General features: G+C 44.7%; 1 long non-coding RNA gene across 1 annotated transcript; it reads right to left on the reverse strand.

The window, feature by feature from the left end:
• Window positions 1–8,362: 8,362 nt before the first annotated feature.
• Window positions 8,363–34,972, reverse strand: LOC121008977. Its single transcript, XR_005780659.1, has 4 exons — window positions 34,962–34,972; window positions 34,032–34,034; window positions 29,028–29,033; window positions 8,363–8,487 (listed from the first exon to the last, which is right to left on the reverse strand). It is a non-coding gene; the product is annotated as an uncharacterized LOC121008977 (long non-coding RNA).
• Between the last annotated feature and the right edge of the window lie 37,117 nt (window positions 34,973–72,089).

Raw genomic sequence — 72,089 nt, forward strand, 5'->3', positions numbered from 1 at the left:
TAAAATGCAGGAAACGGAGGATGGCCTCAAATCATGCCCTGGACATAGCAGCAGAGAACATGGGCATGTGATGAATCGGGTGCGTTGACCAATATGACCGCAATTCATGCTTTTTTGTCAGGCCCATGTTGAGGAGAAGGCCCAAAAAAATTTTAATTTCGGAAACTTGGACTGGTTTCCACCGGAAAGGCTGGGCATAAAAGCTTCCCAGGTTGGCGGATATAAATTGTGTGGCATACTGGTTGGTCTCTGCCACGACTAAGTCCAAGAGCTCCGCAGTCAAGAACAGCTCAAAAAATCCCAGGGCCGAACCGATTTGAGCCGTCTCAACCCGAACTCCAGACTGGGCGGTGAAAGGGGGAACTACAGGTGCGGCTGAAGTTGGTGACTGCCAATCAGGGTTTGCCAGCACCTCAGGGATTCTAGGGGCTCTACGGGCCTGTCTGTGCGGTGGCTGCGATGGGGTAACTACTGCACGTGCCACCGTACCAGCTTCAACTGCCCTTCTGGTGCTCGCCACGTCACCATGTTGTACGGCAGTGCTGGTACTAGGTCCAGGGAGGGCTGCTGGTGTATGCCTCACCACGTGATCCGGCAGCGACAGCCCCACTCTGCTGCTCTTGAAGCGGATCCTGCATAACCTGTGGTCTAGCGACACGGGGCCGGGTACGCCTGGTGCTGTCAGGGACCTCCACCTCCTCGTCCGAACTTTGGGTCAGAGAGCCACTGCTTTCCACAGGTTCATATTCTGACCCGCTAGATTCATCAGATGAGGGTTCCCACTCCTCATCCGACTGGGTCAGAATCCTGTAGGCCTCTTCAGAAGAATACCCCCTGTTTGACATTTTGGACTACTAAATTTAGGGGTATTCCCTGAGACTACCCAAGAAAAAAAGCAAGCCTGTCTTACAAAGGGGAGGCTAGCGAAGTACCGGAGGCCGCTGCGGTTGATAAAAAATATCAAAACTGATTTTTTTATCGCCGCAGTGCGTGTAAAATGAATGTGCAGTGATCAAAAAATATATATTTTTTGTCACTGCGGTGGGGCGGGCGTGGGTGAACGCACGTGTGGGCGACCGATCAGGCCTGATCGGGCAAACACTGCGTTTTGGGTGGAGGGCGAACTAAAGTGACACTAATACTATTATAGATCTGACCGTGATCAGTTTTGATCACTTACAGATACTATAAAAGTACAAATGCTGATTAGCGATACGCTATTCAGCGAATAAAAGTGACTGCGGTGCGGTGGGGTGGGCGCTAACTGACGCTAACTACCTAACCAAGGGGCCTAAACTATCCCTAAAACCTAACAGCCAATGCTAGTGAAAAAAAAAAAGTGACAGTTTACACTGATCACTTTTTTTCCTTTTACTGGTGATTGACAGGGGCGATCAAAGGGGTGATCAAAGGGTTAATTGGGGTGCAGGGGGGTGATCAGGGGCTACAGTGAAGTGTTTGGTGTACTCACAGTGATGTCTGCTTCTCTGCTGGATCCAACCGACGAAAAGGACCAGCAGAGGAGCAGAGAAGCCATATAACAGATCATATTTACTAATATGATCTGTTATATGGCTTGTGATTGGATTTTTTAAAAATCGCCAGCCTGCCAGCCAATGATCATTGCTGGCAGGCTGGTGACGAACTTGTTCTTTAACTTTTGCCGGCCCGCGATGCGCATGCGCGGGCCGGCTTGGAGCGAAATCTCGCGTCTCGCGAGATGACGCGTATATGCGTGACTGTGCGCAGCGCTGCCACCTCCGGAACGCGAATCTGCGTACAGCGGTCCGGAGGTGGTTAAATAGAGGCTGGGTCACATGGTGCACTGGCCAATCACAGCCATGCCAATAGTAGGCAAGGCTGTGATGGCCTCTTGGGGCAAGTAGTATGACGCTTGTTGATTGGCTGCTTTGCAGCCTTTCAAAAAGCGCCAAGAAAGCGCCGAACACCGAACCCGAACCCGGACTTTTACGAAAATGTTCGGGTTCGGGTCCGTGTCACGGACACCCCAAAATTCGGTACGAACCCGAACTATACAGTTCGGGTTCGCTCATCCCTATTCCTCGGTGGAGGCCTCAGTGTTGTCCCTGGAAAAGGCCTCTGGCTGGAACTCCATCTGAGAACAGAACTGTCGTTCTTGTCGTCTCTCTCTAACTCGTCGGTCAAGTCGGACAACTAGGGTCATCATCTCCTCTAAGGTCTCTGGAATTTGATAACTGACTAATAGATCTTTTAAATTATTAGACAGACCAGACCTAAACTGACTCTTCAGGGCTTGTTCATTCCATCCTGAGGGGACACACCACCGTCTGAATTGGGTGCAATACTCCTCTGCAGGGAGATGGCCCTGAACCAGTGCCCTAAGAGCCGTCTCGGCTACCAGGGCCCTGTCTGGTTCGTCATAGAGGGTACCCAGGGCCTGAAAAAACCCCTCCACAGAAGTCAGACAACTGGCCCCAGGAGGTAACGAGAATGCCCAGGCCTGGGGATCACCCTGTAGAAGAGAAATGATAATCCCCACGCGTTGGCTCTCGGGACCGGAGGACACGGGGCGCAAACGGAAGTAGAGTTTGCAACTCTCCTTAAAGGAGAGAAACCTCTTCCGGTCTCCAGAAAAGGGTTCTGGGAGCTTGATCTGGGGTTCAAAATGTGGACTGGAGGGCAGAGGAGTGGAAGAACCTTGCCCCAACTCAAAAGAACGGAGTTTCTCTCCTAGCTCCTGCACCACCTGTGTCAAGCTAGACACATGGTCAGTCAGGGTAGTAAGCAGATTCATGATACAGTGGTTATTGGGCCTGTTAATCTGTAACGGTCACGTCCACACACACACAGAGGGAAGGATAGTGACCACTGCGCTCCACCCTCACCCCTGGCCCTGCCTACTTGCCTCACGAGTCCTGATGACAGGGGACAACTGGACGACAGTCCCTAACTTAGGATATGTGCAGGGAAGACAGACAAGACAAAATACGGAACATGAACGGACCGGGTCAGAACCAAGAGAGCTACGCAGTACAAAGGATTAAGCAAAGAATGGTCAGGAGAAGCCGGGGTCAAATACCAGGAGAGCAGAGAAGTACAAGAGGAGTCCTAAGAGAGTAGTCAGGTGGGAGCCGAGGTCACAATACCAGGACGGATGCGCAGTACAGGAGGAGCAGGCAAAAGGATGGTCAGGGAACAGGATCAGGTAAGTATTCAGCAGTCCAACAAATAGCCAGGAACCTAGAAATTAACAGGCAACCTGTAGCTGTATTTATAGTGGGGAGTGAGGGTCATGTGACGTGGCCAGCGTCACATGACCGACAGACCAACCAGTCGAGCACCGAGTGATCAGCTCGGCGCTCAAGGCAGACTAGGAGCAGGGAGCCACCCAGCTAGTAAAGCCGCCCTGGGAATGAAGTCAAACACAGATCCTCATTCCCAAAGCTAAGCAACAGGTCTGCGGGCAATGGGGGACTGAGTGCACCTTCGAAACCCTGTGACACTGCCATTTTTCATTCTGTCTTTTGTCAGTGTAGGGAGAGGTTGCTGTGTGGAGCAGGGACAGACTGTTAGAGTGTTAAAAGTGACACAAATCGCTAGCTAATAGGTCCACAAAAGTCCTTTTAAGGACTGGTATAGGTGTGTTATTGATTGGTGTGCAGTATATAGGGGTGTAATACACTTATAATATACTTTCTAATATAGAAAGCATATTATACTTGATTTGTATAGTGCAGCATTGTGACTGGTGATCGGTTCTGCAGCGTTACTACAACTACAGAGTGACAAACGCAATTAGAAAAAAGTCTTATAACTGGTGTGATAGACCAGTGGCCCCCAAAACCACATATTGAAGCGGGGTGTTATCGAAGAATATACTTTTCAAATAGTGTATTTGGGTGCTACAGAAATGTATCCACCTACACTGCGTTACCTCTGCTACACACAGTGAGAAAATGTAAAGGATTTTTTTTTATAGAACTGGTGTGATTATAGACCAGTGGCCCCAAAACCACATATTGAAGCGTGGTGTTATCTACAGTAAGACTACACTTTTCAATTAGTGTATTTGGGTACTGCAGAAATTTATCCGCTTTCACTGCGTTACCTCTGCTACACACAGTGAAAAAATTTCCTGGATTTATTTTTTTTAAATGGTGTGATAGACCAGTGTCCCCCAAAAACAACATATTGAAGCGGGGTGTTATATACCTTTTTCCACATGCACTGAGCTTCTCTAGAGACTTTTGTCACCGGGTAATTAAAAAAATGACAGGCAGAGGAAGAGGCAGGCCCTTTAGCAGGGGTGGTAGGGGTAGGGCAGGAGCACGTCAAAGGACGCACCAGACTTGGTTGAGTGGCTCACTCAGCCTTTCGCTTCTGTACCCTCCTCATCCTCTCTATCTGCACCCTCTTCACTCTCTGCTGTGTGCACCCCCAAAGACACCACCACCAACACCACTACCACCATATACCCTCCACTGGAGTCACAGGAATTATTTTCCGATCCATCACAAGACATTTCCGATGCGCAGCCATTCTTGGCATCGGATCAGGAAGAGGAGGTAGCAACAGTTTCCACTCAAAAGTCTGACAACAGTACCCAGATCAGCCCAAGGAGGTTGGTCCCCGCTGTTGCTGCCTAATCCGAGATCTCTAATGTTAGTGGTGGGGAAGGTGACGTCAATGATGACATGTCTATGGACGTTTCGAGGGTGCCCACAAGAGAAGAAGAGGGGGGGGGGAGTTCAGAGGGAGAGATGGACCAGCAGATAGGGAGGAGAAGCAGGCCGAACTTACATTGCACAGTAGGGACAAACCAGACTGCTAATGTATCAGGAGCGAGCCATCAACCTTGTACGGTCACATCTGGCGCTCCCAGGACACCGGCACATGGCTCCGCAGTGTGGGCTTTTTTTTATGTGTCAGCTGCTGACAATAGTGTTGCCATCTGCAGCCTTTACAGTCAACGCATAAATCGCAGTAAGCCCAACACTCACCTAAGGACGACCGCCTTAAGAAGGCACCTGGCCTCACATCACCGAGCCCAGTGGGAGCAACGCCATCAGAACTCACAAAGCCACACTCCAGGCTCTCACCGTCCAGCCTCTTCTCCTTCTCCTCTCTCCTCACAATTGTCCTCCACTCCACCTTCCATCATGCCGTCCTCACGTTTGTCAGGAAAAAGGCAGGCTTCCGCGGCCCAAATGTTCGAGCGCAATAAAATTATGACGCCGGATAACCCTCTTGCCCAACGGTTGACAGCTGGCTTGTCGGAACTAGTAGCCCGCCAACTACTGCCATATAAACTTGTGGACTCGGAGGCCTTTCGAAAATTTGTGGCCATTGGAACACCACAATGGAAGGTCCCAGGAAGGAAATATTTCTCGCAGAGCTATATGGCCATGTTCAGCGGCAAGTAAATGTATCTCTGGCACACAGTGTCGGTGCCAAGATACATCTGACCACAGACACGTCGTCTAGCAAACACGGGCAGGGAAGGTATATAACTTTTACTGCCCACTGGGTCAACCTTCTGTCGGCCGTCAAGCATGTAACCCGTGGCACCCGTGTAGATTTGGTTTTACCGCCAAGGATTGCATGCAGGCCTGCCTCTTTTTCTCCTCCTCCTACTCCATCCTCCCTCTCCTCCTCGGCTGACTCCTCCTTTTCCGCTGCTACCGGCCAAGATCCCCAGAACCTATTTGACATGCCAGGTGAGACGTTGCCATGCTGTGCTGCGTCTGTTGTGTCTGGAAGCCAAGAGCCACACCGGTCCTGCACTCCTTTCAGCTTTGGGTTCACAGGCAGATCAGTGGCTAACACCGCTCAATTTGACAGTTGGTAAAGTGGTGTGCGACAACGGTGCCAATCTGCTGATTGCGCTGAAACAGGGGAAAATTACACACGGGCCATGCATGGCACACGTCCTGTACTTGGTCGTGCAGAGATTAGTTGTCAAATACCCTGCGGCAGGCCAGGAAAATCTCGGGCCATTTCAGAAGATCTTACATGGCCATGGCTCGCCTTGCTGACATTCAGCGGCGACACAACCTGCCCGTCAGACGTCTTATTTGTGACTGCCCGACGTGATGGAACTCCACCTTGCATATGCTCGATAGGCTGCTCCAGCAGAAACGTGCAGTTAACGACTACCTGTACCAACTCTGCGGCAGGACAGGTTCTGGGGAGCTTGTTTTTTCTTCACCGCTCCAGTGGCTGCTCATGTGCGACGCATGCAGACTTCTGCGGCAATTTGATAAGATCACCAAACTGGTCAGTCGCAGCCAGGGCGCCATCAGTGACATCGTACCTTTTGCCTTCTGCTAATTTTTGGGGCCTGTAATGGCCGACAAGTACTTCTGTATCCTGTGAATGCCTAATGTACCACCAGCCACAGAATACTAATTTATTTGCTGTCAGGTGAATGCCTGTCGGCTAATTTTTGGGGCCTGTAATGGCCTACATTTATTTCAGTATCCTGAAAAATGGCCGATTTTGCAAAGGCTTTTGATACTGTCCCTCATAGATGTTTAATAGGTAAAGTAAGGTCTATTGGCTTGGAAAGTAAAGTTTGTAATTGGAAAAAACTGGCTGAAGGACCGTGTCCAGAGGGTTGCGGTCAATGATTCCTATTCAGAAATGGTCACGGGTTATAAGTGGAGTACCCCAAGGTTCAGTGCTGGACACTCTACAGGGTGGGCCATTTATATGGATACACCTTAATAAAATGGGAATGGTTGGTGATATTAACTTCCTGTTTGTGGCACATTAGTATATGTGAGGGGGGAAACTTTTCAAGATGGGTGGTGACCATGGCGGCCATTTTGAAGTCGGCCATTTTGAATCCAACTTTTCTTTTTTCAATAGGAAGAGGGTCATGTGACACATCAAACTTATTGGTAATTTCACAAGAAAAACAATGGTGTGCTTGGTTTTAATGTAACTTTATTCTTTCATGAGTTATTCTGACCACTTATAAAATGTGTTCAATGTGCTGCCCATTGTGTTGGATTGTCAATGCAACCCTCTTCTCCCACTCTTCACACACTGATAACACCACAGGAGAAATGCTAGCACAGGCTTCCAGTATCCGTAGTTTCAGGTGCTGCACATCTCGTATCTTCACAGCATAGACGATTGCCTTCAGATGATACGAGATGTGCAGCACCTGAAACTACGGATACTGGAAGCCTGTGCTAGCATTTCTCCTGCGGTGTTGCTATCAGTGTGTGAAGAGTGGGAGAAGAGGGGTGCATTGACAATCCAACACAATGGGCAGCACATTGAACACATTTTATAAGTGGTCAGAAACTTGTAAATAACTCATGAAAGAATAAAGTTACGTTACAACCAAGCACACCATTGTTTTTCTTGTGAAATTCCCAATAAGTTTGATGTGTCACATGACCCTCTTCCTATTGAAAAAACAAAAGTTGGATTCAAAATGGCCGACTTCAAAATGGCCGCCATGGTCACCACCCATCTTGAAAAGTTTCCCCCCTCACATATACTAATGTGCCACAAACAGGAAGTTAATATCACCAACCATTCCCATTTTATTAAGGTGTATCCATATAAATGGCCCACCCTGTATTATTTAATTTATTTAATAATAATATTGAGGACGGGATTAATAGCACCATTTCTATTTTTGCAGATGACACTAAGCTATGTAGTACTGTACAATATATGGAAGATGTCCATAAACTACAAGCTGACTTGAACACTCTGAGTGATTGGGCATAAACATGGCAAATGAGGTTCAACGTGGATAAATGTAAAGTTATGCATTTTGGTAGTAATAATCTCCATGCTTCATATGTCCTAGGTGTCCTTGTAGATGGTAGATTAAATAACAGCAATAGAAAAGGAAAGTTCAGCAGCTCTCACCTACCCACTCCTTCACCTGTGAGCACGGAAAACCCAAGTCAGGTCCGGGTAGCATAGATGCGAAAAATTGAAGAAATCCAGCTCCACTTGGATAAAAGGAAAACTTTATTTTGCTTGCGGTAAAATCTCATCCAATAGTTACATGTCTTGTCTACGCGTTTCGGGCTACCAGAGACAATTCCAGCCCTTCCTCATGACACAGTAAGACATTAAAAGTGGCACCTTTTAAAGGGGAAACTGCACCTGTCTTCGCTAATTGTGTTCACATGACTGCAAATCCCCTCAAAGGAAATCCACACCTTTAAACAACTCTCCTCATGAGAATAACAAAAGAAAAAAAAACATATGATACACAGTAAAAGAAACTATGCAAGAAAACACATAAGGTATATACTGGCTTGGAAATTAATACAAATATAATAAAAGGAGAGGTTGTATTCCTAAAAAGGGGAAAGCTATAGAGACTCTAAAAATATAAATTATTGTTGCAGGATTAGGTCCAAACGTTTATTCAAACCATCTGGTTGACGTGTATTTAATGCAAAAATCCAGAAGGATTCTCTATTTAATAATTTTCTTCTGTGGTCTCCTCCACGTTTGGGCAAGAAAACTCTTTCTATGCCTTGTATCACCAGTAGTGTTGATCACGAATATTTGAATTTCAAATTTTTATCGTGAATATAGGTACTTCGAAAATTCGCGAATATTTCGAATATAGTGATATATATATTCGTAATTTCGAATATTCGATTTTTTTTTTAAATCAGTACACATGATCCCTCCCTGCTTCTAGCTTGTGGGCCAATGAGAAGGCTGCAGTATATTTGACTTTAGGAGTAGTGTTGTTTGCAAATTTTCGTAATGCGAATTTTTCAACTTACAACTATTAGACAAAGAAGATTATAGCACTATATTAGCTAAATTGCTCTATATTCGTTTTTTTTTTTTTTAGAATATTCACTATGTTGCTATAACTTAGTTTTTTCGAATATTCGGAATATTCTAAAACATGAATCTTCTTTGTCTCAAAATTACAACTATTAGACAAAGAAGATTATAGCACTATATTAGCTAAATTGCTCTATATTAGTTTTTTCGAATATTTGCTATATTGCTATATATTCTTGTTTTAGAATATTACGAATATTTGAAAAAACAGTTATAGCAATATAGTGAATATTCGAAAAAAAACTAATACAGAGCAATTTAGCTAATATAGTGCTATAATATTCTTTCTTTAGTTGTAAGTTATTGAAAAATTCTCAATAAAATTTGCATTACGAAAATTCGCATTAAGAAAATTTGCATATTACCTCGAGTAAATTTTTTTTAGAATATAACTGTCACGACCGCTATCCCAGCAGCAGTCGTGTCGCACCAGACGGAGGGGAAGGGGGACCCTTATCTACGGATGGGAAATAGAATGGCCACCCCTGACTAACCCTAAGCTGGCACCTGTCTGCCCTGATACCCTAGACGGGATGTGAACCCGTGCGGCGAGCAGGATGCCTAAACCCTCAGTCGCCCTAACAAGACTGGACTGGGGAAAGGCCGATGGGAGCGCTAGTCACCATCACTCACGTCTAGGAAAACAACAGGGGAAGACAGCAACAAACAAACAACAGCAGAGATAGACTTATCCAGTCACGAGCAGAGAAGGCGATCCCAAACACGACAGTCCACGCCGGACAAGAGCTCCACAGCAACACCATCAAACGATCTCCTTCCAAGGTCAGAGTAGCACTGGAAGTAAGGACTATATCTGGCAATGACTGCAAGTGAAAGTGAAACTAATATAGTAGTTGGGAGTGGCAGACAGGACTCACCTGAGGAGGATGCCTACAAACTCCCAGTCAGGACAAAAAGGTTCACAAGGCAAAACCCAGATGACATACCCTGAACCACGGAGCAAACTCACAAGCTATCGCGAGTAGCAAGTCGCTGCGACCTTCTCCTCCCAGACCTGTCTGGATCAGTCAGTACCCCCCTTACTACGAGGGGCCCCTGGACCCTCAAGACCAGGCCTCTCCGGATGGGAGCTATGAAAAGCCCGAATGAGTCTGTCCGCTTTTATCTCTGATGCTGGAACCCACATTCTCTCTTCGGAACCATAACCTTTCCAGTGCACCAGGTACTGAAGAGAGCGGCGAACATATCGTGAATCAACAATCTTTTCTACCTGAAACTCAAGACTGCCATCAACAACCACCGGTGGAGGCGGTAGTGGCAATGGTTCAGGAGGTTCTACATATCTCTTAAGCAGAGATCTGTGGAAGAAATTATGGATCCTTAGAGTCTGAGGTAGCTCCAGACGAAAAGCCACCGGGTTAATGATCTTAATTACCCTATAAGGACCAATAAATCTCGGACCAAATTTCCACGAGGGAACCTTCAACTTGATATTTCTGGTAGACAACCACACCAAGTCATTCACCCCAAGGTCCGGACCTTCAGAGCGCCTCCTATCAGCCACACGTTTGTATCTACCACCCATTCTCTTCAAACTTTCTTGCACACTCTGCCACAATGAAGAAAGTGAAGACGCAAATCGTTCCTCCTCGGGAATCCCAGACGGCCCCCCCTCACTAAACGTACAAAACTGAGGATGGAAACCATACGCACCAAAAAATGGTGACTTATCGGTGGATTCTCGACGACGATTATTAATGGCAAACTCGGCTAACGGTAAATAAGATGACCATTCCTCCTGATTTTCGGAAACAAAGCATCTCAAATATGTCTCTAGGTTTTGATTGGTACGTTCAGTCTGACCGTTGGACTGTGGATGTAAAGATGAAGAAAACGATAGATGAACCCCTAAACAAGAACAAAAAGCTTTACCACGATCCGAAACAATATCGGAAGGGACCCCGTGAAGCTTCACGATGTGGTCAATAAAAACCTGAGCCAGTGTGTTAGCATTAGGCAATGCGGCAAGAGCAATAAAGTGCACCATTTTGCTGAATCTGTCAACAACTACAAGAATAACAGTCTTCCCCGCTGATACTGGTAGATCCGTAATGAAATCCATTGACAGGTGCGTCCAAGGCCTGTTGGGGATGGCCAGAGGTAAAAGACGCCCTGCCGGACGAGTATGATCTACCTTAGAACGAGCACAGGTAGCACATGCAGACACAAAATTCAACACCTCCTGGCGCCATTTAGGCCACCAGAACCGACGAGACACTAACTCAGAGGTTGCCCTACTACCTGGGTGTCCTGCCAGTGTGGAGTTATGGTGTTCTTTTAGTATCTCGAGTCGTAAATTTTCTGGCACAAACAGTTTACCTGAGGGGCAGGAGGCCGGGGCGTCCCCCTGAGCTTCCAACACCCTCCCCTCCAAACCTGAGTGTAATGCAGAGACCACCACCCCCTTTTGCAAAATGGGCTCCGTCACCTCAACATCACCCCCTCCAGGAAAACTTCGAGACAATGCATCCGCCTTAGTATTTTTTGCCCCCGGGCGATAGGTTATTACAAAATTAAACCTAGTAAAAAATAACGACCACCGAGCCTGTCTAGGGGTGAGACGTTTAGCAGACTCCAGATATAATAAGTTTTTGTGATCAGTAATCACCGTGACGGGATGAACCGCCCCCTCCAAAAAATGACGCCACTCCTCAAAAGCCAACTTAATAGCCAAAAGTTCCCTGTTGCCAATATCATAGTTCCTTTCTGCAGTAGACAATTTCTTTGAAAAGAAAGCACACGGACGCCATTCACCAGGGGACGGGCCCTGAGATAGTACCGCTCCCACCCCCACCTCTGATGCGTCAACATCTACAATAAAAGGAAGCGAGACATCTGGCTGTACGAGAATAGGGGCAGAGGTGATTCTATCCTTCAGAGATGCAAAGGCAGTTTTGGCTGCATGTGACCATTTGGAAAAATCGGATCCCTTTCGGGTCATGTCCGTCAGTGGTTTGACCACCAAGGAATAGTTCTTTATAAACTTTCTATAAAAATTGGCAAACCCCAGGAAGCGTTGCAATGCCTTCAGGTTCTCAGGCAGATCCCAGTCTATAATCGCCCGGACTTTCTCTGGATCCATGCGGAAACCTGAATCTGACAACACATACCCCAGAAATGGCAGTTCTTTTACGGCGAACACACATTTTTCTAACTTAGCAAACAATTTGTTGGCCCTAAATATCTGCAGCACTTGTCTCACATGGATCTTATGTGTATCCAGATCCGGGGAATAGACCAGGATGTCATCAAGATATATCACAACAAATCTCCCGATAAGGTGACTAAAAATATTGTTGACAAAATGTTGGAATATCGCAGGCGCATTAGTAAGACCAAATGGCATGACCAGATTTTCATAATGCCCTTCCGGAGTATTTAAAGCCGTCTTCCACTCATCCCCCTCTTTGATGCGAACCAGGTTATAGGCTCCTCTGAGATCCATTTTGGAGAACCATTTAGCACCAGCAACCTGATTAAAGAGGTCGGGAATGAGAGGAAGAGGATAGGGATCTCGGATAGTTATCCGGTTTAATTCCCGGAAATCCAGGCAAGGACGTAGGCCCCCATCTTTCTTTTTAATGAAAAAGAACCCTGCAGCCACAGGTGAAGAAGAGGGTCTGATGTGTCCCTTAGCCAAACTCTCCAAAATATAATCTTTCATAGCCTTCCTCTCCGGGCCGGAAAGATTGTATAACCGGGTTTGAGGTAGTTTTGCCCCAGGTAATAGATTAATCGGGCAATCATATGGACGATGAGGTGGTAACCCCTGACAACCCTTCTCAGAGAACACATCCATAAAATCTGACAGAAAGGCAGGTAAAGATGTTACAGAGAGTGTAGAGCACCTACTACTCAAGCAGTTGTCCTTACAATGTTCACTCCACTCCACAATCTCCCCGGCCTGCCAATCCACAACTGGATTGTGAGTCACCAGCCAGGGAAGCCCCAATACCATAGGAGCCGGAAGACCGTCCAGGACATAACAAGAGATATGCTCTTTATGGAGGTCCCCTACCTGCAGATGGATATTATGGATGATCTGAGTTAACTCTCTCTGAGTAAGAGGGGAGGAGTCGATGGCAAACACAGGAATAGTTCTGCATACCGGTTCCGGAGTTAAACCCAGAGCCTGAGCAAACCGTGAATCCACCAAGTTGACCCCCGTCCCACTGTCCAAAAAGACGGAACAGATCTCAGTCTTATTGCCCGCCTCAACGGTAGCGGACAACAAAAACTGAGACATGCGTATGGAGGAAACGAATACGCCCAGACTGTTCTCCTCCGCACAATCTGGGGACTCTAGTTTTCCTGCGGCTCCTTAGTTTGTGGTCTCTTGGGTTCTGAGGGACAAACCTTTACAAAATGACCCCTCCCCCCACAACGAAAACAAACCTCTGACCTACGGCGGAACTTAGGAGGATTCACCCGTCTAGTGGCGCCCCCTATTTGCATTGGTTCGACTGGACCATAACAGACCGATCCCTGCCCTATAGAGGCCTCCGTAAAATTTAATAGTCTCTCCTTGAGTCGTCTGTCGATTCTTATGGACAGAGACATAGCAGCCTCAAGAGACCCAGGGACCTCGCATACCGCCAGCGCGTCTTTTAATTTTTCAGACAACCCCTGGCAGAACTGACTCCTAAGGGCCGAGTCGTTCCATAACGTATCAGTAGCCCACCTACGGAATTCGGAACAATATAGTTCAGCAGACCGGTTCTCTTGCCGAAGTCTACGTAGCTTAGACTCAGCCAGTGAGACCCTGTCCGGGTCATCATATACGAGACCCAGGGCTTCAAAAAACTCCTCCACTGATCGTAAGGCCGGAGAGTCTGATGGTAGGGAGAAAGCCCAAGCCTGCGGATCTCCTTGCAGGAGAGAAATTACAATGCCCACCCGTTGTTCCTCACCGCCGGAGGATCTAGGGCGTAACCTGAAGAACAATTTGCAAGCTTCTCTGAAGGTTACAAATTGGTCTCTCCCTCCTGAGAACCTATCAGGTAAAGCTACTTTTGGCCCAGGAGTACCTTGGTTTCCCGTAGCAACGGTGGAAACCAAGGATTGCTGCTGCAGCACTGTTGCTTTTAATCCTGCCACTTTAAGGGATAACCCCTGTAATTGTTTCGCCAAAACCGAAACCGGATCCATAGTGGAACAGACAAAATACAAAGCAAAACAGCAAGCAGAAAAAAAAAAAAAAAAAAAAAAAAGGTCACTTTTTTTTTTTTTTTTTTAAAAGGCCAGATATACTGTCACGACCGCTATCCCAGCAGCAGTCGTGTCGCACCAGACGGAGGGGAAGGGGGACCCTTATCTACGGATAGGAAATAGAATGGCCACCCCTGACTAACCCTAAGCTGGCACCTGTCTGCCCTGATACCCTAGACGGGGTGTGAACCCGTGCGGCGAGCAGGATGCCTAAACCCTCAGTCGCCCTAACAAGACTGGACTGGGGAAAGGCCGATGGGAGAGCTAGTCACCATCACTCACGTCTAGGAAAACAACAGGGGAAGACAGCAACAAACAAACAACAGCAGAGATAGACTTATCCAGTCACGAGCAGAGAAGGCGATCCCAAACACGACAGTCCACGCCGGAGAAGAGCTCCACAGCAACACCATCAAACGATCTCCTTCCAAGGTCAGAGTAGCACTGGAAGTAAGGACTATATCTGGCAATGACTGCAAGTGAAAGTGAAACTAATATAGTAGCTGGGAGTGGCAGACAGGACTCACCTGAGGAGGTTGCCTACAAACTCCCAGTCAGGACAAAAAGGTTCACAAGGCAAAACCCAGATGACATACCCTGAACCACGGAGCAAACTCACAAGCTATCGCGAGTAGCAAGTCGCTGCGACCTTCTCCTCCCAGACCTGTCTGGATCAGTCACAGTCGTGACAATAACGAATATTCGAATTTGCGAATATTCGACAAATATTCTACAAAATATTCGTGAAATATCGCAAATTCGAATATGACCCCTGCCGCTCATCACTAATCACCATATCCGATGTGTCCCCACCATGGCAAACAGTAAAATGCAGACTAGCTGCAGATACATTGCGGTTGCCATGGTGGGGCACATCAGAAATGTGTTTGCGTATTCTAGTTTTGATGGCATTGATAGTGCAACCCACATACTGCAACTTGCATTTTTTACATGTAATTAAATAAACTGCATAAGTGGTGTTAAGATACGATTTCATTTGAAATATTCTATCATTTGAAGCTGAAACAAAAGTCTTGGAGATAGACATATGCATGCAACAGATGCACTTATGGTGTCCACACCTGTAACTCCCTTTCGTCTTAAGCCAGACTGGTTGCGATTTTTTCTTTTCCTGGTATAGACTAGGGCTGACGTAGTTTGCCATAGTGCGCGCTCTTCTAGCTGCACATTGGACCCCATCTGCAACTATGTCAGTCCATTCTTTATCATATGCCAGGACAGGAAAATGTTTTTTTATGATACAACATATTTGTTTAAACTCTGTACTATATTGTTTAACAAACAGATTATTCTTCCTATTACTATTCCTTTTAGAGTTTTTGTTGTAATTTTTATTTCTGTTAGTAACTGTATTACAGGGTTCAACCCCCTTCAACACATTTTCCTGTCCTGGAAAAACCAGGGATCCTCTTTCAATAATTGAAACCTGTTGTATTGCATCCTCAACTTGTTTAGTGCCATAAGCTCTATATAATCTGTGAGAAATATTTTCAGCCTCAATCATGAAGCTTTTTTCATCCGTGCAATTTCTTCTTGCATGTATTATCTCACCTCTTGGTATATTGGCTATGACATGTTTAGAGTGACATGATGTAGCGTGTAATGTAGTATTCCCTGCCATGGGTTTTCTATAAGTACATGTGAAGACTTGATTGGTGGAGGGATCCCCCCTCAGGGGCAAATCCAAAAAGGAAACCTCCCGCATATCATGGTGGACACTAAAAGAAATAGTGTCCACACAGGAGTTTATATAATCACAGAAGGATGGTATGGCCGCCACATCACCCGTCCAGACTTGGATCAGGTCATCGATGTAACGGCCATACCACCTGATATGATTCCAAAAAGGGTGGGTGTCGATGAGGAGAAAGCTCCTCTCCCACCATGCCATAAATATATTGGCTATGGAGGGAGAGAACTTGGCCCCCATCGACACCCCCGATACCTGAAGATAAAACTTATGGTTGAACATGAAGAAGTTGCGCCTGAGGAAGAAGTCCACCACCACAAGTACATATTCCTGCAAGCCTGCAGTAATATTCCCGTATGTCTTCAGGAACCAAGCCAAAGATCGCATGGCCAGTTCATGTGGTATATTAGTATATAAAGACACAACGTCCACGGTGATCCACACATAATTCGAGGACCATTCAATGTTCTCAATGGTCCTCGAATTATGTGTGGATCACCGCGGACGTTGTGTCTTTATATACTAATATACCACATGAACTGGGCATAACTTATATTTTCAGAGTCTCTCTAGCTTTCCCCTTTTTAGGAATACAACCTCTCCTTTTATTATATTTGTATTAATTTCCAAGCCAGTATATACCTTATGTGTTTTCTTGCATAGTTTCTTTTACTATGAATCATATGTTTTTTTTCTTTTGTTATTCCCATGAGAAGAGTTGTTTAACCGCTTTACGTCCGCCCATAGGATATAAACGTCCTATGGGTGGACGTCTATTTCTGAAAGCACGTTTTAAAACGTCCTTTCAGAAATAACAGCTGCACGCTAATCGTGCAGCTGCTGATCGGGTTGCCCGCTGTCAGTGACAGCAGGGCAACCCTAAGACAAGGCAGGGACAGTGCCCAGGTATCCCTGCCTTCTGGATCGCTGTGTATGCAGAGAAGGAAGCGCTGTGCGCTTCCTGTTCCGGCCCGGCGGTCATGTGACCGCCGTGACCGGAGAGTGCAGGGGCTGTGTGAGGTCTCTCAGAGACCTCGATCAGCCCTGCTCTGAGGCTGTACAGCGCTGGATTGCTGCTGTACAGCCTCTCTAGGGGTGCATTTGTCCTGTAACTGGGACTACTATGTCAGCCCCAGTTACAGGAGAAATCAACAGTGAAAAAAAAAGTCAAGTAAATGTCCCCCAGAGGTCTTGTATGACCTTATGGGGGACAAAAAGTGTAAAATAAAAAAATAAAAAATAAAAGGTTGAAAATAAAAAAAAATAAAAAAAGTTTCACATGTAAAAAAAAAAAGTCCCCAAGTAAGGAATGAAAAAAAAAAGTTAAAAATAGAAAAAATAAAAAAAAGTATACATATTAGGTATTGCCTCGTCCGTAAAAACCAGCTCTATAAAAATATCACATGACCTAACCCCTCGGGTGAACACCGTAAAAAAAGAAAAATAAAAACTGTCAAAACAAGCAATTTTTGTCACCTTGCATCACAAAAGGTGCAACACCAAGTGATCAAAAACGCGTATGTCCCACAAAATAGTACCAATAAAACCGTCACCTCATCCCGCAAAAAATGAGCCCCTACATAAGAAAATCTCTCAAAAAATAAAAAAAACTATAGCTCTTAGAACATGGAGACACTAAAACATCATTTTTTTGGTTTCAAAAATGCTATTATTGTGTTAAAGTGAAACAAATAAAAAAAAGTATACATATTAGGTATTGCCGCGTCCGTAAAAACCAGCTCTATAAAAATGTCACATGACCTAACCTCTCGGGTGAACACCGTAAAAAAAAAAAAAAACTGTGTCAAAACAAGCAATTTTTGTCACCTTGCATCACAAAAGGTGCAACACCAAGTGATCAAAAATGCGTATGTCCCACAAAATAGTACCAAAAAAACCGTCACCTCATCCCGCAAAAAATGAGCCCCTACATAAGAAAATCTCTCAAAAAATAAAAAACCTATAGCTCTCAGAACATGGACACATTAAAACAATTTTTTTGTTTCAAAAATGCTATTATTGTGTAAAACTTTAATAAATGAGAAAAAGTATACATATTAGGTATCGCCACGTCCGTAACAATCTGCTCTATAAAAATGTCACTTGACTGAACCCCTCAGGTGAATGCTGTAAAAACAAATAAATAGAAACTGTGCTAAAACAACCAATTTTTTGGTCACCTTGCTCCATAAAGTGTTATAATGAATGATCAAAAAATCATATGTACCCAAAAATAGTACTAATAAAACTGGCACCTTATCCCCTAGTTTCCAAAATGGGGTCACTTCTTGGGAGTTTCTACTGTAAGGGTGCATCAGGGGGCTTCAAATGGGACATGGCATCTAAAAACCATGTGGAGTTCCTTTTCTTCTGCGCCCTGCCGTGTGCCCATACAGCAGTTTATGACCACATGTGGGGTGTTTCTGTAAACCGCAGAATCTGGGTAATAAATATTGAGTTTTGTTTGGCTGTTAACCATCGATGTGTTAAAGAAAAAAATTGATTAAAATGGAAAATCTGCCAAAAAAATTTGATCTCCATTTTCCTTTAATTCTTGTGGAACGCCTAAAGAGTTAACAAAGTTTGTAAAATCGGTTTTGAATACCTTGAGGGGTGTAGTTTCTACAATGGGGTCATTTATGGGGGTATCCAATATGTAGGCCCCACAAAGTGACTTAAGACCTGAACTGGTCCTTAAAAAGTGGGTTTTGGCAATTTTCTTAAAAATTTGAAGAATTGCTTCTAAACATCTAGGCCTTCTAACGTCCTAAAAAAATAAAATGACATTTCCAAAATGATGCCAACATAAAGTAGACATATGGGGAATGTTAAATAATAAATATTTTATGAGGTATCACTTTCTGTTTTAAAAGCAGAGAAATTGAAATTTAGAAAATTGCGAATTTTTCAAATTTTTGGGTAAATTTGGGATTTTTTCATAAATAAAGGTGAAATATTTTGACTCAAATTTATGACTATCATGAAGTACAATGTGTCACGAGAAAACAATCTCTGAATGACTTGGATAAATAAAGGCGTTCCAAAGTTATTACCACATAAAGTGAGATATGTCAGTTTTGCAAAATTTGGCCTGGTCAGGAAGGGGGCAAATGGCCCAGATGGCAGGTGGTTAAATGTGTGGCTTTCCTTTGAGGGGATTTGCAGTCATGTGAACACAATTGGTAAAGACAGGTGCAGTTTCCTCTTTAAAAGGTGCCACTTTTAGTGTCTTACTGTGTCATGAGGAAGGGCTGGAATTGTCTCTGGTAGCCCGAAACGCGTAGACAAGACATGTAACTATTGAAAGAGATTTTACCGCAAGCAAAATAAAGTTTTCCTTTTATCCAAGTGGAGCTGGATTTCTTAATTTTTTTTTGCATTAAATAACAGCATACGATGTCAAATAGCTGCTTCTAAGGCCACCAGGATATTGTCATGTATTAAGCGAGACATGGGCTCAAAGGTCAGGAATGTAATACTACCACTTTACAAACCATTGGTGCAGCCTCATCTGGAATATGCAGCTCAGTTATGGGCACCAGTCCATAGAAAGGATGCACTGCAGCTGAAAAAAGTACAGAGGAGAGCGACTAAACTGATAAGGGGCATGGAGTGTCTTAGTTATGAAGAAAGATTAAAATAATTGAATTTATTTAGTCTTAAGAAGAGACATCTAAGGGGGAACATGATTAACCTATACAAATATATAAATGGGCCATACAAAAAATACAGTGAAAAACTGTTCCATGTAAAATGCCCTGACAAGGGGGCACTGCCTCCGACTGGAGAAGAAAATGTTCAGTCTCCAGATGCATCAAAGCTTCTTTACTGGAAGAAAAGTGAATCTGTGGAATAGACTTCCTTGGAACGTGGTCACAGCAGGATCAGTGGACAGTTTTATAAAGGGTTTAGATGAATTCTTAAAAGTAAACATTAATTCTTATGAAAACGAGTAGAAATCTGAGTCTCACTTCCTTCTGGGATTCGCTCCCCACCTATCCCTTGGTTGAACTTGATGGACTTATGTCTTTTTTCAACCGTATCAACTATGTAACACCCCCGTATCCTCAGAGAATTAAGTAATGTCATAGCCAGACCCTTATTTCTGATATTTTAAGGACTCTATACTGACAGGGAGTGTTCCACAGTATTGGCGCATAGCAAATGTGGTGGAAATATTCAAATAGGTTCCAAAAACAGAGCCTGGAAACTAAAGGCCGGTAAGTTTAACATCTGTCGTGGGGAAGCTGTTAGATGGTTTTCTAAGAGATGGAGTAACTCAATGAAAATAAGCAAATAATACTATATCAGCATGGCTTCATGAGGGATGGGTCATGTCAAATTAATTTAATCAGTTTCTATGAGGAGGTAAGTTCTAGACTTGACCGCGGCGAATCAATGGATGTCGTATATCTGGACTTCTCCAAAGCATTTGACACTGTACCACATAAAAGGTTAGTATATAAAATAAGAATGCTTGGAGTGGGAGAAAATGTCTGTATGTGGGTAAGTAACTGTCTCAGTGATAGAAAACAGAGGGTGGTTATTAATGGTACACACTCAGATTGGGTCACTGTCACTAGTAGGGTACCACAGGGGTCAGTATTGGGCCCTATTCTCTTCAATATATTTATTATTGATCTTGTAGAAGTCTTGCACAGTAAAATATAAATTTTTGTACATGACACTAAACTGTGTAAAGTAATTAACACGGAAGAGGACAGTACACTGCTACAGATCAATCTGGATAGATTGGAGGCTTGGAAAGATAAGTGGCAGATGAGGTTTAACACTGACAAATGTAAGGTTATGCACATGGGAAGGAATAATGCAAGTCACCAGTACATACTAAATGGTAAAACACTGGGTAACACTGACATGGAAAAGGACCTAGGAATTTTAGTGAACAGCAAACTAAGCTATAGATGTCAGGCAGCTGCTGCCAAGGCCAATAAGATGATGAGTTGCATCAAAAAGGGCACAGATGCCCGTGATGAGAACATAGTCCTGCCGCTTTACAAATCATTAGTCAGACCACACATGGAGTACTGTGTACAGTTCTGGGCAACTGTGAACAAGTCAGGGATAGAAGAGCTGGAGAGGGTCCAGAGGAGGACAACTAAAGAAATAACTGGAATGGATGGACTAGAGTACCCTGAAAGATAATCAAAATTAATGTTATTCACTTTAGAAAAAAGACGACTAAGGGGAGATCTAATAACTATGTATAAATATATCAAGGATCAGTACAGAGATCTCTCCCATAATCTATTTATCCCCAGGACTGAGACAGTGACGAGGAGACATCCTCTGTCTGGAGGAAAGAAGGTTTGTACACAAACAAAGAACTCTGCCAGAAGAGGTGGTGATGGTGAACTCACTAAAAGAATTCAAGATGGGGCTGGATGTATTTCTGGAGGGTAATAATATTACAGGTTATAGCTACTAGAGAGGGGTAGTTGATCCAGTGTAACGCACCTAGTTGATCAGTTAGGATCTCAACTGCGGAAGCAATGGACATCCACTATTATCCCACCGCCCTTGTTTTTGGCTGTGGGATTCGCGGTTACTCAGTATGTACCCCAGGCGTCTCTCTCAGTCTTGGGCGGAGAGTTTGGGGTAACAAAATCATTTACCGCTATCCATCTAATTAGTTACTGCTGGAAAGGAAGGTCCCCCAGTATTACAGGAGTCACAAGTTAGTATAAGCTTGTGCACAGTTCAGAGTTAGTATATAGTATGCCCTCAGTTTAGTCTATAGTATGCCATAGGTTCAGGGTTAGTATACAGTATAGCATGTCCTCAGTTTTAGTATATAATATGTAGCAGGTTCAGAGTTAGTATAGCATGTCCTCAGTTTAGTATATAATATGCAGCAGGTTCAGAGTTAGTATAGCATGTCCTCAGTTTAGTATATAATATGCAGCAGGTTCAGAGTTAGTATAGCATGTCCTCAGTTTAGTATATAATATGCAGTAGGTTCAGAGTTTGTATAGCATGTCCTGAGTTCAGTGTTGGTTTGGGAATATCGCCTCACACCAGCAGGAACCACCCCACACTGAGTTCCAGGACCTCAATCAGAGCAGGTAACAGGCATATACTTGCGGTTAGTTGGTCCTGGCTAGGAAGCCAGCAGTGGGGAAGCCAGTGGCAAGATGGTAGGCAGTCCTTCACAATGTTGTTACGGAACCAGGTCTGGATATGTGGACAGAGTCCTCAGATGCAATGGAGCTAGCAGGGTGCGCACTCCATTAGTGGAACACCCTGCTTAGCACCTGTCTTCTATTTAAGGCCCGGAGGTAAGTGGGCGGAGTCACAGGGAGCCGCTGCGATCCAGGCTGTACTGTTACATCCAGGGAGTTATTGTCACGGCCATGGCTATGACCGTGACTCCTGAACCGCATGCGGTTGTCAGCGGTTTTCATTGGTGTTCAATCACAGGTGAGGGCTGTGGTATTGGCCTCACCTGTGGTTGCCGCTGGCAACAGTATGTATGTGGCAGCGTAGCAGGCTGAGCTGTGCCATGCAGCTCGCTACGCTGCGCATGCGGTTTTGTGTGTGATGTGTGGATGTGTGCACTGTGTTTTATGTTATTGTGTGCACGTTCCCTTTAAGTGGTGTTTTCCCTTCCCTGGTGTTGGAAGGGTTAATCCCCTTCCTAGTGTGTGTGATCACTGGGTGTGTCCGACTGTGGGGTGTGGCTTCTTGGCCTATAAAGCCTCACTGCTTTTGCAGGCCTTGAGGTTGCTTCAGCCATGCTTAGCTGAGAGCAGCCTCATGTATTTATTACCTGCCAGTAAGAGCCACCCCTGTGGTCATAAACCTTAATGTCATAACCATATTGTGCTTTAGTTATTTCCAGTTATGTGTGATGTCCGTGTGATGTTTTATATGTGATTTTGTGCAGCTATGGATCTGGGTCCCTGTGTAGGGATGCGCTTGTGATCTGCACCCTGCTAACACAGGGATCCAGTCAGCAAGGCTGTGGCAGGTAGGTGGAACTCCTTGTTCACCTGCCATATCCATAGAGCTGTTTATGTCTCCCCTTTTCCTGCAGCTTGGCCGTTGAGACTCCTGCTCCTCCGTGTCTAGGAGGAGTGGGCTTGTCTTACTTAGCTCCTAGGTGAGGGTCATCTTGAGGGCCAGCAGGGACTTTTAGGTTCCGGAGCATGGGCCCTCCTACCATCAAGGTTGGCCCATGTAACTAGGAGCTAGGGTCAGGTTAGGGATGCCTTAGGAGGTGACCTGCTCCCTAATCCTGTCTACATGGCCTAGCAGCCGAAATATCACCGGGCTCCACACGGCTGAGGATTTCCCCCATCCTCAGCCGTGACAGTATGACCACAGTCGCTTCTTACGTGGCGCTCCCTCGAAAGAGGGTAAAGCATGCACCGCTATCTGCGGATGGGGTGCATGCGCGTTCTCCGGAGGGAGAGTGTTATGGGGCTCACCATTTACGGCGCGGTGAGTGGCATTCCCCGCCATTCCCAGCTCACCGTTGTCCGTGTTGGTGTCCCCTTTTTGTTTGTCTTTCCCCTCCCCCCCTCCCATTGTTTCTTATGCCTCACCAACTTTCCCCTTTTGTTGTTGGGAGGGGCTTTGAGGGGTGGGAGTATGCATCCCTCGAAAGAGGGTGAAGCATGTACCGCCCTCTGCGGAAGGGTTACATGCGCGCTCTTCGGAGGGAGAGCGTTCTGGGGGTTTCGCCTCTGACGGCGCGGTGAGTGGCGTTTCCCCGCCTTCCCTTCACCGTTGCCTCGTTTGGCGTCCCCCTGATTTTATAGCACTAGGGTGTTTGTTTGGTGTGCGAGTTGCACACCTTCGAAAGAGGGTGCAGCATGCAGTGCCATATCCATGTGGCCTGCATGCGCGTTCTCCGGAGGGAGAGCGTTCCTGGGGGTTCTCCGTTAACGGCACGGTTGGTGGCGTATTCCCCGCCACCTTTCCTTCCGTGTCCGTGTTGGGGATCCCTCGTCCCTCTCCATGTTCCCATCTCTGGTCGTTTGCTGGCAGCACTCTGTAGGTGGTCCGGCTGCTTGCTGGTTAGGAGTGTCTGCTGGCAGCGACTGGAGTGGGGACGTGAGTGGAGAGTCCCCTCGTCCATCTCTCAGTGGTTCTTTTCTCTTTGTTGCTGGTGCGGGCTGCAGTCCTCGTCGGACTGGCTAGTGTGAGCCGGGAGAGGATGCAGCTGACAGCGACCCCTTTTTAGAACCGGCACTGAGAGTGGACGTCCCCTTCTCCTATCCCCTTGTCTGAGTCCCTCACGTGTCTTTTTTTTGGTAGGGGGGTTTTGAGGGGTGGGAGTGTCACGGCCATGGCTATGACCGTGACTCCTGAACCGCATGCGGTTGTCAGCGGTTTTCATTGGTGTTCAATCACAGGTGAGGGCTGTGGTATTGGCCTCACCTGTGGTTGCCGCTGGCAACAGTATGTATGTGGCAGCGTAGCAGGCTGAGCTGTGCCATGCAGCTCGCTACGCTGCGCATGCGGTTTTGTGTGTGATGTGTGGATGTGTGCACTGTGTTTTATGTTATTGTGTGCACGTTCCCTTTAAGTGGTGTTTTCCCTTCCCTGGTGTTGGAAGGGTTAATCCCCTTCCTAGTGTGTGTGATCACTGGGTGTGTCCGACTGTGGGGTGTGGCTTCTTGGCCTATAAAGCCTCACTGCTTTTGCAGGCCTTGAGGTTGCTTCAGCCATGCTTAGCTGAGAGCAGCCTCATGTATTTATTACCTGCCAGTAAGAGCCACCCCTGTGGTCATAAACCTTAATGTCATAACCATATTGTGCTTTAGTTATTTCCAGTTATGTGTGATGTCCGTGTGATGTTTTATATGTGATTTTGTGCAGCTATGGATCTGGGTCCCTGTGTGGGGATGCGCTTGTGATCTGCACCCTGCTAACACAGGGATCCAGTCAGCAAGGCTGTGGCAGGTAGGTGGAACTCCTTGTTCACCTGCCATATCCATAGAGCTGTTTATGTCTCCCCTTTTCCTGCAGCTTGGCCGTTGAGACTCCTGCTCCTCCGTGTCTAGGAGGAGTGGGCTTGTCTTACTCAGCTCCTAGGTGAGGGTCATCTTGAGGGCCAGCAGGGACTTTTAGGTTCCGGAGCATGGGCCCTCCTACCATCAAGGTTGGCCCATGTAACTAGGAGCTAGGGTCAGGTTAGGGATGCCTTAGGAGGTGACCTGCTCCCTAATCCTGTCTACATGGCCTAGCAGCCGAAATATCACCGGGCTCCACACGGCTGAGGATTTCCCCCATCCTCAGCCGTGACAGTTATTCTGATTGCCTGATTGGAGTCAGGAAGGAATTCCTTTCCTCTAAAGTAGGGAAAATTTGCTTCTACCTCACAGGGTATTTTTTTGCCTTCCTCTGGATTAACTTGCAGGATAACAGGCTGAACTAGATAGACCGATGTCTTTTTTTCGGCCTTATGAGCTATGTTACTATGTTATACATTAATTAAACATGTTACCTTTTAACCTTTATGGTTATGTTATGGCTCTTAGAATGTGACTATAAAAAAAACCCTGTCTAAAGGGGTAATCTGGTGGCATAATATTACATAAAAATTATGTCAGTGAGGGCTGAAATAACAGTGAGTATTCACCATAAGGTTCTCTCACCACAGCTTTGCCGCTACTGCTCCAGTCCCTGTTCATTTCCACTTTCTGTTCTCATGCTAGAGACTGCTTACAATGCCTGCTCAGCCAATCGCTTTTTTGGAGCGCTTTTTCTCACTTTTAGTGCATTTTTGGGTGCATGTTTTTTTTTTAATGCTGCATGCTCTAGGTATGTTTTTTCAGCTGTTTTCCCATAGACTTTTTCATAGGAAAAACAACCTGAACAAGGCATGTGAAAAATTTGTGACCATATAAAACCAACAAAAAATTGTATTTCATATCATCTAAAAACATCCTGAAAATTGTTCTGACAAACATCAGTATTAAATCTGGATGGACTGAATAGTAGCAATGAAACTTATTTATTCAATTTCACTGTTTTGAGCATGACATTTGGCATCTGTTTGCATTAACTTTCCATATAGGCTACCAGTGAAACAAGCCATCATTATACTATAAAATCAAAACACAGAATTCAAAGAGATAGGGAAATCTAAGGCATTAGAAATAACACAGAAAGGCCTGAAAGTGTTTGACAGAAAGTTAACTATTTTTTGATTGAATGAGATTTGTTCTATAGTACATGATCTAAAAAAAACTAAATCATTGTCCACGAGGTAGGCACATCTATGATAAATTCAGCAATAAAGGGTATTTTAGGCTACAGAGAGTTTTCCACAAAATGAAAACAATTAGTAAGGGTCATAAACAAACCAAAGTAGCATGCTGCTAGGCACTCACCAGCTTCAACTAGTTGAAGGGTTTGGAGGAACTGGGAGGTATCCTGTAATGAAATAGAACATAGAAACATAGAAACATAGAATGTGTCGGCAGATAAGAACCATTTGGCCCATCTAGTCTGCCCAATATACTGAATACTATGGATAGCCCCGGCCCTATCTTATATGAAGGATAGCCTTATGCCTATCCCATGCATGCTTAAACCCCTTCACTGTATTTGCAGCTACCACTTCTGCAGGAAGGCTATTCCATGCATCCACTACTCTCTCAGTAAAGTAATACTTCCTTATATTACTTTTAAACCTTTGCCCCTCTAATTTAAAACTGTGTCCTCTTGTGGTAGTTTTTCTTCTTTTAAATATGCTCTCCTCCTTTACCGAGTTGATTCCCTTTATGTATTTAAAAGTTTCTATCATATCCCCTCTGTCTCTTCTTTCTTCCAAACTATACATATTAAGGTCCTTTAACCTTTCCTGGTAAGTTTTATCCTGCAATCCATGTACTAGTTTAGTAGCTCTTCTCTGAACTCTCTCTATAGTATCTATATCCTTCTGGAGATATGGCCTCCAGTACTGCGCACAATACTCCAAGTGAGGTCTCACCAGTGTTCTGTACAGCGGCATAAGCACTTCACTCTTTCTACTGCTTATACCTCTCCCAATACATCCAAGCATTCTGCTGGCATTTCGTGCTGCTCTATTACATTGTCTTCCCACCTTTAAGTCTTCTGAAATAATTACTCCTAAATCCCTTTCCTCAGATACTGAGGTCCGGACTGTGTCAAATATTCTATATTCTGCCCTTGGGTTTTTACGCCCCAGGTGCATTATCTTGCACTTATCCACATTAAATTTCAGTTTCCAGAGTTCTGACCATTCTTCTAGTTTTCCTAAATCCTTTTCCATTTGGCGTTTCCCTCCAGGAACATCAACCCTGTTACATATCTTTGTGTCATCAGCAAAAAGACAAACCTTACCATCGAGGCCTTTTGCAATATCACTTATGAAGATATTAAACAAAATCGGTCCCAGTACAGATCCCTGTGGAACCCCACTGGTAACATGACCTTGTTTTGAATGTTCTCCATTGACTACAACCCTCTGTTGTCTGTCACTCAGCCACTGCCTAATCCACTCAACAATATGGGAGTCCATGCTCAATGACTGCAGTTTATTGATAAGTCTTCTATGTGGGACAGTGTCAAAAGCCTTACTAAAATCTAGATATGCGATGTCTACTGCACCTCCACCGTCTATTATTTTATTCACCCAGTCAAAAAAATCTATAAGATTTGTTTGACATGATCTCCCTGAAGTAAACCCATGTTGTTTTTCATCTTGCAATCCATGGGATTTTAGATGTTCCACAATCCTATCCTTTAATAGGGTTTCCATTAATTTGCCTACTATTGATGTCAGACTCACTGGTCTATAGTTGCTCGATTCCTCCCTACTACCTTTCTTGTGAATGGGCACGACATTTGCCAATTTCCAATCTTCCGGGACGACTCCTGTTACTAATGATTGGTTAAATAAATCTGTTAACGGTTTTGCCAGCTCACCACTAAGCTCTTTTAATAATTTTGGGTGTATCTCATCAGGCCCCTGTGACTTATTTGTCTTCACCTTAGACAGCAAACTTAGAACATCTTCCTCTGTAAAGATACATGCATCAAACGATTTATTAGTCATTCTTTCTAGTGGAGGTCCTTCTCCTTTTTCTTTTGTAAAAACTGAACAGAAGTATTCATTAAGGCAGTCGGCTAGCCCTTTATTCTCTTCTACATACCTTCCGTCCTTTGTTTTTAATTTAGTTATTCCTTGTTTTAATTTCCTTTTTTCATTTATATATCTGAAGAATGTCTTATCCCCTTTTTTCATAGACTGAGCTAGTTTTTCTTCTGCCTGCGCTTTAGAAGTTCTTATAACTTGCTTGGCCTCTCTCTGCCTAATCTTGTAGATTTCCTTATCTTCATTGCTCTGTTTTTTTTTATAATTACAAAATGCTAGCTTTTTATTTTTAATGATTTGGGCCACTTCTGCTGAGTACCACAGTGGTCTCCTCCTTTTTTTGCTTTTACTGACAAGTCTAATGCAATTTTCTGTTGCCTTCAATAATGCACCTTTTAAGTAGTCCCATTTCTCCTGGACTCCATGTAATCCGTTCCAGTCTGATAAGGACTCATTTATGACTAATTTCATTTTTTAAAAGTCTGTTTTTCTAAAATCTAAAACTTTTGTTTTTGTGTGGTGGGACTCTTTCACAGTTCTTATATTAAACCACACTGACTGGTGATCACTAGATCCCAAGGTTTCGCCTACAATGACATCATATACCGAATCCCCATTTGTGAATACCAAATCCAAAATGGCCTCCCTCCGGGTTGGCTCCTCAACCACTTGTTGTAGAGATAACCCCAGTAGGGAATTTAGAATATCTGTACTCCTGGTAGAACTTGCTATTTTGGTTTTCCAGTTTATATCTGGAAGATTGAAATCTCCCATAATGATAACTTCTCCTTTCATTGTCATTTTAGCTATTTCTTCAACTAGTAGATCATCTAGTTCTTTAACTCGACCAGGTGGTCTATATATCACACCTACACGAGTTACTGCATGGTTAGCAAACTGCAACGTAACCCAAACTGACTCTATGTTGGCCTCACCAACTTGTATTAGGTTAGATTTAATGCTATCTTTCACATACAGGGCCACTCCTCCTCCTTTCTTGCCTTCTCTGTCTCTTCTGTATAAAGAGTACCCTGGTATGGTTATGTCCCAGTCATTTCTTTCATTAAACTATGTCTCCGTAACAGCCACTAAATCTACATTCTCAGATGCCATTATTGACCCAAGTTCATTGATTTTTTTACCTAAACTGCGAGCATTTGTAGACAGGACTCTGAGCTTATCATTTCTTAACCTCTGTGCTTCTGACCTGTTCTGGCATTGTTTCGGGGGGCAATTGGACTCTTTTATTTTCACTCTTTTGCCCCCCCTTCCTAGTTTAAATACTCTTTCGCAGTGGGATGCAGTAGCTTCGTTTTCCTAAGCCCTCCTTCTTATCACCATTAGAGATGTCCCAAACTATTCGCCGGCGAACAGTTCCCGGCGAACATCGCTTGTTCGCGTTTGCCGCGGCGGGCGAACATATGCGATGTTCGGTCCGCCCCCCATACTTTATCATTGAGCAAACTTTGACCCTGTACCTCACAGTTAGCAGACACATTCCAGCCAATCAGCAGCATACCCTCCCTCCCAGACCCTCCCACCTCCTATCAAAAAGCAAGGACAGCATCAATCTTAGATTAAGCTGTAGGGTTAGTGAGAGCAGGGAGAGTGCTGCTGCTGCTGATTTAATAGGGAAATCGTTAGCTAGGCCAGTATTCTGTGTCCACTCCAATCCTCAAAGACTCATCTGATCTGCTGTAAGGACAGCGTCCTGACAGCACCCCAAAAAGCCCATTTTAGGGCTAGTGCATCAGTCTGCTTTTTTTTTTCTCTGTAATATAATTGCAGTTGCCTACCAGCGTGTGTCATGCCCACAGCGTGTACTGTGCCCACTAATGCCAGTGCCCACCACTCATATCTGGTGTCACAGTAGCTTGCATTTAAAACAGTAAAACAATTTTTTCACTGTTATATAATTGCAGTTGCCTGCCAGCGTGTGTCAGGCCCACAGCGTGTACTGTGCCCACTACTGCCAGTGCCCACCACTCATATCTGGTGTCACAGTAGCTTGCATTTAAAACAGTAAAACAATTTTTTCTCTGTTATATAATTGCAGTTGCCTGCCAGCGTGTGTAAGGCCCACAGCGTGTACTGTGCCCACTACTGCCAGTGCCCACCACTCATATCTGGTGTCACAGTAGCTTGCATTTAAAACAGTAAAACAATTTTTTCTCTGTAATATAATTGCAGTTGCCTGCCAGCGTGTGTAAGGCCCACAGAGTGTACTGTGCCCACTACTGCCAGTGCTCACCACTCATATCTGGTGTCACAGTAGCTTGCATTTAAAACAGTAAAGAGGACAGTACACTGCTACAGATCAATCTGGATAGATTGGAGGCTTGGGGAGATAAGTGGTAGATGAGGTTTAACACTGACAAATGTAAGGTTATGCACAGGGGAAGGAATAATGCAAGTCACCAGTACATACTAAATGGTAAAACACTGGGTAACACTGACATGAAAAAGGACCTAGGAATTTTAGTGAACAGCAAACTAAGCTATAGATGTCAGGCAGCTGCTGCCAAGGCCAATAAGATAATGAGTTGCATCAAAAAAGGCATAGATGCCCGTGATGAGAACATAGTCCTGCCGCTTTACAAATCACTAGTCAGACCACACATGGAGTACTGTGTATAGTTCTGGGCAACTGTGAACAAGTCAGGGATAACAGAGCAGAGCAGTAGTTTCCATTTAAAACAGTAAAACAATTTTTTTCTCTGTAATATAATTGCAGTTGCCTGCCGCCGTGTGTCAAGCCCCCAGCGTGTACTGTGCCCACTACTGCCAGTGCCCACCACTCATATCTGGTGTCACAGTAGCTTGCATTTAAAACAGTAAAACATTTTTTTTCTCTGTAATATAATTGCAGTTGCCTGCCAGCGTGTGTAAGGCCCACAGAGTGTACTGTGCCCACTACTGCCAGTTCCCACCAGTCATATCGGGTGGCACAGTACCTTGCACGCATAGTACCACTAAAAATGACAGGCAGAGGCAGGCCACCCCGCAGGGGCCATGGTGGTCATGGTGCTGTGATTTCCTTTGGCCTTAGAATAATGCCCAGTGTTCAGAGGCCACGTACCCTGAACTCGAAAAGTTCTGAGGACATAGTTGACTGGCTAACAAAGGACACCCAATCTTCTACAGCTTCCGCTCGGACCCTTGAAGCACCATCCTCCTCCAGCTCAGCTTCGGGCACCTCTCAAGTTATCACTCGCCCGCCTGCCGCCACCACTAACACTAGCACCACAGCCGCTTCACTTGATCTGTCAGAGGAGTTATTTACACATCAGTTGGAAGAAATGAGTGATGCGCAACCATTATTGCCAGAGGATGTAGATAACAGGGATATGTCTCAGTCAGGCAGCATTACACACATGGACGTACGGTGTGATGATGATGATGTTGCACCCGCTGCTGCTTCCTTTGCTGAGTTATCAGATACAAGTGAAGCAGTTGATGATGACGATGTGTCACGTGGGTGCCCGCTCGAAGAGAAGAAGAACAGGGGGAAAGTTCAGATGGGGAGACAGAGGAGGAGACGAGTTGGAAGCAGGGGGAGGTCGTTGCAAGGAGCTAGTGGCACAGTCAGACAGCATGTATTGGCACCCGGGGTCAGCCAGACAGCACGCCAATCAACGCATGCTGTTGCCACCACCAGAATGCCGTCATTGCAAAGCTCAGCAGTGTGGCATTTTTTTTGTGTGTCTGCCTCTGATAACAGCGATGCCATTTTCAACCTGTGCCAAAAGAAACTGAGTCGTGGGAAGTCCAACACCCACCTAGGTACAACTGCTTTGCGAAGGCACATGATCTCACATCACAAACGCCTATGGGATCAACATATGATAAGTACAAGCAGCACACAAACTCAAAGCCACCATCCTCCTCCTGGTCCAGCATCTTCAGCCACATCAACCACTGCTGTCCTTGCCCCCTCTCAAACATCCGCCATTCCGCCTTTCACCTTCAGCAGTTCCTGCTCATCTGCCCACAGTCAGGTGTCTGTCAAGGAAATGTTTGAGCGTAAGAAGCCAATGTCACAGAGTCACCCCCTTGCCTGGCGTCTGACAGCTGGCTTGTCGAAACTCTTAGCCCGCCAGCTTTTACCATACAAGCTGGTGGAGTTTGAGGCCTTCAAAAAATTTGTAGCTATTGGGACACCGCAGTAGAAGGAACCCAGCCAAATTTTTTTTTCACAAAAGGCAATGCCCAACCTGTACTCTATTGTGGAAAAGGAAGTCATGGCATGTCTGGCACACAGTGTTGGGGCAAGGGTCCATCTGACCACTAAAACCTGCTCTGCAAAGCACGGTCAGGGTCTCTTCGCTAACCTCCTCGGCTGAGTCCTCTTCTGCTGCTGTGTCTTGCTGCACATCAACTGCACCCCCCCAGCTCCCCAGGGGCTATTCCACATCCCTGATACGACAGTGTCACGCCGTCTTGGGGTTGACTTCCCTGAAAGCAGAGAGTCACACCGGACCCGCACTCCTGTCCGCTCTGAACGCACAGGTGGATCAGTGGCTGACTCCGCACCAACTGGAGATCAACAAAGTGGTGTGTGACAATGGAACCAATTTGTTGGCGGCATTGAATTTGGGCAAGTTGACACATGTGCCGTGCATAGCACATGTGTTGAATCTGATCATACAATGCTTTGTGCATAAGTACCCAGGCTTACAGGACGTCCTCAAGCAGGCCAGGAAGGTGATTGGCCATTTCAGGCGTTCCTACACGGCCATGGCGCACTTTTCCGATATTCAGCGGCAAAACAACATGCCAGTGAGGCGCTTGATTTGCGACAGCCCGACACGTTGGAATTCAACACTCCTAATGTTCGACCGCCTGCTCCAACAAGAAAAAGCTGTCAACGAGTATTTGTATGACCGGGGTGCTAGGAAAGCATCTGCAGAGCTGGGAATTTTTTTGACACATTACTGGACGCTCATGCTCAATGCCTGTAGGCTCATGCGTCCTTTTGAGGAGGTGACAAACCTAGTCAGTCGCACCAAAGGCACTATCAGCGACATCATCTCATTTGATTTCTTCCTGGAGCGTGCCCTGCGAAGAGTGCTGGATCAAGCCATAGATGAGCATGAAGAGGAAGAGGAAGAGTTGTCGTCACCATCACCACCAGAAACAGCCTTATCAGCATCACTTGCTGGACCTGCGGCAAAGCTGGAAGAGGAGTCTGAGGAGTCAGAGGAGAATTGTGGCTTTGAGGAGGAGGAAGACAAACCACAGCAGGCATCCCAGGGTGCTCGTTGTCACCTATCTGGTACCCGTGGTGTTGTACGTGGCTGGGGGGGAGAACAGACCTTCAATGAGATCAGTGAGGACGAGGAACGGGACATGAGTAGCTTGGCATCCAACCTTGTGCAAATGGGGTCTTTCATGCTATCATGCATGTTGAGGGACCCTCGTATAAAAAGGCTGAAGGAGAACAACCTGTACTGGGCCGGTATAAGCAGAAAGTGGCTGAAATGTTACAGAATTACCGGAAGTCGGAAAGGATGCAGCAGTTCCAAAACAAGTTAAAAAGTATGCTTTACACAGTGTATAAGGGTGATGTCACAGCACAACGGGAATCTAACAGGGGAAGAGGTGAAAGTAATCCTCCTCCTACCACAACCACGCCGGCAAGGACAGGACGCTTTACAGACGTGCTGTTGATGGAGGACATGCAGAGCTTTTTAAGTCCTACACATCGCCACAGCCCTTCGGGGTCCACCCTCAGAGAACGACTCGACCGACAGGTAGCAGACTACCTCGCCTTAACTGCAGATAGACACTCTGAGGAGCGATGAACCTCTTGACTACTGGGTGTGCAGGCTTGACCTGTGGCCTGAGCTATCCAAATTTGCGATAGAACTTCTGGCCTGCCCCGCTTCAAGTGTCCCGTCAGAAAGAACCTTCAGCGCAGCAGGAGGTATTGTCACTGAGAAGAGAAGTCGCCTAGGTCAAAAAATTCTAGATTACCTCACCTTTATTAAGATGAATGAGGCATGGATCCCAAAGGGACTGACAGTAAGGGATGCATTTGACTAAAAAAGGCCTGATGAGATGCCTTGGGCTAAAAATGGTCCACACACTGTTGTATTTAACCTCTGCATGCCGGATGACTTGCGTGACTTCTCCGCCACCAACTAGGGTTCAAGCCGCAATGTTTTAGTGCACTTTCTGCCTGGAAAACATAAATTTTTCCGGTCGCTGCTACAGCAGCGGCTGCAACAATACCAAATTTTTCAGGCATGTGTACATGCCTAATTTTTCTGGCCTCTGGTGCTGCACTGTGGCTGCAAAAACAAAACAAAAAAAAAGGCACATACATGTGTCAATTCCCCTTCGTGATCGTTACCTTGTTGTGGTGAAGGGGCTTGCATATCACAATGAAGCGATCACCTCTATGAGTGTGTTGGCAATGGCAATGTTGGCACACCCCAGATGATAAGGTCGTTGCTTCATTGTGAACAGACCAAAAGCGATCGGCTGGATAATTTTGCATAGAAAAAACATGAATTTTCTTTGTGATCATTTAAGGTGATCATTAAAGCCTACTAGGCCAACAATGGGCCCACACTGCAGAATCATTGTTTTCTAAGTCACTTAACTGTCACTGAACTACCTCAGCACAACCATAGGCTTTGAAAAACCGCTATCGCCTGCAATCTCCCAAACGTGCTTACGAGCACAGTCATCACTACACCAAGATTGACGCATAGAGGAATAAAATTTATGTCATGAGTGTGTCAACTATTGACAACTCTTTGCTGTTGTCTAAAATCTATTCGATACACGTCCCTTGATAGGGGACGTAACAGGGATTAAACTGATAAGAATAGTACTACTTAACACACCACTCATATAGGGAGGCACAATACATTGCACGGCGCACGCGCAGTGCCCCAAATTGGAAGTAGGAGGACCAACCAAGCATCTTTTTCAATCTCCCGGTTGCTAAAATCTATTCCATACACCGGCCCCTGATAGGGGACGTAACAGGGATTAAACTGAGAGGAATAGTACTACTTAACATTCCACTCATATAGGGTGGCACAGTACATTGCACGGCGCACACGCAGTGCCCCAAATTGGCAGTAAGATGACCGACCAAGCATCTTTTTCCATCTTCCATTTCCTAAAATCTATTCCATACACCGGCCCCTGATAGGGGACAAAACAGAGATTAAACTGGTAAGAACAGATTTTTTTAATTTAAAAAAAAGAGTACAGTCTCTGTGGAGCTGGGTATTTTTTGGCCGCGTTACTGAACGCTCATGTACAATGGATGTAGGCTCATGCATCCTTTTGCGGAGGTGACAAACCTTGTCAGTCAAACCCAAGGCAACATCATCGACCTCATCCCATATGCATTTTTTCTGGAGCATGCCCTGCGAAGAGCATGTTGTTTGCGGTGTGCTAAACGGGGAGTTTGTTCTGTCACTGCGAAGGGGGCATAACCCTTACACTACCTGATCAATACAACATCATACCTGATGTTTTAAAGCACGTTATTCCAAACAGTTTAGGAATGTTAGGTGATTTATGCCCTTTATGGATTAAAACCCGACTCTGCGTCAACTACGTAATTTTCCATGGGAGTTTTGCCATGGATCCCCCTCCGACATGCCACAGTCCAGGTATTAGTCCCCTTGAAACAACTTTTCCATCACTATTGTGGCCAGAAAGAGTCCCTGTGGGTTTTAAAATTCGCCTGCCTATTGAAGTCTATGGCGGTTCGCCCGTTCGCAAACATTTACCGAAATTCGCGTTCGCCGATCGCGAACGGAAAAGTTTATGTTCGCGACATCTCTAATGTCCATTACAGATGTCGCGAACATAAAATTTTCCATCATAGACTTCAATAGGCAGGCGAATTTTAAAACCCACACGGACTCTTTCTGGCCACAATAGTGATGGAAAAGTTGTTTCAAGGGGACTAACACCTGGACTGTGGCATGCCGGAGGGGGATCCATGGCAAAACTCCCATGGAAAATTACGTAGTTTACGCAGTCGGGTTTTAATCCATAAAGGGCATAAATCACCTAACATTCCTAAATTGTTTGGAATAACGTGCTTTAAAACATCAGGTATGATGTTGTATCGATCAGGTAGTGTAAGGGTTACGCCCGCTTCACAGTGACAGACCAAACTATGACAGAACAAACTCCCCGTTTAACGCACCGCAAACAACCGCAAACAGTCCATCTGCACAACCGCAAACTCCCCATTTGCAAAAGGTTGGATACCAAGCTAGCCAAGTCCCATTCCTTGTCCTCACTGACATCATTGAAGGTCTCTTCCTCCACCCAGCCACGTACAACACCAAGGGTCCCTGAAAGGTGACAACAAGCCCCCTGGGACGCCTGCTGTGGTTGGTCTTCCACCTCCTCAAAGCCACCTTCCTCCTCTGACTCCTCTTCTTCAGACTCCTCTCTGCGTTGCCGCAGGTCCAGCAATCGATGACGACAAGGCTGCTTCTGGTGGTGATGGTGACCACAACTCTTTCTCTTCATGCTCATCTACGGCCTGATCCAGCACTCTTCGCAGGGCACGCTCCAGAAAAAACGCATATGGGATGAGGTCGATGATGTTGCCTTGGGTTTGACTGACCAGGTTTGTCACCTCTGCAAAAGGACGCATGAGCCTTCAGCCATTGTGCATGAGCGTTCAGTAACGCGGCCAAAAAATACCCAGCTCCACAGAGACTGTACTCTTTTTTTTAAATTAAAAAAATCTGTTCTTACCAGTTTAATCTCTGTTTTGTCCCCTATCAGGGGACGTGTATCGAATAGATTTTAGACAACCTCAAAGAGTTGTCAATAGTTGACACACTAATGACATAAATCTTATTCCTCTATGCGTCAATCTTGGTGTAGTGATGACTGTGCTTGTGTGCACGTTTGGGAGATTGCAGGCGATGGCGGTTTTTCAAAGCCTATGGTCGTGCTGAGGTAGTTCAGTGACAGTTAAGTGACCTAGAAAACAATGATTCTGCAGGATGGGCCCATTGTTGGCCTAGTAGGCTTTAATGATCACCTTAAATGATAACAAAGAAAATTCATGTTTTTTCTATGCAAAATTATCCAGCCGATCGCTTTTGGTCTGTTCACAATGAAGCAACGACCTTATCATCTGGGGTGTGCCAACATTGCCATTGCCAACACACTCATAGAGGTGATCGCTTCATTGTGATACGCAAAGCCCCTTCACCACAACAAGGTAACGATCACGAAGGGGAATTGACACATGTATGTGCCTTTTTTTTTGTTTTGTTTTTGCAGCCACAGTGCAGCACCAGAGGCCAGAAAAATGTATGTTTTCCAGGCAGAAAGTGCACTAAAACATTGCGGCTTGAACCCTAGTTGGTGGCGGAGAAGTCACGCAAGTCATCCGGCATACAGAGATTAAATACAGCAGCTTGTGGACCATTTTTAGCCCAAGGCATCTCATCAGGCCTTTTTTAGTCAAATGCATCCCCCACTGTCAGTCCCTTCGGGATCCATGCCTCATTCATCTTAATAAAGGTGAGGTAATCTAGACTTTTTTGACCTAGGCAACTTCTCATCTCAGTGACAATACCTCCTGCTGCGCTGAAGGTCCTTTCTGACAGGACACTTGAAGCGGGGCAGGCCAGAAGTTCTATCGCAAATTGGGATAGCTCAGGCCACAGGTCAAGCCTGCACACCCAGTAGTCAAGGGGTTCATCGCTCCTCAGAGTGTCGATATCTGCAGTTAAGGCGAGGTAGTCTGCTACCTGTCGGTCGAGTCGTTCTCTGAGGGTGGACCCCGATGGCGATGCGTAGGACTTAAAAAGCTCTGCATGTCCTCCATCAACAGCACGTCTGTAAAGCGTCCTGTCCTTGCCGGTGTGGTCGTGGTAGGAGGAGGATTACTTTCACCTCTTCCCCTGTTAGATTTTCATTGTGCTGTGACATCACCCTTATACGCTGTGTAAAGCATACTTTTTAACTTGTTTTGGAACTGCTGCATCCTTTCCGACTTCCGGTAATTCTGTAACATTTCAGCCACTTTCTGCTTATACCGGGGGTCTAGTAGCGTGGCCACCCATTACAGGTCGTTCTCCTTCAGCCTTTTTATACGAGGGTCCCTCAACAGGCATGACAGCATGAAAGACCCCATTTGCACAAGCTTGAATGCCAAGCTACTCATGTCCCGTTCCTCCTCCTCACTGATCTCATTGAAGATCTGTTCTTCCCTCCAGCCAAGTACAACAACACGGGTACCAGATAGGTGACAACGAGCACCCTGGGATGCCTGCTGTGATTTGTCTTCCTCCTTCTCAAAGCCACATTCCTCCTCTGACTCCTCTTCCTCAGACTCCTCTTCCTGCGTTGCCGCAGGTCCAGCAAGTAATGCTGATAAGGCTGTTTCTGGTGGTGATGGTGACCACAACTCTTCCTCTTCACGCTCATCTACGGCCTGATCCAGCACTCTTTGCAGGGCACGCTCCAGGAAGAAATCAAATGGGATGATGTCGCTGATCATGCCTTCGGTGCGACTGACTAGGGTTGTCACCTCCTCAAAAAGATCGCATGAGCCTACAGGCATTGCGCATGAGCGTCCAGTAATGTGGCAAAAAAATTCCCAGCTCTGCAGAGGCTTTCCTAGCACCCCGGTCATACAAATACTCGTTGACGGCTTTTTGTTGTTGGAGCAGGCAGTCGAACATTAGGAGTGTTGAATTCCAACGTGTCGGGCTGTCGCAAATCAAGCGCCTCACTGGCATGTTGTTTCGCCGCTGAATATCGGAAAAGTGCGCCATGGCCTTGTAGGAACGCCTGAAATGGCCACACATCTTCCTGGCCTGCTTGAGGACGTCCTTTAAGCCTGGGTACTTATGCACAAAGCGTTGTACGATCAGATTCAACACATGTGCCATGCACGGCACATGTGTCAACTTGCCCAAATTCAATGCCGCCAACAAATTGCTTCCATTGTCACACAACACTTTGCCGATCTCCAGTTGGTGCGGGGTCAGCCACTGATCCACCTGTGCGTTCAGGGCGGAAAGGAGTGCTGGTCCAGTGTAACACTGCTTTCAGGGAAGTCAACCCCAAGACGGCGTGACACTGTCGTATCTGGGATGTGGAATAGCCCCTGGGGAGCTGGGGGGGTGCAGTTGATGTGCAGCAAGACGCACCAGCAGAAGAGGACTCAGCCGAGGAGGTTAGCGATGAGGATGGAGTAGGAGGAGTAGAGGAGTTGGCAGCAGGCCTGCCTGCAAGTCGTGGCGGTGTCACCAACTCCTCTGCAGAGCCATGCATTCCATGCTTGGCAGCCGTCAGCAGGTTTACCCAATGCGCAGTGTACGTGATATACCTGCCCTGACCGTGCTTTGCAGACCAGGTATCAGTGGTTAGATGGACCCTTGCCCCAACACTGTGTGCCAGACATGCCATGACTTCCTTTTCCACAATAGAGTACAGGTTGGGGAATGCCTTTTGTGCAAAAAAATTTGGCCGGGTACCTTCCACTGCGTGTCCCAATAGCTACAAATTTTTTGAAGGCCTCAGACTCCACCAGCTTGTATGGTAAAAGCTGGCGGGCTAAGCCAGCTGTCAGACGCCGGGCAAGGGGGTGACTCTGTGACATTGGCTTCTTACGCTCAAACATTTCCTTGACAGACACCTGACTGTGGGCAGATGAGCAGGAACTGCTGAAGGTGAGAGGCGGAGTGGCGGGTGGTTGAGAGGGGGCAAGGAGGACAGCAGTGGTTGACGTGGCTGAAGATGCTGGACCAGGAGGAGGATGGTGGCTTTGAGTTTGTGTGCTGCTTGTACTTATCATGTGTTGATCCCATAGGTGTTTGTGATGTAAGATCATGTGCCTTCGCAAAGCAGTTGTACCTAGGTGGGTGTTGGACTTCCCACGACTCAGTTTCTTTTGGCACAGGTTGCAAATGGCATCGCTGTTATCAGAGGCAGACACACAAAAAAAATGCCACACTGCTGAGCTTTGCAATGACGGCATTCTGGTGGTGGCAACAGCATGCGTTGATTGGCGTGCTGTCTGGCTGACCCTGGGTGCCGATACATGCTGTCTGACTGTTCCACTAGCTTCTTGCGACGACCTCCCCCTGCTTCCAACTAGTCTCCTCCTCCTCTCTGTCTCCCCATCTGAACTTTCCCCCTGTTCTTCTTCTCTTCGAGCGGGCACCCACGTGACATCCACGGACACATCGTCATCACCAACTGCTTCACTTGTATCTGACAACTCAGCAAAGGAAGCAGCAGCGGGTACAACATCATCATCATCACACCGTATGTCCATATGTGTAATGCTGCCTGACTGAGACATATCCCTGTTATCTACATCCTCTGGCAATAATGGTTGCGCATCACTCATTTCTTCCAACTGATGTGTAAATAACTCCTCTGACAGATCAAATGAAGCGGCTGTGGTGCTAGTGTTGGTGGTGGCGGCGGGCGAGCGAGTGGTAACTTGAGAGGTGCCCGAAGCTGACCTGGAGGAGGATGGTGCGTCAAGGTTCTTAGCGGAAGCTGAAGAAGATTGGGTGTCCTGTGTAAGCCAGTCAACTATGTCCTCAGAATTTTTCGAGTTCAGGGTACGAGGCCTCTGAACACTGGGCATTATTCTAAGGCCAAAGGAAATCACAGCACCACGACCACAACGGCCCCTGCGGGGTGGCCTGCCTCTGCCTGTCATTTTTTTTTTTTTTAATTAGTGGTACTATTCGTGCAAGGTACTGTGCCACCCGATATGAGTGGTGTGCAGTGGGCACAGTACACTCTGTGGGCCTGATACACACTGGCAGGCAACTGCAATTATATTACAGAGAAAAAATAGTTTTACTGTTTTAAATGCAAGCTACTGTGCCACCAGATATGAGTGGTGGGCACTGGCAGTGGGCACAGTACAGTCTGTGTCCTGACACACACTGGCAGGCAACTGCAATTATATTACAGAGAAAAAATTGTATTACTGTTTTAACTGCAAGCTACCGTGCCACCAGATATGAGTGGTGGGCACTGTCAGTGGGCACAGTACATTCTGTGGGCCTGACACACACTGGCAGGCAACTGCAATTATATTACAGAGAATTTTTTTTTTACTGTTTTAAATGCAAGCTACTGTGCTACCCGATATGAGTGGTGGGCACTGACAGTGGGCACAGTACTCTCTGTGGGCCTGACACACACTGGCAGGCAACTGCAATTATATTACAGAGAAAAAATTGTTTTACTGTTTTAAATGCAAGCTACTGTGCCACCAGATATGAGTGGTGGGCACTGGCAGTGGGCACAGTACACTCTGTGGGCCTGACACACACTGGCAGGCAACTGCAATTATATTACAGAGAAAAAATAGTTTTACTGTTTTAAATGCAAGCTACTGTGCCACCAGATATGAGTGGTTCGCACTGGCAGTGGGCACAGTACACTCTGTGGGCCTGACACACACTGGCAGGCAACTGCAATTATATAACAGAGGGAAAAAAAAAAAGCAGACTGATGTACTCGCCCTAAAAAGGGCTTTTTGGGATGCTGTCAGGACGCTATCCTTACAGCAGATCAGATGAGTCTTTGAGGACTGGACTGGACACAGAACACTGGCCTAGCTAACGATTTCCCTATTAAATCAGCAGCAGCTGCACTCTCCCTGCTCTCACTATTACTGCAGCTTCAGAATGAATCTAAGATGGATGCTGTCCTTGCTTTTTGATAGGAGGTGGGAGGGTCTGGGAGGGAGGGTATGCTGATTGGCTGGAATGTGTCTGCTGACTGTGAGATACAGGGTCAAAGTTTGCTCTATGAGGACGTATAGGGGGTCGGACCGAACATCGCATATGTTCGCCCGCCGCGGCGAACGCGAACAAGCGATGTTCGCCGGCGAATAGTTTGGGACATCTCTAATCCTTATGTTAGTCTTAGAGCCTTACAGCATCCTCCACCACAAGGGCACATGATTTTTATATATGGTGGCTTTGGGATTTTTATATATGGTGGCTTTCAGTAGCTTAAGAAGTGCAAAGGCAAAAACACAATGCAACAACACTGCAAACACAAATAATCAAGCAAATACAATAGTATGTAAATACAATAGATGTGAAATTCTTGGCAAATACATTTCGTATAAAATTATTTGTGACTGCCCGCCAACGACAAGGCGATATCTTTAGGACAGGAACATACAGTAAATACTACCTCCTCTGGTGTCATACAGGGAATGCAGGTTCCAAAAGAGGTATAATACAGTGGGGGCTCAGCATGCATATGAAACCTGCATTTCCTGAATTTAATGGAATGCATCAGTATGGCACCAGAGGAGGTAGTATTTAGTGTAGCTTCCTGTCCAAATAGATTGCCTTGTCATTAGCGGACAGGCACAAATAATTTTGTACAAAATGGTGAAGGAGACTGCCTTTGATGATCCTTTTCGCTTTTTATTCCTGAGTTAGGTTGTTTATTGAAATGTTTATGAAGATTTTTAACTAATGTATGATGCACTTTATACACTGAGCAAAAATATAAACACAACACTTTCGGTTTTTCTCCAATTTTGCATAAGCTGAACATTTTCTACATACACAAAAGACCCATTACTCTCAAATATTGTTCACAAATCTGTCTAAATCTGTGTTAGTGAGCACTTCTCCTTTGCTGAGATAATCCATCCCACCTCATAGGTGTGGCATATCAAGGTACTGATTAGATAGCATGAATATTGTACAGGTGTGCCTTAGACTGCCACAATAAAAGGCAGCTCTGAAATGAGCCGTTTTGCCTTCCCGGGCTGGAGGGGGGGTGGAGGGCCACCATTTGCCTCACACAGTGCAACACATCTCCGTCGCATACAGTTGATCAGGTTGTTGATTGTGGCCTGTGGAATGTTGGTCCACTCCTCTTCAATAGCTGTGCGAAGTTGCAGAATATTGGAAGGAACAGGAACACCCTGTCGTATACGCCGATCCAAAACATCCCAAATATGCTCAATGGGAGACATGTCTGGTGAGTATGCTGGCCATGCAAGAACTGGGATGTTTTCAGCTTCCAGGAATTGCGTACAGATTCTTGCAATATGGGGCCGTGCATTATCATGCTGCAACATGAGGTGATGGTCGTGGATGAATGGCACAACAATGGGCCTCAGGATCTCGTCACGGTATCTCTGTGCATTCAAAATGCCATCAATAAAATGCACCTGTGTTCCTTGTCCATAACATACGCCTGCCCATGCTATACCCCATCGCCACCATGGGCCACTCTCTCCACATTAACGTCAACAAACCACTCACCCAAACAACGCCACACATGCTGTCAGCCATCTGCCCTGAACAGTAAAAACCGGGACTTATCCTTGAAGAGATTGCCTCTCCAACGTGCCAGACGCCATCGAATGTCAGCATTTGCCCACTCAAGTCAGTTACGATGACGAACTGCAGTCAGGTCCAGACCCCGATGAGGACGAAAAGCATTCAGATGAGCTTCCCTGAGACGGTTTCTGACAGTTTGTGCAGAAATTCTTTGGTTATGCAAATTGATTGTTGCTGCAGCTGTCCGGGTGGCTTGTCTCAGATGATCATGGAAGTGAACATGCTAGATGTGGAGGTCCTGGGCTAGTGTTGTTACACGTGGTCTGCGGTTGTGAGGCCGGTTGGATGTACTGTCAAATTCTCTGGCTTTGGAGATGGCTTATGGTAGAGAAAGGAACATTCATTGCACATGCAACAGCTCTGGAAGACATTCCTGCAGAGCTGTTGTTACATCCGTGGCATTGTGCTGTGTGATCAAACTGCACATTTTAGAGTGACCTTTTATTGTGGGATGTCTAAGGCACACCTGTGCAATATTCATGCTGTCTAATCAGCACCTTGATATGCCACACCTGTCAGGTGGGATGGATTATCTCGGCAAAGGAGAAGTGCTCACTAACACAGATTTTGAGAGATTTGTGAACAATATTTTAGAGTAATGGGTCTTTTTGTGTATGTAGAAAATGTTTCAGATCCTTGAGTTCCGCTCATGCAAAATGGGAGCAAAACCGAAAGTGTTGCGTTTATTTTTGCTCAGTGTACATAAAATTGATTGTATTATTCAATACTGTTATGTGATGGATAATAAATATATGTGCTACAACGTTTCATCAAAGTCAGGCTCACTCAAATTTACTAATCTGTCTCTGCCTAAAATCCATCTAAGGGGACAGTGTGGCTCTGCAAAAATGTGTGTGGTCTAAGATGTACCACAATTCTGTTGTAAAATTATGTCTCAAAGTAAGCCAATAGTTGATATACAGCAGTGATGGCAAACCTCCGGCACTCCTGCTGTGATAAAATTACAACTCCCAGCATGCTTCATTCATTTCTATGGAGTTCTGAGAACAGCCAAGCAAAGATCTTGGGACTCGTAGTTTTACCATAGCTGGAGTACCGATGGTTATTCATCACTGATATAGACTTAAACAAAAGTCTCTAGCCCTGCACCAAACTTATCATGCAGCATCAATTCTGTAATAAATTTGGTGCATGTCTAGACAGCCTGTGTAAATTTGCACAATTTATAGGATTGAAAAATCTGTCCAGAGTGTTAGTGGTTGGTGAAAGGGACTAACTATAGCAAAGTATCCCTCCATCCCAAGTCAGAGACAAACATCAACTTGTCCTAGAATGATGAGAAGCGAAGAATATAGGGGAGGGGGATCAAGATCCAGAGCATACTACCTGACATCTTCTTACTATAGTAAAATTAAAAGGTTACTCCGATGACAAAAAGGGGGAATAACTATTATGTTGTATAAGAAACTATTATTACCAGATGAAGTAATTCTTTTTTATATACTATTAAATACTTATAGACACCAGTTCTGTTAATCTCTATTTCTACGTTTGAGATTGAATTTTAACACAAATCCTTATCACTAGGTTCGATAAGTGGGAAAACAACTCTTGTCTGTTGACAGAAGAAAGTAGTTATTTTACATGGAAATAGCTGGAGAGGGTGTTAAGGCTTTGAAGTGCTCTAGCACTGATGGATTTGGGGACGTCAATATTTAATTACATTTGAATTAAACCTGACCTGTCACAGTCAATGGGATTTTAATCTGAAGCTGTACTGAACTCCTGTATCCCGGGAGGCATACTGTGTAGTCTGGCCACATGCAATTTGTCTTTGTCATGAATAATTAGCATTAGGAGTCTACAATTGAACATGTATTCTTTTTAAATAATATATAATGCAGTGTTTTCAACAAGCATTGTAATTGTAGTACTGGAGTGATTCCATGGGGAATATTACTTCTTTGGCCGCTTAATATGAATACAAAATGCTGTTAATTTTTTTCACTATTACAAACAGTATCATTCAACTATATTCATATGTACTATGGTAATTGTTTTTGGCATGTTGTAAAGTATTTTTAACCCCTTCAGTACCGAGCCAGTTTTCACCTTCCAGCTCAGGACATTTTTTCAAATCTGTGTCTCACTTTATGTGGTAATAACTTTGAAAGACTTTTACTTATCAAAGCCATTCTGAGTTTGTTTTCTTGTGACACATTTTATTTCATGACATGAATGAATGTCATAAATTTGAGTCAATATATTTCACCTTTATTTATGAAAAAAATCCAAAATTTAACAAACAAAAAGTAACAATTTTCAAAATTTCTATTTCTTTTTTTAAAACAGAAAGTGATACCTAATAAAATATTTATTACTTAACATTCCCCTTATGCCTACTTTTATGTTGGCATCATTTTGAGAATGACATTAGAAGGATTAAAATTTTAGAAGCAATTATTAAAATTTTACGAAAATTTCCTAAATCCACTTTTTAACCCCTTAAGGACACAGCCTTTTTACACCTTAGGACCAGGCCATTTTTTGAAAATCTGACCAGAGTCCCTTTAAGTGCTGATAACTTTAAAACGCTTTGACTTATCCAGGCCGTTCTGAGATTGTTTTTTCGTCACATATTGTACTTCATGACACTGGTAAAATGGAGTCAAAAAAATAATTTTTTTTGCACCAAAAAATACCTAATTTAACAAAAATTTGGAAAAATTAGCAAATTTCAAAGTTTCAGTTTCTCTACTTCTGTAATACATAGTAATACCCCCAAAAATTGTGATGACTTTACATTCCCCATATGTCTACTTCATGTTTGAATTGTTTTGGGAATGATATTTTATTTTTTGGGGATGTTATAAGGCTTAGAAGTTTAGAAGCAAATCTTGAAATTTTTCAGAAATTTACAAAAACTCAATTTTTAGGGACCAGTTCAGGTCTCAAGTCACTTTGCGAGGCTTACATTATAGAAACCACCCAAAAATGACCCCATCTAAGAAACTACACCCCTCAAGGTATTCAAAACTGATTTTGCATATGTTGTTAACCCTTTAGGTGTTGCACAAGAGTTATTGGCAAATGGGGAGGAAATTTGAGAATTTCATTTTTTTGTCTAATTTTTCATTTTAACCCATTTTTTCCACTAACAAACCAAGGGTTAACAGCCAAACAAGACTGTATCTTTATTGCCCTGACTCTGCTGTTTACAGAAACACCCAATATGTGGCCGTAAACTACTGTACGGGCACACAGCGGGGCGTAGAGTGAAAGGTGCGCCGTTTGGTTTTTGGAGGGCTGATTTTGCTGGACTGTTTTTTTGGCACCATGTCCCATTTGAAGCCCCCCTGATGCACCCTTAGATTATAAACTCCATAAAAGTGACCCCATCTAAGAAACTACACCCCTCAAGGTATTCAAAACTGATTTTACAAACTTTGTTAACCCTTTAGGTGTTGCACAAGATTTAATGGAAAATAGAGATACAATTTCAAAATTTAACTTTTTTGGCAGATTTTCCATTTTAATATTTTTTTTCCAGTTACAAAGCAAGGGTTAACAGCCAAACAAAACTCATTATTTATGGCCCTAATTCTGTAGTTTACAGAAACACCCCATATGTGGTCGTAAACTGCTGTACGGGCACAAGGCAGGGCGCAGAAGGAAAGGAATGCCATATGGTTTTTGGAAGGCAGGTTTTGCTGGACTGTTTTTTTTTACACCATGTCCCATTTGAAGCCCCCCTGATGCACCCCTAGAGTAGAAACTCCAGAAAAGTGACCCCATTTTAGAAACTACGGGATAGGGTGGCAGTTTTGTTGGTACTAGTTTAGGGTACATATGATTTTTGGTTGCTCTATATTACACATTTTGTGCGGCAAGGTAACAAGAAATAGCTTTTTTGGCACCGTTTTTTTTTTTTGTTATTTACAACATTCATCTGACAGGTTAGATCATGTGGTAATTTTATAGAGCAGGTTGTCACGGACGCGGCGATACCTAATATGTATACAATTTTTTTTATTTATGTAAGTTTTACACAATGATTTCATTTTTAAAACCAAAAAAATGTTTTAGTGTCTCCATAGTCTAAGAGCCATAGTTTTTTCAGTTTTTGGGCGATTATCTTAAGTAGGGTCTCATTTTTTGCGGGATGAGATGACGGTTTGATTGGCATCTATTTTGGGGTGCATATGACTTTTTGATTGCTTGCTATTACACTTTTTGTGACGTAAGATGACAAAAAATGGCTTTTTTTACACCGTTTTTATTTTTATTTTTTTACGGTGGTCATCTGAGTGGTTAGATCATGTGATATTTTTATAGAGCCGGGCGATACGGACGCGGCGATACCTAATATGTATACTTTTTTTTATTTATGTAAGTTTTACACAATGATTTCATTTTTGAAACAAAAAAAATGATGTTTTAGTGTCTCCATAGTCAAAGAGCCATAGTTTTTTCAGTTTTTGGGCGATTATCTTGGGTAGGGTATGATTTTTGCGGGATGAGATGACGGTTTGATTGTTACAATTTTGGCATACATGCGACTTTTTTGATCACTTTTATTACCTTTTTTGGGAAGTAAGGTGGGCAAAATTTCAATTTCATCATAGTTTTTTATTTTTTATTTTTATGGTGTTCACCGTTCGGGTAAAGTAACATGACCGTTTTATAGATCAGGTCGTTACGGACGCGGCGATACCAAACATGTGTAGGGAATTTTATTTTTTTCATTTTTTATCAGTGATAAATGTGTTTTTTGATTTTTACTTTTTTTTTCACTTTTATTCACTTTTTTTTGACCCAGACCCACTTGTTTCTTGAAGATCCAGTGGGTCTGATGTCTGTATAATACAGTACAGAACAATATATATTGTACTGCACTGTATTTTACTTACACTGAACAGATCTATGTCTTTCAGCACAGATCTGTTCAGCACCATGGACAGCAGGACGCCTGAGAGGCGTCCTGTTGCCATGGGAACCTTCCCCGTCTGCTCAGAACTTCGCAGACGGGGAAGGGTAAGGAGGGGATCTCTCGGGGGGGCTGTCTGGGGGCTCTCTCCCTCTCCATCGGGGGGCTGCAAAGGCACAGCAGCCCCCCGATGGGAGAGGGAGGGAGCTCCCTGCGCTGTTAACCTTTTCCATACAGCGGTCCGTACGGACCGCTGTATGGAAAGGGTTAAACGGCTGACATTGCATCGCAGATGTCAGCCGTTTATACCAGGGTGCCAGCAATGTGCTGGCACCCTGGTATCCCCACTGAACACCAATGAATTTTCAAGGGGGGGCGGGGGATCGCGATCCCGCCTGCCGCACCGCCCGCCTCCCGCACCACCCACACCGCCCGCAACCCTCCCCCTGCACCTCCCGCCACCATAAAAATCATTCGGGGGTGCAGGGGGGGGTGAATAAAACTTTTTTTAGGCATATAAAGTTTCTGATCCCCGCGGTCAGGGACCGCGGGGACCAGAAACTGCAGAAATCGCAGCAAACCGCAGGTCTGAATTGACCTGCGGTTTGCCGCGATCGCCGACATGGGGGGGTCACGGGACCCCCCCGCGCATTTAGCCTAGGTGCCTGCTCAATGATTTGAGCAGGCACCGGGTTCCGATCACTGCCGGCCGGGCGGCAGTGATCGGAACAACACATGACGTACCGGTACGTCATGTGTCCTTAAGTACCAGGACATCATGACGTACCGGTACGTCATGTGTCCTTAAGAGGTTAAGGACCAGTTCAGTTCTGAAGTCACTTTGTGGGGCTTACATAGTAGAAACCACCCATAAATGATCCCATTTTAGTAACTACACCCCTCGAGTTATTCAAAATGGATTTTATAAACTTTGTTAACCATTTAGGTATTCCACAAGAATTAAAGGAAAATGGAGAGGTATAAGCAGTAGAAAGTGAGAAGAAAAACTACCACAAGAGGACACAGTTTTAAATTAGTGGGGCAAAGGTTTAAAAGTAATATAAGGAAGTATTACTTTACTGAGAGAGTAGTGGATGCATGGAATAGCCTTCCTGCAGAAGTGGTAGCTGCAAATACAGTGAAGGAGTTTAAGCATGCATGGGATAGGCATAAGGCTATCCTTCATATAAGATAGCGCCAGGGACTATTCATAGGATTCAGATATATTGGGCAGACTAGATGGGCCAAATGGTTCTTATCTGCTGACACATTCTATGTTTCTATGTTTCTATGAGATAAAGTTTCTAAATTTCACTTTTTTGGCAGATTTTCCATTTTAATCAATTTCTTTCTTTAACACATCAAAGGTTAACAGCCAAACAAAACTCAATTCCTATTATCCTGTTTCTTTTTTTTTAGGCACAGTTTTTTTTACGGTGTTTATGTGATGGGGTAGATTATTTGGTATATTTCTAGAGCTGGTTGTTATGGACACGGCGATACCTAATATGTATGTGGGGTTTGTTTTCTACTTTTTATTATAAAATCAGGTTAAAATTGTGGGTTTTTTTTACTTAAAACTGATTTTTTTTAATTATAAAAAATACTTTTATTTTATTTTTTGTTTGTACCACTCTGGGACTTTAACTTTTTAGGGTCTGATCCCCTCTGCAATGCATTACAATACATCTGTATTCTAATGCATTGCCTGTTAGTGTATTACTTAGATACCATAAAAGTTTCACACCCCTTATGTGTAAGATAATTAAGGACTCATTCTCAAGATCTTTGATATGTTGTTCTGTTATTTTTCAAATGTGCATTTATTCCCCCATGTCTCTGTTCTTATTGTATATATACTGCTTTTTCTTCATATATTCTTGTAATTCGCCTGATGAAGGGACTGGTGATGTCTCAAAAGCTCGCTATGTAACATCATTACTTCTATTTTTGTTAGCCATTAAAAGGTATCAAACCTGCAATACTCTTATATTGTTGCTCTTGATGAGAGCACTAAACTTGTATTACACTGTGTAATACACTAACAGTTGCCTAGGAGACCTTGCCAAGGACTGGATCTCCTAGGCTTCCATAGAAGGCAGGGCATCAGGCTGCTTTCTCATCCATCGGGTTCCCGTCACCACAGGGACCCGATGGGATCCCTCACTGACAGCAAACACCTTCTATGCCGCGGTCAGCGCTGACTGCGGCATAGAAAGGGTTAATATGCTGCATCAGCTTTTACAGTGATGCCAGAAAATACAGCAGGGGCCTCAGTGACTGCTGGGCCCCTGCACTGATCGAGCAAGCACCGCTCCAGTGTCCAGCATGATGTAGTAGTACTGGAGACCATATCTCCAGAAGGATATTGATACTTTGGAGAGAGTTCAGAAAAGAGCCACTAAACTAGTACATGGATTGCAGGATAAAACTTACCAGGAAAGATTAAACATGTACAGCTTGGAAGAAAGCTGTACACTTAACATGTATAGCTTGGAAGAAAGACGAGCGAGGGGATATTATAGAAACTTTTAAATACATAAATGGAATCAACAAGGTAAAAGAGGAGAGAATATTTAAAAGAAGAAAAACTGCTACAAGAGGACATCGTTTTAAATTAGAGGGGCAAAGGTTTAAAAGTAATATCAGGAAGTATTACATTACTGAGAGAGTAGTGGATGCATGGAATAGCCTTCCTGCAGAAGTGGTAGCTGCAAATACAGTGAAGGAGTTTAAGAATGCATGGGATAGGCATAAGGCCATCCTTCATATAAGATAGGGCCAGGGGCTATTCATAGTATTCAGTATATTGGGAAGACTAGATGGGCCAAATGGTTCTTATCTGCCGACACATTCTATGTTTCTATGTTATTATGAAAAAGGCGAGCACTAAGGGACAGGGAAGTGGGCGTGATGCTGATGGTGCACGCAGAGGCTGTGGCCCTGGGCGCAATTAAACTGTGCCTGCTGCCAGTGCACAAGAAAAATTATATAAATCCACCGTACCCAGCTTCATGTCCATTTAGCTGGGCGGCGCAGGACAACACTGTCCAAATTGGACCAGCGCGAACAGGTGGTCAGTTGGATTGCTGAAGATAATGCTTACAGTCGGTTAAGCACCACCCTCTCTTCTACCAAGACCAGTCTGTAGACCAAGAGTCTGGTCAACCGAATCCTCACTCTGATCATCCTTCCTCCCAATATGGAGAGGCTTGCCAAACGAGTGATCCCACACTCGTTTACGAGGTGGATGACAATGAGACACAGTTGTCAATCAAAGAGGTTGTGGTTAGGTCAAGTCAGGAGGATGAGCTGAGTGAGGAAGTGGAAGAGGAGGTGGTTGACGATGAGGACCAACATGGGAAGGTGAAAAGCTGAGCAAGGACAGCAGTACAGAGGGTGAGGGATCCGCAGCACCGCAACAGGCTGGAAGAGGCAGTAAGGTTGAAAAAGGGAGAAGTCGGCCCACACCAAACAGGCCCACAACTGTTATACCGAGCACCCCTAAGCGTAAAACTACCTTGCCAAGGGGTAGGTGTTCTGCAGTATGGCGCTTTTTTGATGAAAGTGCAGACGACAAAAGAGTGGTAGTTTGAAACCTGTGCCATACCAAAATGGGCCGGGGCATGAACACTAGCAACCTCACCACCACCAGCATGATCCGCCACATGGCATCCAAGCACCATAATAAGTGGACTGAACACTTGGGTCCACAATCTGGGTCTGCGGGTCACACTACTGCACCTCTTCCCCTGTGTTACACACTTTTGGCCAATCCCCTGTTGAAGGAGCAGGCCCGGATGCCCCTCGCCCTGCACCTGGAACTTCGCATAACCATCAGCAACAACATCCACTTCCCTGTACCAGCGCAGCGTCCAAATGTCCATAACACAGTCATTTGAACGCAAGCACAAATACCCACCCACCCACAGGCTATAGCACTAAATGTGCAACTTTCTAAATTACTGGCCCTTGAAATGTTGCCATTTAGGCTTGTGGACACTGAGGCCTTCCGCAGCCTGATGTCGGCGGCTGTCCCTCAGTACACAGTTCCCAGCTGCCACTATTACACCAGCCTTACAGTACACCAGCATGTGTCCCAGAACATCACCTGTGCCCTGACCAACGCAGTTACTGGGATGGTCCACTTAACCACAGACACATGGACAAGTGCTGGTGGCCAGGGACGTTACATTTGCCTGACCGCACACTGGGTGAATGTTGTAGAGGCCGGGAGTGAGTCGTACCCTGGGATGGCACAGATGCTACCCACGTCCAGGATTGCGGGCCGTTCATCCGTTAGGGTCTGCGCCAGCAGCTATGTTACTGGCTTCAACCCCCACTTCTCCTCCTCCGCCGCCTCCACCTCCACTTCCACCTCCAGCAGCAGTCAGCCATCAATCTTTAGCTGGAAGCACTGTAGCACTGCTGTGGGCAAGCGTCAACAGGCCGTGCTGAAGCTGATCTGCTTAGGAGACAAACAGCACACTGCCACAGAGCTGTGGCAAGGTTTAAGGGACCAGACCGAGCTGTGGCTCTCGCCACTCAACCTACAACCAGGCATGTTTGTGTCTGACAATGGCCATAACTTGGTGGCGAATTTTGAGCTCGACAACCTGACACACATCCCATGACTAGCCAACGTCTTAAACTTAGTGGCTCAGCGGTTTATCAAACCTACCCCAATTTGCCAGAGCTACTAGTGAAGGCGCGCCGTGTGTGCCCATTTCCGCAAGTCATCCACAGCTTCAGCCGGTCTGTTAATGCTACAGCAGCGCTTGCGGCTTCCAGCTCACCAACTGTTGTGCGACGTGAGCACACGCTGGAACTCTACATTCCACATGTTGGCCAGACTTTGTGAGCAGTAGAGGGCAGTTGTGGAATACCAGCTGCAACATGGTCGTCGCCTTTCGAGTCAACTGCCTCTATTCACAAGTGAGGAGTGGGCATTGATGTCAGACATCTGTGAGGTTTTAAAAAACTTTGATTAATCCACACAGATGGTTAGTGGCGATAACGCGTAACCATCCCACTGCTGTGTCTACTCAAACGATCGCTGCTCACAATTAAGGACGACGCTCTGAATGTGGCAGACGAGGAAATGGGATAGGACATTACACAGGGTGATAGCCAGCCCACCCTCAATTCGTCTTATCAGCGCAAATTGAACCATGAAGAGGAGGAGGAAGAGGAGCTGGAGACAGTTGCCTCTGCTACAGAGGGTAGTACCCATGAAAATTTTATTCCATCTGTTTAAATTGGATGGGCAGAAGAGAAGGAGGAGGATGAGGAGATGGAGAGTCATCCTGATGTCGACATCGACATCTTGCCTGTTGGTGCTCTGGCACACATGGCTGACTTCATGTTAGGCTGCCTTTCCCGCGACCCTCGCGTTATACGCATTTTAGATGACACTGATTACTGGGTGTTCACCCTTCTCGACCCCCACTACAAAGATAACTTATCTCTAATTCCTGTGGTGGAGAGGATGAATAAAACGGTGCAATACCAGAAGTTACTTGTTAAGAGATTGCTCCAAAATTTTCCATCTGACAACGCTGGCGGCAGAGTCCGTACTTCCTTAGGCAACCAAGGAAGGGAGACAACGGGAACACACAGCAGTTCCAACAAAGGCAGGGCAACACTCTCCAAGGCATGGCACACTTTTATGACACCCCGCCAGCAAACTCACGCTAAAGCGCGGCCTAGTGGTACAAGGAGGGAAAAGTTTTGGATAATAGTGAAGGAATACGTAGCAGACCGTGTCAGCATCCTAAATGATCCCTCAATGCCTTACAACTGCTGGGTGTCCAAGCTGGACACGTGGCACGAACTTGCCCTCTACGCCTTGGCCTGCCCTGCCGCCAGCGTTTTGTCTGAGTGTGTATATAGTGCTGCTGGTGGCATTATAACAGATAAGCGTATCCGCTTGTCCACTAGCAATGCTGACAGGTTGACTGGATTGCCCCTGACTTCTCAACTCCACCAGAGGAGAGCTGAGCTGATGATGAACATAAAGGCAATTTCAATCTATCATTTAATCTACTGTAGAATATTCCCATGCACCTTTTCCACCACAAAAAAAAGAGTATATGGTTGAATCTTGTTTTCTCCTCCTCCTCATCCAGATTGTATTCATTCCCTCCACTCTAATTTTTTTATAGGGTCAGCTGAACAGCATGCACTCGCATATAATGTTTTAGAGCATCTGCTTATCTGCAGACACTCACATATAATGTTTTACAGCGTCTGCTCACCTGCAGGCACTAGCATATAATGTTTTAGAGCATCAGCTCACCAGCAGGCCCTCACCCCTAATGTTTTAGAGGGTCAGCTCAGCAGCAGGCCCTCGCCCCTAATGTTTTAGAGGGTCAGCTCACCTGCAGGCCCTCACATATAGTGTTTTACAGGGTCAGCTCACCTGCAGGCCCTCACATATAATGTTTTACAGGGTCAGCTCAACTGCAGGCCCTCACATATAATGTTTTACAGGGTAAGATCACCTACAGGCCCTCACCTAAAATCTTTTACAGGGTCAGCTCACCTACAGGGCCTCACCTAAAACCTTTTACAGGGTCAGCTCAACTGCAGGCCCTCGCATATAATGTTTTACATGGTCAGCTCACCTGCAGGCCCTCACTTAAAAATTTTTACAGGGTCAGCTCACCTTCTGATAATGACAGCGAAGTCTTGCCTGTTGGTACTCTGGCACACATGGCTGATTTCATTTTAGGCTGCCTTTCCCACGACTCATGCATTATATGCACTTTAGACAACACGGGTTACTGGTTGTTCACCCTTCTCGATCGACCCCCGCTACAAAGAGAACTTCTCATCTCTCATTCCTCTAGTGGAACGGACAAGCAAAATGGTGCAATACCAGAAGGTTCTTGTTGAAAAATGGCTCCAAAGTTGATAGGGCAGACATCCAAATGGATAGTCGCCATCACGGGATGTGCAATTGCCTAGAAGTTATCTAAAGTCAACAAGGCCCTCACCTACAAATACAGTCTCAGTAGCCAAGAGTCTGGTCCACACAATACTCACCATGATGGCGCACTGGGTGAACGTTGTGGAGGCTGGGAGCAAGTTGGCTGCTTGCACCAGACTTGCCCTCCAATAGATCCTCGTTAATGGAAAGTGTACTCATTCTAATAACAGGGCCGCTTAGGAGTGCTGTATTGTTATTTATCGTCACTAACTCCCCGAGTAGGGAGTGGGTAATTGCTGTGCGCCTGCTGCCTTCCTTGGATACTTCTGCTTTAATAACTTGACCAACCCTCTCTGGGTGGTTCACAATTAGAAAACAAAAGTAGCAAGGCAACAACAGCCAATAAGATTTCAGCCATTGACCTCTCTTAGATGTGGTATCCCTTTCTCAAGCTCCCTCTCCGGCATTAAAGCCTGATTCTCCGTTACCCATGATCACCATGAACATCTAAAGTTGATGGGGCAGACATCCAAATGGATTGTCACCGCCACGGGGACGTGCAATCGCCCAGAGGTTATCTAGATTCACCAATGCAGCAGCAGGCCCTCGCCCCTAATGTTTTAGATGGTCAGATCAGCAAGCCCTTGCTCCAAATGTTTTTGAGGGTAACCAGCAGGCCATCAATCATAATTTTTCAAGGGTGTGTATGAGGCCCCCCTTTATGTGTAAAAAGGTGTTTTGGAGTGCCGGTTCCTTGTAATTTTTGGCAGCCCTTTCACTTAGTGCATAGGCTCTATGAGTGTAGGAGTCCCACTACCTGAACAATTGTACGACAATGTGAATGAGGCCCTCCTTTAAGGTTGTTTTGGAGTGCCTCTTTCTTGTAATTTTTTGCAGCACTTGCACTTTATATACAATTGAATATATAGGACAGAATGTTTCCTAATTATTTTTCCTGTAAAATAGATTTTTGGGGCGTTTTGTGCGTATTTTTCCCAGTCTGTAAAAGTGGTTTACAACTCAGACGTGAATAAGAAGGAAAAAAAGAAACCTGTCGATGGCGCCAAGTACCTATGAAAAAGTAATATTATCCCACTAAATAGTAATCAGTGGTTGATTATGGGAAATTTTCAATTCATTGCCCTTATAGTCAATAACAGTATAGTGAAAACATATATACCTTTAAATAGAATAGTCCAGTCATCAAATGCTGGTATTATAGAATATGATAAAATCATGTACTACAAACGTTAGATGAAAACGTTAGAGTAAAAACAATAAAAGACACTCACTTCATCCAGGAGGTGCAGGGTGGGATAAAGCTCAAGACACCCACTCCGCTTCCTCCTGCGCCTGGGTCGCCCGTAGAGTATCCGGAATTAACGGCAGTCACACGTGGTAATTCTGGTCAATTTCCTTTAATTAGCAAAGGGTATGGGTAGAGTGCGGGCTCAACGCGTTTCTGGGTCTACAAGATCCCCTTCATCAGGAGCATAAACACATTACAACATTGTCTGGTATTTAAACATAAAAGAGTGCCAAAAATAGAGGAAGTTACATCACTTCCGGTCCGTGCTCCAGCGTGGAACGCAAGAAGACCGATGGGGAAGTAGAAGAAGTGACGTCATTTCCGGTCCGCTCTCCATTTTTTTTAGCGGCGTGACGGAAATTACGTCACCTCCGGTCTGCGCCTCAGCTTGGAACGCACTGTGACCAGCATGACGCTACATCAGTTCCGATATGTAACGCATCGGACCACACCAGAGCTACGGTCCCACACAGACATGATAGGACATCTGTGTAAAGGCCATTAGTAAGTGGATCAACCTAAAAAATGAGTGGATCCAGTGGAGCCTATAGCCTATAGCTTCTGGTCTATGGTCTCAATGGTATGGAAAATAAAAAATAATACACAACAATATACTGCTATATATATAAAGGTACATGGAAAAAACCTATAGATAGTCGGTAGATCAGATAAAACCTAATGGCCTAAAACCTGTGATATATGTATAAAAATATATCACAAATCTCAATATTCTAAAACGGTCATTTCTAAAAGAAGGTTACTATAAAATGGTAATTACCCCAAAAAATTAATGAAAATAACTTACATATGTATGAAGATCCAAACACCTTTATTGTAAGTATATATAAACATATAAACAATACATACATATATAATAAAACAGGCTGCACAAGGCGGGACACACAGATGAGTAGCAGGACCCAAGGAGAGGCCGGGAGATCAAAATAACAGGGAAAAAGAATGCTAGCTGAAAGAGCATACTTAAAAACCTCATACCAGCAACGCCCCAAACAAAATACCATATATAATAAAGGTTTTGAGTGCAGCGGTTTGGCTCCGCCTGGCCTCCGTTCCGCTCGGCGGGCGGACGCCCGGGCGCAGTTTTCAGCGTTCGGGTGTCCGCCTGGTTGCGCAGAGCCAGACGGATCCGTCCGGGCTTGCAGTGTGGGTCGGTGGGCGCGGATCCGTTTGAGGTTGACACAATATGGCACTATCTCGAGCGGGTCCGTCTCCCGCTGGCTTTTCGGTGTGGGGTCTGGACGGGTCCGTCTGGTTAATTTGCACACTTGGAACTCCTCTGAACCATGGTGCAGACAGATCCGTCTTCGAGCGGATCCCTATATCTGCATTGTGGGAGCGGATCCGTCTGTGCCACTAGACGGATCCGCTCTGAGCGCGGGTGTGAGAGCAGCCTCAAATGTGCCGCCGCGGTCGTGTGCCGCATCGCGTGACATTGCGGTCGCGTGCTGTGTCATGTGATCGCCGCATCACTAGTTCTCTGCCCCTTGGATTCTGAGGCCTCATGTTCTGTTGGTGCCGCTGTCACTCAGATGTTTGGCTGCACCTACTGCACTGCCCCCGGTTCCTCCTCCGTATTACTACATGGGCTACTGATTGGTTTTCCTGGTATGGTCAGGGCGTGTTGTATGATGCACCTCTGACACTGCGGTCATGTGCTTTCTCACATGCTCGCTCTGTCATCTTAGTCCTGCCTCCATTAGGTGCTTCTGGTTCTATTGATTGGCTTTTAGGTACTGGGGCTCCAATTCCATTGGTGCTGACGTCATTCAGGTCCTGCAATTTTAATTATCCTCCACACACCTGTGTGGGCACTATATAGGGGAGATGTTTTTATGTGAAAAGCCAGCGGGAGACGGACCCGCTCACCGAAAAGCCAGCGGGAGACGGACCCGCTCGAGATCGTGCCATATTGTGTCAACCTCAAACGGATCCGCGCCCACCGACCCACACTGCAAGCCCGGACGGATCCGTCTGGCTCCGCGCAACCAGGAGGACACCCGAACGCTGAAAACTGCGCCCGGGCGTCCGCCCGCCGAGCGGACGCCCGCTGCACTCAAAACCTTTATTATATATGGTACTTTGTTTGGGGCGTTGCTGCTATGAGGTTTTGAGGTATGCTCTTTCAGCTAGCATTCTTTTTCCCTGTTATTTCGTGCATCGATCTCCCGGCCTCTCCTTGGGTCCTGCTACTCATCTGTGTGTCCCGCCTTGTGCTGCCTGTTTTATTATATATGTATGTATTGTTTATATGTTTATATATACTTACAATAAAGTTGTTTTGATCTTCATACATATGTAAGTTATTTTCATTCATTTTTTTTGGTGATTACCATTTTATAGTGACCTTCTTTTAGAAATGACCGTTTTAGAATATTGAGATTTGTGATAGATTTTTATACATATATCACAGGTTTTAGTCCATTAGGTTTTATCTGATCTACCGACTATCTATAGGTTTTTTCCATGTACATATATATATATATATATATATATATATATATATAGCAGTATATTGTTGTGTATTTTTTTTTTTCCATACCATTGAGACCATAGACCAGAAGCTATAGGCTCCACCGGATCCACTCTTTTTTTTAGGTTGATCCACTTACTAATGGCCTTTACACAGATGTCCTATCATGTCTGTGTGGGACCGTAGCTCTGGTGTGGTCCGATGCGTTACATATCGAAACTGATGTAGCGTCATGCTGGTCACAGTGCGTTCCAAGCTGAGGCGCAGACCGGAGGTGACGTAATTTCCGTCACGCCTTAATACCTGCTGGAGAGCGGACCGGAAATGACGTCACTTCTTCTACTTCCCCATCGGTCTTCTTGCGTTCCATGCTGGAGCGCGGACCGGAAGTGATGTAACTTCCTCTATTTTTGGCACTCTTTTATGTTTAAATACCAGACAATGTTGTAATGTGTTTATGCTCCTGATGAAGGGGATCTTGTAGACCCCGAAACGCATTGAGCCTGCACTCTACCCATACCCTGTGCTTATTAAAGTATATTGACCAGATGTACCACGTGTGACTGCCGTTAATTCCGGATACTCTACGGGCGACCCAAGCGCAAGAGGAAGCGGAGTGGGTGTCTTGAGCTTTATCCCACCCTGCACCTCCTGGATGAAGTGAGTGTCTTTTATTGTTTTTACTCTAACGTTTTCATCTAACGTTTGTAGTACACGATTTTATCATATTCTATAATACCATCATTTGATGACTGGACTATTCTATTTAAAGGTATATATGTTTTCACTATACTGTTATTGACTATAAGGGCAATGAATTGAAAATTTCCCATAATCAACCACTGATTACTATTTAGGCTACTTTCACACTAGCGTTCGGGTGTCCGCTCGTGCGCACCGTTTGAAGGGGCTCACGAGCGGCCCCGAACGCATCCGTCTGGCCCCAATGCATTCTCAGTGGAGGCGGATCGACTGAGAATGCATCCGCCTGCCAGTGTTCAGCCTCCGCTCCGCTCAGTGAGCGGACACCTGAACGCTGCTTGCAGCGTTCGGGTGTCCGCCTGGCCGTGCGGAGGCGAGCGGATCTGTCCACACTTACAATGTAAGTCAATGGGGACGGATCCGCTTGAAGATGACACTATATGGCTCAATCTTCAAGCGGATCCGTTCCCGATTGACTTTCAATGTAAAGTCTGAACGGATCCGCTCAGGCTACTTTCAGACTTAGAAAATTTTCTAAGTAATAATGCAGACGGATCCGTTCTGAACGGATGCAAACGTCTGCATTATCGGAGCGGATCCGTCTGGTCTCAGAACGCTAGTGTGAAAGTAGCCTTAGTGGGATAATATTACTTTTTCATAGGTACTTGGCGCCATCGACAGGTTTCTTTTTTTCCTTCTTATTCACGTCTGAGTTGTACACCACTTTTACAGACTGGGAAAAATACGCACAAAACCCCCAAAAAAATCTATTTTACAGGAAATATAGTTAGGAAACATTCTGTCCTATATATTCAATTGTATATAAAGTGCAAGTGCTGCAAAAAATTACAAGAAAGAGGCACTCCAAAACAGTCTTAAAGGAGGGTCTCATTCACATTGTCGTACAATTGTTCAGGTAGTGGGACTCCTACACTCATAGAGCCTATGCACTAAGTGAAAGGGCTGCCAAAAATTACAAGGAACCGGCACTCCAAAACACCTTTTTACACATAAAGGAGGGCATCATACACACCCTTGAAAAATTATGATTGATGGCCTGCTGGTTACCCTCAAACTTTAAAGTTGTTTGGATCTTCATACATATGTAAGTTATTTTCATTCATTTTTTTGGTGATTATTATGACTCTTTGGGGGTCCGATATTTTTGATATTAATCTGTCCGGTTAATATTGGTTGACCATTGTATGCCCTTTGTTTCTTCAGAGTGCATTTTTGTATCAAGCATTTACTTGAGATGGAATTCCGGACGCGCACTGCTTTATGGCAAACACAGGCATAAGATCTGTTTAACAATGGTGGGAGCACTGGTGAGGAGGTGGATGGTCGGCAGATACGGGACCTCAAGAACGAACTCAAAAAATACCATCTTAAACAGGTGAAGACCTGGTGGAACCAGGTATCCCTGGAAAACTATCTAAAATGCAATTATATCCCTAGAGGCCTAAGGATCCAAATCTTCCCCACCTACAACAGTCAGGACACAGATTTCCTGACAAAGTGGGAGGAGTCATGCAACACCTGCTCCAGGTCTCTGATACAGGCTATTATTGATTTGAACATAAAAACATTATGTGAGCTGGAACCGGTTATTCAATGTAGTACTGAACTACTTGTATCCCGATTGTCCAGTGGTGAACATGAAAAATGGGAAAAAGAGATTCAAGACTCATATGACATATGGGAAAAACAAATCAAATCGGAAAAAAGTTTAAAATTCCAACGGGATAAACTAGACTAGGAGAACAACTTTGTCTATAAATGGCGCAAATTTCCGGCTGAGTCCAGATCTAGATCCAGCTCTATGTCCTCAAATACGTCCGCGGGGGGTGATTCTAATCAGTCAGTGCGGTTACCTACACGATATCCAAGTCGCACAATGAAGAGGAAGGCATCCCCGACACATCAGAAACAAAACTATCCTAAGCGCAATGCTGATAACTCAACATCTGTCACCAACCCCAAGGTAATTAACCTATCAAATATAGAATTGTCTAGAGCACAATTAGAGGTACTCAGTATTGGTTTATCATTTGTGCCATCTGATTATTTTGATTGTTTTACAGTAGTTAAAGATCTCAATCTCTTTGCTCGCAAGCTGATTTTTAAAAGGATGTTTTTTACGAGAGATGCACCACAAGCAACCCTTACCACGCCACAAGAAATAGAGGCGGTCACCATTTTGGAGGAACTGATGGAGGAACAAGAACCAGGGACAATTAGGCAATTAGGCCGCGTGGTAAGTTTCCTTCCTCCCTCCTACCAAAATCAACTAGGTTTCCGACCTTTAGCATGTACCCCAATATTCAGGCATTCGTACAGTTGGTCACTCGAGATCTTCATAAGATCTCGGCCTCCTATCCCACTAAGTTTAATAATCTGACCTTTAAACAGCGAAGGACCGTTAAAGAGCTGCAAAAAATGAAGGAGGTGGTGATTAAACCTGCCGATAAAGGCGGTAATGTGGTGGTGTGGCCCCGTGATGCATATGATAAAGAAGCTCACAGACAACTTAGGGATTCTACCTGCTACAAACGCCTCACCTTTAACCCGAGTGATAAATATAAACCAGAATTGGGTGCCTTGGTACAACGTGCAGAAACGAATGGTATCATCACCAAAAAACAAGCTATAAGCCTCATCCCCGAATATCCAAAAGTGGCGTGCTTATATCTACTCCCTAAAGTGCATAAAAATGAGACCTGCCCCCCTGGACGCCCTATAGTATCAGGGAAGGGGAACTTGTGTGAACCAGCGTACAAATATATCGACTTTATTTTACAGCCACTTGTAGAACAACTCCCATCATTTGTCAAAGACACGACTGATTTCCGTTTGAACGATCTTTATCTTGAACCGGATATGTGGATCGCCTCATGCGACGTTGAATCATTATATACCAGTATCCGCCAAAGGGATGGCTTGGAGGCAGTCTTAACGCGTAATTTTTTTCTTTTTGGGGACGCCTTCTACCTGCAGTTCCAGGGAACGGCCATGGGAGCGGCCTGTGCGCCGTCCTATGCCTGCCTGTTCCTGGGGCTGTGGGAGAGGGAGGTCTTCCTTGCGGAGGTCTACGGTGACATCGGTGGAGTCCAGATGTGGGCCCGCTACATTGACGATGTTTTCGTCGTGTGGCAGGGCCCACAGTCTGGATTCACCGAGTTGGTGGGGTTGCTTAACCGCAATAACCGTAATATCACATTAACATCTAGGATCAACAAGACGTACCTCGACTTTCTCGATGTACAGATCCGTGTAGATCAGTCTGGCCGGATATTGACAGACCTATTTCGCAAGGCAACGTCCACCAATTCTGTCCTACATGCGCAGTCTTGCCATCCGCAGAGCCTTATCCGTAGCATCCCGTATGGCCAGTTCCTAAGGGCTCGGAGAATCTGTTCGACGGAAGAGGCATTTAACAGTCAGTCTCAGGACCTACAACAAAGATTCTCGGATCGTGGGTATTCAGCGGCGAACATCAAACAGTGTCACCAGAAGGCGAAACAAGTGATGAGAGATCCCCTTTTGGCACACAACCGCAAACTACGCAATCCAGTGGACAAGGTACGGTTTATCACCTCATTTAACCCCCAGTGGAAATCAATCCGAGGTACACTAGCCAAATACTGGGAGGTCCTACAATTAGACCTCATTTTGGCAAAACTCTTACCTACATGCCCTTCCATCACGTATAGACGCACCAAAAATCTTAAGGATCTGTTGGTAAACAGTTACCATCCAGGTCATCAGACCAAATTGAAACCCGACTCCAAAGGTCCCAAGTGGGGATGTACCCCATGCGGGAGGTGCGTGGCATGCCCCAATGTCGACAGGACTACTTCCTTTAGCAATCCATTCACCAACAGTAAACAATACACCATCACACATACTGTCACCTGTAATACTCCAGGGGTGATATATGTGGGGAAGTGTCCATGCCAACTCATTTATGTTGGGCTGACATCCAGGGAGCTCAAGAGGAGGATACGAGAACATGTCCTGGGTATTGAGGCTGCCAAAGATGAAAATGATGTGACCCTATTAAAAACGATTCCCAAACATTTTAAATTGTTTCACAATTGTGATAGCTCGCAATTTAGAATCTGTGGGATCGATAGGGTGTACATGACACCACGTGGTGGTAATTGGAGGAAGATCTTGGCGCAAAAAGAAGTACGCTGGATTCATGAATTAGACAGCATGACACCTAAGGGGTTAAATGAGGACCTCTCTTTTGCTCCTTTTTTATAATTGATACATCCCGTGGTGGATGTCCTTAATAACATTCCCTGTTTTTGAGTCTCCTTGGGGTCTCTCTGCTCATCCCAGGTCCCGTGTTTTTAATCCTTTGTCTGTCATTCCCCTGTTTTTTAACGTATTGTGCTTTCCTAATTTATCTTTAGCACTACCGATGACGTCTGTCGCAGTGGAGGACCATTCCAGTGGAGTCATGGTAGCATACTGAGTTATGTCTGTGTGCATGGCGCCTTTTGGATACATTCTGGAATTCCCCGGGCCATATGCTGGCTATACAACTACGCCTGTTCCATCAATATTACACAATAACTCCCCTTCTCTCGAGATGTTCCGACCATATATTTTCACCATGATGTATAATAATAATTTTATAGTTTTAATCTGTTTCCTTTCCTTTCCATCACTGCACCGAGCACTCTTTTCACTTGCTTTTCACGTGCGCCTCTCTTCCCTTTTTTAGTATATAATTATCTTGTGTGTGTTTTATTACAATTGAATTTGTACTCCATTGGCACTTATCTTTCTAGCAATTGTGTATTGCAATAATTCAGCCCCCTAGGTTGGATGCTCCTGTCAATACTTATGTGTGTGTGTGTATATATATATATATATATATATATTATTTCTGGTTTATGCATTAGCACTTTATGCCAAACTAAGTCAACTGTTGTCCTGGAATACTGCCATTTTTGCCATTATTCCTCTTTATTATATATGGTACGCACTTTTTATACTGTGCAAGGTGTGATGATAATGAGTCTAACACGGTCTCTTAACATAACATTGCGGTGTGGTGGGGTGTAATCCACCTGTCCACAGCGCAATGTAGTTATCTGCTGTCCATTTGGATAATGAGGGGTTAACTGTGTGTTGTCGTATTCTATGTCTCTTATGTCATGTCCAGCTCCCAGCTACTGGCCTGGTATTTCTTACCCTGACCTATATTTAATAAGTTTCCATGCATTCTGACCATCTGCCCATTTTTAGACGAGTCTGTGGGCTGGTATGTGTATCCGCATTTGGGCTGCTTTCGCACTGGCGTTCGGGGTTCCGCTTGTGAGTCCCATTTCGGGGCTTTCGCGGGCAGCGGTTTGGCTCCGCCTGGCCTCCGTTCCGCTCGGCGGGCGGACACCCGGGCGCAGTTTTTAGCGTTCGGGTGTCCGCCTGGTTGCGCGGAGCCAGACGGATCCGTCCGGGCTTGCAGTGGGGGTCGGTGGGCGCGGATCCGTTTGAGGTTGACACAATGTGGCACGACCTCGAGCGGGTCCGTCTCCCGCTGGCTTTTCGGTGTGGGGTCTGGACGGGTCCGTCTGGTTAATTTGCACACTTGTAACTCCTCTGAACCATGGTGCAGACGGATCCGTCTACGAGCGGATCCCTATATCTGCATTGTGGGAGCGGATCCGTCTGTGCAGCCACTAGACGGATCCGCTCTGAGCGCGGGTGTGAGAGCAGCCTCAAATGAGCCGCCGCGGTCGTGTGCCGCATCGCGTGACATTGCGGTCGCGTGCTGTGTCATGTGATCGCCGCATCACTAGTTCTCCGCCCCTTGGAGTCTGAGGCCTCATGTTCTGTTGGTGCCGCTGTCACTCAGATGTTTGGCCGCACCTACTGCACTGCCCCCTGTTCCTCCTCTGTATGACTACATGGGCTACTGATTGGTTTTCCTGATATGGTCAGGGTGTGTCGTATGATGCACCTCTGACACTGCGGTCATGTGCTTGCTCACATGCTCGCTCTGTCATCTTAGTCCTGCCTCCATTAGGTGCTTCTGGTTCTATTGATTGGCTTTTAGGTATTGGGGCTCCAATTCCATTGGTGCTGACGTCATTCAGGTCCTGCAATTTTAATTATCCTCCACACACCTGTGTGGGCACTATATAGGGGAGATGTTTTTATGTGTTTCCGTATCCCCGGAAGAAGCCAGATCTGCTGGCAAAACGGCGTTGGGTCAGGAGTCGGCCGAGAGATCTCTGCACCATCCAGGGTATGTTTATACTTTTGTCCTTTCTATTTCAACCTCAATCTCTACAATCGCCTCCTTTGCACTTTGTTTGGGGCGTTGCTGCTATGAGGTTTTGAGGTATGCTCTTTCAGCTAGCATTCTTTTTCCCTGTTGTTTCGTGCATCGATCTCCCGGCCTCTCCTTGGGTCCTGCTACTCATCTGTGTGTCCCGCCTTGTGCTGCCTGTTTTATTATATATGTGTGTATTGTTTATATGTTTATATATACTTACAATAAAGTTGTTTGGATCTTCATACATATGTAAGTTATTTTCATTCATTTTTTTGGTAAATATTATTATGACTCTTTGGGGTCCGATGTTTTTGATATTAATCTGTCCGGTTAATAATGGTTGACTATAAAATGGTAATATATAATAGTATATAAAAAAAAAAAATAATAGATAATATATAGTACATATTCTATCGGAATATTATATCCACAGACAGAAGAAGTGGTGAAACAATACAATATAACAAGAGAATCATGACGATTTATAAGGGATATAATAGTGATGATGTTGTGTAATCAATCCTTCTTTGTCAATATCACCTAGTTAATAGCTCTATAGGAAAATATTCTTCTTATAAGAGGAGCATAAAAGTACTGGTACATGAATGGTAGGTACATAGATAATAGAGCCTATAGATGTTAAGTAGATTTGATAAAAAACGATAGCCTAAAGTCTATAAAAAATATAAAATGTGTATAATATATATATATATATATATATATATATATACAGTACAGACCAAAAGTTTGGACACACCTTCTCATTCAAAGAGTTTTCTTTATTTTCATGACTATGAAGGCATCAAAACTATAAATTAACACATGTGGAATTATATACATAACAAACAAGTGTGAAACAACTGAAAATATGTCATATTCTAGGTTCTTCAAAGTAGCCACCTTTTGCTTTGATTACTGCTTTGCACACTCTTGGCATTCTCTTGATGAGCTTCAAGAGGTAGTCCCCTGAAATGGTTTTCACTTCACAGGTGTGCCCTGTCAGGTTTAATAAGTGGGATTTCTTGCCTTATAAATAGGGTTGGGACCATCAGTGGCGTTGAGGAGAAGTCAGGTGGATAAACAGCTGATAGTCCTACTGAATAGGCTGTTAGAATTTGTATTATGGCAAGAAAAAAGCAGCTAAGTAAAGAAAAACGAGTGGCCATCATTACTTTAAGAAATGAAGGTCAGTCAGTCAGTCGAAAAATTGGGAAAACTTTGAAAGTAAGGGCTATTTGACCATGAAGGAGAGTGATGGGGTGCTGCGCCAGATGACCTGGCCTCCACAGTCACCGGACCTGAACCCAATCGAGATGGTTTGGGGTGAGCTGAACCGCAGAGTGAAGGCAAAAGGGCCAACAAGTGCTAAGCATCTATGGGTACTCCTTCAAGACTGTTGGAAGACCATTTCAGGGGATTACCTCTTGAAGCTCATCAAGAGAATGCCAAGAGTGTCCAAAGCAGTAATCAATGCAAAAGGTGGCTACTTTGAAGAAACTAGAATATGACATATTTTCTGTTTCACACTTGTTTGTTATGTATATAATTCCACATGTGTTAATTTATAGTTTTGATGCCTTCATAGTCATGAAAATAAAGAAAACTCTTTAAATGAGAAGGTGTGTCCAAACTTTTGGTCTGTACTGTGTATATATATATATATATATATATATATATATCGTAATCTCATTGTTATGGGGAGAGAAAGTTGCTATTGAATGATAAGGCGTAGCGATACATAGCTATACAAAAATAAATGTATGGATATAATACATAATGCGTGTTCTATTGGGGTATATTATATCCACAGACAGAAGACATAGTCGGACAGTACACCAGGGGATGTATCAAGCTTCATAGAGAATATATTGGGGGTGATGTTTAAAAAATAGGTGAAATCAGTCAATCTTTGTCAACGTCAAATCTTCAGTATCCGTAAAGAAAAATAGTCCTCTCATATGATACACATAGGAGGACTAAGTGACAAGGATTCAATAAATTGAAAAGCGTAGTATTGTGGATTATATCAATGGTGTTGGCGCTAAATTTTAATAGTTTGAATATTCCATTGATTCATTGAGTCCGAAAGGTGATAAGGTATTTAGAAGATAAATTCAATGCATTTCTTTTCGGCATAATTGTTGGTAGGAGGTGGTGATGTGTTCTATGGGTGACACTTTTAGAGTAGAAGGGTCATTATTGTGTTTTTCAGAGAAATGGCGAGAGACCATGGGTTAAAACACCGCGTCTGATATTAGAGCGATGTTCGTTCATTCTCTCCCTAACTGTTTGTAGTCCTACTGACATATTTAAGTTTACAGGGACATGTCAATAAATACACCACGTTTCTTGTGCCGCAATGTAGATCTTGTTTGATCTTACAGATTTCCTTTTGGGCCTCTTTAGGAGTGTCTATCAGTATTTCTTTAGCCCCATGAGTGATCATAGTGCCGCATAGACATTTTTTAAGGTGACATTTTCTTATCCCTGTCATCATCGGTGTACCTGAGGGTGGAGTGGCTTTTTTTGTCCCTAATTTTGGGCAGGATGGAGCAATTATATTTTTGAGAGTTTGTGCTCTCCTAAACGTGATAGAGGGTTGTCTGGGTATAGAGTCTCTTAAAATCGGATCCTTAAGAAGGATGTCCCAATGTTTTGTCAATATTTGCCTGATGTTTTTGTGTTTGGCATTGAAACGAGTGATAAGATTATACTGATATTTATCATCTATTTTGGTTTTCGGTCGAGTGGATATGAGGGCTATTTTTTGGGGTATGGTAAGTACCCTCTTTGCAGTGGCATTAATTAGCCCTTTAGGGTACCCCTTCTCTTTGAATCTATTTTTAAGAATTTCCAACTGTTCCCTCATCAATTTGTCTTCGGAGCAATTTCTCCTAATTATTTTCATCTGTTCGAATGGAATATTGTTTTTCCATTTGGAATAATGACAACTGGAATAATCATGGAAACTATTTGCGTCTACTTTTTTAAAATGAGTTTGGGTTGTGATTTTATTAGCTATTGTTTTAATGTGAATGTCTAGAAAAATAGCTGCCCGTGGGTCTTATTCAGAACTAAATTCTAGACCCCAGCTATTTGTGTTTAATTACTTTATGAAATTAATCAGTCCCTCCTTATGTTCATCCCAGATGAATATAATGTCGTCAATATATCTTTTGTAGACTATAATATGATCATGGGAGGTTAAGCCTAATGTTTCTTCGAAAAGGCCTACGAAAAAATTGGCATAGGAGGGCGCAAATTTGGTCCCCATAACCGTGCCCTTGGTCTGTAAATAATATATGTCGTTAAAAGTAAAGAAATTGTGGTAGAGGATATAATGAAAGGAATTGAGAAAAAAATCTTTTTGAGATGAGGGCATGACATGGTCTTTAGTTAAAAAATTGCTTAATTGCTTGTAGGCATAATTCATGCTGGATATTACTATACAGAGAACTCACATCTAATGTAACCCAGTGATAGGTTGTTTTCCATTGGATAGTGTCGAGTAAGTTTATTAGATGTGAAGAGTCTCTGAGATAAGAGAAGAGTTCTTAAACATATTTCTGCAGAAATTTGTCCACATAGGCAGATAGATTAGATGTAAGAGAATCAATACCAGATATGATTGGTCTTACTGGGGGATGTTCAATGGATTTGTGAATCTTCGGTAGAAAGTAAAAGCGGGCTGTTGTAGAATGGTTATTAAAAAGAAACACTTTCTTTTTTACTTATGATTCCCAAAGAAAAGCCTGAGTCTAGTAGTGACTGTAAAGCTTTTTTGAAAACAGGTGTAGGATCACTGGTGACAATCCTGTAATAATTGTCTTACAAGATTCTATTAGATTCTACTAGATAGTAGTTATGGTCCATAATAACGATCCCCCCTCACTTATCGGTGTTCTTGATGACTATATCTTTGTTAATTATGAGGGCCTTAAGGGCTCAATTTTCATGACAATTCAGATTTAACAGAGATTTATTAGATACAGTTTTAGTTAGGACTTTAAAGTCTTCAAGAACTAGGTTAACTGCCTAACTCAGGATCGCGTTCCAGAGGCGGCAGCCCTGCGCACAGTCACGCATATATGCGTCATCTCGCGAGACGCAAGATTTCCTGTGAACGCGCGCACACAGGCACGTGCGTTCACAGGATCGGAAGGTAAGCGAGTGGATCTCCAGCCTGCCAGCGGCGATCGTTCGCTGGCAGGCTGGAGATGCGATTTTTTTTAACCCCTTACAGGTATATTAGACGCTGTTTTGATAACAGCGTCTAATATACCTGCTACCTGGTCCTCTGGTGGTCCCTTTTGTTTGGATCGACCACCAGAGGACACAGGCAGCTCAGTAATATGTAGCACCAAACACCACTACACTACACCCCCCCTGTTACTTATTAACCCCTGATCACCCCATATAGACTCCCTGATCACCCCCCTGTCATTGATCACCCCCCTGTAAGGCTCCATTCAGACGTCCGTATGTTTTTTACTGATCCACGGATACATGGATCGGATCCGCAAAACACATACGGACATCTGAATGGAGCCTTATAGGGGGGTGATCACCCCATATAGACTCCCTGATCACCCCCCTGTCATTGATCACCCCCCTGTAAGGCTCCATTCAGACATTTTTTTTGGCCCAAGTTAGCGGAAATTATTATTTTTTTCTTACAAAGTCTCATATTCCACTAACTTGTGTCAAAAAATAAAATCTCACATGAACTCACCATACCCCTCACGGAATCCAAATGCGTAAAAAATTTAGACATTTATATTCCAGACTTCTTCTCACGCTTTAGGGCCCCTAGAATGCCAGGGCAGTATAAATACCCCACATGTGACCCCATTTCGGAAAGAAGACACCCCACGGTATTCCGTGAGGGGCATATTGAGTCCATGAAAGATTGAAATTTTTGTCCCAAGTTAGCGGAAAGGGAGACTTTGTGAGAAAAATAAAATAAAAATCAATTTCCGCTAACTTGTGCCAAAAAAAATATATATTTCTATGAACTCGCCATGCCCCTCATTGAATACCTTGGGGTGTCTTCTTTCCAAAATGGGGTCACATGTGGGGTATTTATACTGCCCTGGCTTTTTAGGGGCCCTAAAGTGTGAGAAGAAGTCTGGGATCCAAATGTCTAAAAATACCCTCCTAAAAGGAATTTGGGCCCCTTTGCGCATCTAGGCTGCAAAAAAGTGTCACACATGTGGTATCGCCGTACTCAGGAGAAGTTGGGCAATGTGTTTTGGGGTGTCATTTTACATATACCCATGCTGGGTGAGAGAAATATCTTGGTCAAATGCCAACTTTGTATAAAAAAATGGGAAAAGTTGTCTTTTGCCAAGATATTTCTCTCACCCAGCATGGGTATATGTAAAATGACACCCCAAAACACATTGCCCAACTTCTCCTGAGTACGGAAATACCACATGCGTGACACTTTTTTGCAGCCTAGGTGGGCAAAGGGGCCCACATTCCAAAGAGCACCTTTAGGATTTCACCGGCCGTTTTTTACAGATTTTGATTTCAAACTACTTACCACACATTAGGGCCCCTAGAATGCCAGGGCAGTATAACTACCCCACAAGTGACCCCATTTTGGAAAGAAGACACCCCAAGGTATTCCGTGAGGGGCATGGCGAGTTCCTAGAATTTTTTATTTTTTGTCACAAGTTAGCGGAAAATGATGATTTTTTTTTTCTTACAAAGTCTCATATTCCACTAACTTGTGACAAAAAATAAAAACTTCCATGAACTCACTATGCCCATCACGAAATACCTTGGGATGCCTTCTTTCCAAAATGGGGTCACATGTGGGGTAGTTATACTGCCCTGGCATTCTAGGGGCCCTAATGTGTGGTAAGTAGTTTGAAATCAAAATCTGTAAAAAATGGCCGGTGAAATCCTAAAGGTGCTCTTTGGAATGTGGGCCCCTTTGCCCACTTAGGCTGCAAAAAAGTGTCACACATGTGGTATTGCCGTACTCAGGAGAAGTTGGGCAATGTGTTTTGGGGTGTCATTTTACATATACCCATGCTGGGTGAGATAAATAGCTTGGTCAAATGCCAACTTTGTATAAAAAAAATGGGAAAAGTTGTCTTTTGCCAAGATATTTCTCTCACCCAGCATGGGTATATGTAAAATGACACCCCAAAACACATTGCCCAACTTCTCCTGAGTACGGCAATACCACATGTGTGACACTTTTTTGCAGCCTAGGTGGGCAAAGGGGCCCACATTCCAAAGAGCACCTTTAG

The sequence above is a fragment of the Bufo bufo genome, chromosome 7 (genome assembly GCF_905171765.1).
Source record: "Bufo bufo chromosome 7, aBufBuf1.1, whole genome shotgun sequence".
NCBI lineage: Eukaryota > Metazoa > Chordata > Amphibia > Anura > Bufonidae > Bufo > Bufo bufo.